Below are 64,144 nucleotides of genomic sequence, written 5' to 3' on the forward strand. Positions count from 1 at the left end.
CAAAGAAATCCCAGGGCTGATCTCCTTCAGAATGGACTGGTTGGATCTCCTTGCAGTGCCATACATTGACATGAATCCGCCATGGGTGTACATGTGTTCCCCATCCTGAATGTCCCTCCCACCCCTCTCCTCATCCCATCCTTCTAGGTCATCCCAGTGCACCAGCCCCGAGAACCCTGTATAATGCATCAAACCTGGACTGGCGATTCATTTCACATATGATAATATACATGTTTCAATGCCAGTCTCCCAAATCATCCCACCCTCGCCCTCTCCCACAGAGTCCAAAGACTGTTCTATACATCTGTGTCTCTTTTGCTGTCTCGCATACAGGGTTATCATTACCATCTTTCTAAATTCCATATATATGCGTTAGTATACTGTATTGGTGTTTTTCTTTCTGGCTTACTTCACTCTGTATAATAGGCTCCAGTTTCTAATGAGGCTCCACCTCATTAGAATTGATTCAAATGTATTCTTTTTAATGGCTGAGTAATACTCCATTGTGTATATGTACCACAGCTTTCTTTTTTTTTTTTTAACATTTTTTTTTAAATTTTATTTTATTTTTAGACTTTACATAACTGTATTAGTTTTGCCAAATATAAAAATGAATCTGCCACAGGTATACATGTGTTCCCCATCCTGAACCCTCCTCCCTCCTCCCTCCCCATTCCATCCCTCTGGGTCGTCCCAGTGCACCAGCCCCACGCATCCAGTATCGTGCATTGAACCTGGACTGGCACTCATTTCATACATGATATTATACATGTTTCAATGCCATTCTCCCAAATCTTCCCACCCTCTCCCTCTCTCACAGAGCCCATAAGACTGTTCTATACATCAGTGTCTCTTTTGCTGTCTCGTACACAGGGTTATTGTTACCATCTTTCTAAATTCCATGTATATGCGTTAGTATACTGTATTGGTGTTTTACTTTCTGGCTTACTTCACTCTGTATAATAGGCTCCAGTTTCATCCACCTCATTAGAACTGATTCAAATGTATTCTTTTTAATGGCTGAATAATACTCCATTGTGCATATGTACCACAGCTTTCTAATCCATTCATCTGCTGATGGACATCTAGGTTGCTTCCACGTCCTGGCTATTATAAACAGTGCTGTGATGAACATTGGGGTACACGTGTCTCTTTCAATTCTGGTTTCCTCAGTGTGTATGCCCAGCAGTGGGATTGCTGGGTCATATGGCAGTTCTATTTCCAGTTTTTTAAGGAATCTCCACACTGTTCTCCATAGTGGCTGTACTAGTTTGACTTCCCACCAACAGTGTAAGAGGGTTCCCTTTTCTCCACACCCTCTCCAGCATTTATTGCTCGTAGACTTTTGCATCACAGCCATTCTGACTGGCGTGAAAGGGCACCTCATTGTGGTTTTGATTTGCATTTCTCTGATAATGAGTGATGTTGAGCATCTTTTCATGTGTTTGTTAGCCGTCTGTATGTCTTCTTTGGAGAAATGTCTGTTTAGTTCTTTGGCCCATTTTTTGATTGGGTCATTTATTTTTCTGGAATTGAGCTGCAGGAGTTGCTTGTATATTTTTGAGATTAATTCTTTGTCAGTTGCTTCATTTGCTATTATTTCTTCCATTCTGAAGGCTGTCTCTTCACGTTGCTTATAGTTTCCTTTGTTGTGCAGAAGCTTTTAATTTTAATTAGGTCCCATTTATTTATTTTTGCTTTTATTTCCAATATTCTGAGAGGTGGGTCGTAGAGGAGCCTGCTGTGATTTGTTTCGGAGGGTGTTTTGCCTATGTTCTCCTCTAGGAGTTTTATAGTTTCTGGTCTTATGTTTAGATCTTTAATCCATTTTGAGTTTATTTTTGTGTATGGTGTTAGAAAGTGTTCTGAAGTGAAGTGAAGTGAAGTGACTCAGTTGTGTCTGACTCTTTGTGACCCCATGGACAGTAGCCTACCAGGCTCCACTGTCCATGGGATTTTCCAGGCAAGAATACTGGAGTGGGCTGCCATTTCCTTCTCCAGGGGATCTTCCCAACCCAGGAATCGAACCTGTGTCTCCTGCATTGCAGACAGTCACTTTACTGTCTGAGCCACCAGGGAAGCCTTGGTGTTCTAGTTTCATTCTTTTACAAGTGGTTGACCAGTTTTCCCAGTGCCACTTGTTAAAGAGATTGTCTTTTCTCCATTGTATATTCTTGCCTCCTTTGTCAAAGATAAGGTGTCCACTGGTGCATGGATTTATCTCTGGGCTTTCTATTTGGTTCCATTGATCTATATTTCTGTCTTTGTGCCAGTACCATACTGTCTTGATGACTGTGGCTTTGTAGTAGAGCCTGAAGTCAGCAGGTTGATTCCTCCAGTTCCATTCTTCTTTCTCAAGATTGCTTTGGCTATTCAAGATATTTTGTATTTTCATACAAATTGTGAAATTATTTTTCCTAGCTCTGTGAAAAATACTGTTGGTAGCTTGATAGGGATTGCATTGAATCTATAGATTGCTTTGGGTAGTATACTCATTTTCACTATATTGATTTTTCCAATCCATGAACACGGTATATTTCTCCATCTATTTGTGTCCTCTCTGACTTCTTTCACCAGTGGTTTATAGTTTTCTATATATAGGTCTTTAGTTTCTTTAGGTAGATATATTCCTATATTCTTTTCACTGCAATGGTGAATGGAATTGTTTCCTTAATTTCTCTGTCTGTTTCCTCATTATTAGTGTATAGGAATGCAAGGGATTTCTGTGTGTTGATTTTATATCCTGCAACTTCACTATATTCATTGATTAGCTCCAGTAATTTTCTGGTGGAGTCTTTAGTGTTCTCTATGTAGAGGATCATGTCATCTGCCAACAGTGAGAGTTTTACTTCTTCTTTTCCAAACGTGATTTATTTCTTTTTCTGCTCTGATTGCTGTGGCCAAAACTTCTAGAACTGTGTTGAATAGTATTGGTGAGAGTGGGCATCCTTGTCTTGTTCCTGACTTTAGGGGGAATGCTTTCAATTTTTCACCATTGAGGATAATGTTTGCTGAGGGTTTGTCATATACAGCTTTTATTATGTTGAGGTATGTTCCTTCTATTCCTGCTTTCTGGAGAGGTGTTTTTTTTTTTTTTTTTTTATCATAAACAGGTGTTGAATTTTGTCAAAGGCTTTCTCTGCATCTACTGAGATAATCATATGGTTTTTATTTTTCAGTTTGTTAATGTGGTGTATTACATTGATAGATTTGCAGATATTGAAGAATCCTTGCATCCCTGGGATAAAGCCCACTTGGTCATGGTGTATGATCTTTAAAATATGTTGTTGGATTCTGTTTGCTAGAATTTTGTTAAGGATTTTTGCATCTATGTTCATCAGTGGTATTGGCCTGTAGTTTTCTTTTTTTGTGGCATCTTTGTCAGGTTTTGGTATTAGGGTGATGGTGGCCTCATAGAATGAGTTTGGAAGTTTACTTTCCTCTGTAATTTTCTGGAAGAGTTTGAGTAGGATAGGTGTTAGCTCTTCTCTAAATTTTTGGTAGAATTCAGCTGTGAAGCTGTCTGGTCCTGGGCTTTTGTTTGCTGGAAGATTTTTGATTACAGTTTCAATTTCCATGCTTGTGATGGGTCTGTTAAGATTTTCTATTTCTTCCTGGTTCAGTTTTGGAAAGTTGTACTTTTCTAAGAATTTGTCCACTTCTTCCAGGCTGTCCATTTTATTGGCATATATTTGCTGATAGTAGTCTCTTATGATCCATTGTATCTCTGGGGTGTCTTTTGTGATCTCTCCATTTTCATTTCTAATTTTGATTTGATTTTTCTCCCTTTGTTTCTTGATGAGTCTGGCTAATGGTTTGTCAATTTTATTTATCTTCTCAAAGAACCAGCAAAGAACCAACAAAACTTCTCAAACCAACAAATCTTCTCAAAGAGCCAATAAAACTTTTGTTTTTGTTGATTTTTGCTATGGTCTCTTTTGTTTCTTTTGCATTTATTTCTACCCTAATTTTAAAGATTTCTTTCCTTCTACTAACCCTGGGGTTCTTCATTTCTTCCTTTTCTAGTTGCTTTAGGTGTAGAGTTAGGTTATTTATTTGACTTTTTTCTTGTGGTATGCCTGTAATGCTATGAACCTTCCCCTTAGCACTGCTTTTACAGTGTCCCACAGGTTTTGGGTTGTTGTGTTTTCATTTTCATTCATTTATATGCATATTTTGATTTCTTTTTTGATTTCTTCTGTGATTTTTTTGGTTATTCAGCAGTGTGTTGTTCAGCCTCCATATGTTGGAATTTTTAATAGTTTTTCTCCTGTAATTGAGATCTAATCTTACTGCATTGTGGTCATAAAAGATGCTTGGAATGATTTCATTTTTTTTTTTTAATTTACCAAGGCTAGATTTTTGGCCCAGGATGTGATCTATCCTGGAGAAGGTTCCATGTGCACTTGAGAAAAAGGTGAAATTGATTGTTTTGGGGTGAAATGTCCTATAGATATCAATTAGGTCTAACCCATCTATTGTATCATTTAAAGTTTGTGTTTCCTTGTTAATTTTCTGTTTAGTTGATCTATCCATAGGTGTGAGTGAGGTATTAGTCTCCCACTATTCTTGTGTTATTGTTAATTTCTCCTTTCATACTTGTTAGCATTTGCCTTACATATTGCAGTGCTCCTATGTTGGGTGCATATATATTTATAATTGTTATATCTTCTTCTTGGATTGATCCTTTGATCATTATGTAGTGTCCTTCTTTGTCTCTTTTCACAGCCTTTGTTTTAAAGTCTATTTTATCTGATATGATTGCTACTCCTGCTTTTTTTTGGTCTCTATTTGCATGGAATATCTTTTTCCAGCCCTTCACTTTCAGTCTGTATGTGTCCCTTGTTTCGAGGTGGGTCTCTTGTAGACAACATATATAGGAGTCTTGTTTTTCTATCCATTCAGCCAGTCTTTGTCTTTTGGTTGGGGCATTCAACCTATTTACATTTAAGGTAATTATTGATAAGTATGATCCCGTTGTCATATACTTTATTGTTTTGGGTTCGAGTTTATACACCCTTTCTGTGTTTCCTGTCTAGAGAAGATCCTTTAGCATTTGTTGGAGAGCTGGTTTGGTGGTGCAGAATTCTCTCAGCTTTTGCTTGTCTGTAAAGCTTTTGATTTCTCCTTCATATATGAATGAGATCCTTGCTGGGTACAGTAATCTGGGCTGTAGGTTATTTTCTTTCATCACTTTAAGTATGTCCTGCCATTCCCTCCTGGCCTGAAGAGTTTCTATTGAAAGATCAGCTGTTATCCTTATGGGAATCCCCTTGTGTGTTATTTGTTGTTTTTCCCTTGCTGCTTTTAATATTTGTTCTTTGTGTTTGATCTTTGTTAATTTGATTAATACGTATCTTGGGGTGTTTCGCCTTGGGTTTATCCTGTTTGGGATTCTCTGGGTTTCTTGGACTTGGGTGATTATTTCCTTCCCCATTTTAGGGAAGTTTTCAACTATTATCTTCTCAAGTATTTTCTCATGGTCTTTCTTTTTGTCTTCTTTTTCTGGGACTCCTATGATTCGAATGTTGGGGCGTTTAACATTGTCCCAGAGGTCTCTGAGGTTGTCCTCATTTCTTTTAATTCGTTTTTCTTTTTTCCTCTCTGTTTCATTTATTTCTACCATTCTATCATCTACCTCACCTATCCTATCTTCTGCCACCGTTATTCTACTGTTGGTTCCCTCCAGAGTGCTTTTGATCTCATTTATTGCATTATTCATTATATTTTGACTCTTTTTTTACTTCTTCTAGGTCCTTGTTAAACCTTTCTTGCATCTTCTTGATCCTTGTCTCCAGGCTGCTACTGCTACTGCTAAGTCACTTCAGTCGTGTCCGACTCTGTGCAACCCCATAGATAGCAGCCCACCAGGCTCCCCCGTCCCTGGGATTCTCCAGGCCAGAACACTGGAGTGGGTTGCCATTTCCTTCTCCAATGCATGAAAGTGAAAAGTGAAAGTGAAGTCGCTCAGTTGTGTCCGACCCTCAGCGATCCCATGGACTGCAGCCCACCAGGCTCCTTCATCCATGGGATTTTCCAGGCAAGAGTACTGGAGTGGGGTGCCATTGCCTTCTCCAGGCTATTTATCTGTAACTCCATTTTGTTTTCAAGATTTTGGATCATTTTCATTATCATTATTTGGAATTCTTTATCAGGTAGATTCCCTATCTCTTCCTCTTTTGTTTGGTTTGGTGGGCATTTATCCTGTTCCTTTACCTGCTGGGTATTTCTCTGCCTTTTCATCTTGTTTATATTGCTGTGTTTGGGGTGGCCTTTCCGTATTCTGGCAGTTTGTGGTTCCTCTTTATTGTGGAGGTTTCTCACTGTGGGTGGGGTTGGACGGGTGGCTTGTCAAGGTTTCCTGGTTAGGGAAGCTTGTGTCGGTGTTCTGGTGGGTGGAGCTGGATTTCTTCTCTCTGGATTGCAATGAAATGTCCAGTAATGAGTTTTGAGATGTCAGTGGGTTTGGTGTGACTTTGGACAGCCTGTATATTGAAGCTCAGGGCTATTTTCCTGTGTTGCTGGAGAACTTGTGTGGTATGTCTTGCTCTGGAACTTGTTGGCTCTTGGGTGGTGCTTGGTTTCAGTGTAGGTATGGAGGCGTTTGATGAGCTCCTATCGATTAATGTTCCCTGGAGTCAGGAGTTCTATGGTATTCTCAGGATTTGGACTTAAGCCTCCTGCCTCTGGTTTTCAGTCTTATTCTTACAGTAGCCTCAAGACTTCTCCATCTATACAGCACCAATGATAAAACATCTAGGTTAAAGATGAAAAGTTTCTCCACAGTGAGGGACACCCAGAGAGGTACACAGAGTTACATGGAGAAGAGAAGAGGGAGGAGGGAGATAGAGGTGACCAGGAGGAGAAGAGGGGAAATCAAAAGAGGCGAGAGCAAGCTAGCTAGTAATCAATTCCTTATGTGCTCTCCACAGTCTGGATCCCTCAGAGATGTTTATGGTGTTACACAGAGAAGAGAAGAGGGAGGAAAGGGACACAGGTGGCCAGGAAGATAAAAGGGGGAATCAAAAGGAGAGAGACAGATCTAGCCAGTAGTTCCCTAAGTGTTCTCCACAGCCCAGAACACACAAAGAGATTCACAGAGTTGGGTAGAGAAAAGAAGGGGGAGGGAGGAGATAGAGGCGACCTGGTGGAGAAAAAGGAGAGTCCAAAGGGGGAGAGAGCAGTCAAGCCAGTAATCTCGCTCCCAAGTAAAAATGGGTACTGAAGATTGGGTTCTTAAAGGTACAAAATTGATAACAAATACCAAAGAGCAAAGATTAAAAATCTGGAGTAAAGGTTGGTTTCTCACAAATGCAATATTAAAGAAAAAAACAAAGTCACAAAAATTATAAAATATATATATATGAAGTTTGCTTTAAAAAATAGGGTGTTTTTTTTTTTTGCAAAGTAATATTAGGTTATAAAAATGAAAATTAAAGGAGTAATAGAGGACTTAAAATTTAAAAAATTTAATTAAAAAAATGATAATGGTAAAAATATATCTAGGACTTTCTCTGGTGTTGTTGCGGACAGTGTGTGGTCAGTTCATTTTCAGATAGTTCCTTGATCTGGCTTATACTTCTCAAGATCTATAGGCCCCTTCCTATGTAGTCAGTGCTAACTACAGGGTTTTAATCTATTGCATCTGTCACTTCCAAGGCGGTTTCCTCTGTTTGTTTTAGCTTGTTTGCTGGTCTCTTCAGTGTCTAATTTCCACCCTGACACAAGGGGGCGGTGGTGGTCACTTTTTTAGGCTCACTTGTTCAGTCGTGCTGTGGGGAGGAGGAACACTGCAAACAAATAACACTGGCTTGTGCTCGCAGTGTCTCGGCCCCACTGGGTTTGCCCCTGGTCACAGCGTGTGTGCTTTCCATCTACCCTGCTCAGGCTCTAGGTTGCTCTGCCGGGAACTGTCTGAGGCGGGCCCTGAATTGTATGCACTTCCCAGGTCTAAGCTGCTCAGGTTCAGGTTCTTGGGTACTCCACAGAGGCGCAGACTTGGTTGGGCCTGCGTTTTGTGCCCTTCCCCAGTCCAAGCAGCTCAGGTGACCAGGTGCTTGGCAAGCGCAGTTGCCCCCAGGTGGGGGCTGTGACTTACCACCGCCCCCATCCCTGCCACTTGGTTTTCTGGGTGTACAACTGATGCACCTTCTCAGGTGTGCTGTGTGTCTCTTCTGGAGAGCTGATATCTGGATGCGACCCTTCCAGCGGAAGTCGACCATCCAGAATCCCAAGAAGTCTTGGTTATCTACAAAGCCTGCTTGTAGTTTGGTAGAGGATGCCTCTCTGTGGCCACAATTGCCCCGTTCCGGCTCTGGCTGCCCTCACCTGCCTGTCTCCAGCGGGGGATGGGCCGGTCCGCAGCCAGCTAGCTTTGCTGTCCTTTGTTCTGTGAGCAGGCCTGGAGGTCTTAGGTTAGGCCTTTTAGCAGGATAGCTAGCTATTCCACAGTCTGGGTTGCTATCTCAAGTTACTTCCCTCAGATTGCCCTCGGGGTATTCAGGCCCGGTCCTTACCCTAATCAATGCAACCCACGCCTCCCTGTCCAGCCCCTACTTGCTAGTGGTGGATGCTAGCGTCTGCACTGCTTCTCCGCAGGGAGTTGCTATTAGGCATGTAATCTGTGGGTTTTAATTATTTATTTATTTTTCCTCCTGGTTATGTTGCCCTCTGAGGTTCCAAGGCTTGCCACAGACTCGCCAGTGAGAGCGTTTCCTGATGTTGGGAAACGTCTCTGTTTTTTAAGACTCCCTTTCCGGGACAGATCTCCGTCCCTACTTCTTTTGTCTCTCTTTTTACCTTTTATATTTTTTCCTACCTCCTTTCGAAGACAATGTGCTGCCTTTCTGGGTGTCTAATGTCCTCTGCCAACATTCAGAAGTTATTTTGTGGAATTTACTCAGTGTTCAAATGTTCTTTTGATGAATTTGTGGGGGGAAAAGTGGTCTCCCCATCCTATTCCTCCACCATCTTAGGACCATCCCCTAACTTGTCAATTTCTACAAATGCCTCTCAACTTAAAGATTAGTCTGGGGAGAATTACTTTCCTACTATATTGAGTTTTTCCATCCTTGACCACAGTGAATTTTTGCACTTATAATGTGTTTATTACGTGTTTTCTGTGTTCCTGAATGTCTTTCAGCAATGTTTTAATACTTTCATTGTATAGATCTTGCTCCATTCATTAAATATACCTAAATATTTCATATTTTTGTATCAGTGCAAATAGGATGGTATTTCATTTACAAACCGTTCACTGCTTATACAAATCAATTTTTGTATATTGATCTAGTTGCAGGATACTAGTTGCCAATTCCCCATTTTAAAAGTTCCAGTAGACTATTTGTAGAGAAGAACTTTTGAAGGAAAAAACATTCCATCACTGAAGACACTGTTTCCCCGATCCTAAAAAGGAATATATATTCTTTGAAGAGACTTTGGAAAGAAAAGTACCAAAAAAAGAAAAAAGCAAACACCAATTCTCCCAATATGTAGGTTAACTGCTATTATCTTTTGACAAATCTCCTGAAAGTTTTGAGTGAGATTCATTTCAGTTGTTTGAAGTTAATTTATTTTACTTATCTGAGCTTACTCTATATTGACAATTATTTATCATGCTTTTTTCATAACATCACAACATTTTTCATGTTATCAAGCTGTTTGTGAAACTTTAATGTCTATAAATAACAACTTTTCTATTATCCATTTTTAATATTGCAAATTTTACACTATTATAAGTAATGCTTCAGTGATCATCTACAGACGTACATTCCTTAGGGTGTTAATAATAGTAACATTATTAATAGCTAAACACATACAGTACTTCCTATGTGCCAGGCACTGTTTCAAGTACTTTACACATTATTTCACTTAATCCACACAACTACCTTCAGGGGTAGATACCAGGAGTATCTCCACTACACAGTTCAAGAAAATTGAGCCATGGGTTATCAGAAATTCTAAGAGGCACAGCTGAGGGGCTCCTCTTTTACACCCACAAAGAACCACTGCTTGCAATCAAAACCATTTCTGGTAGGACTACATTAAACACATGAATGGTGTGTAATCACTGAGGAGTTACTCAGCCATAACTGAGATGCCAGGAGGTTCTCAAAATGTGAGGCTTGGGCCAACTCGCTTCTCCTCAACTGCACCAGGAGGAATGAGCTGTGACCTCTCACTTCTGCAGGTCTCAGGTATCTCAAATCTAAGGAGCATTTCTAGATTTGTCCTGGGAGAGAAAGCAAGGGCGTCGTCCTGTTTTTCTCAATAGTATATCATTCAGCAGTCATTGAGCATCTACCATATGTACCAATATGTATCATTTGCTAGAAAATGGCAAATGATGGTCAGCCCCTTCTCCCACCCCAGCCCCCTACACACACACACACATACACACACACACACAGGAGCCAGAATGAAAGAGAATTAAAACAGATTCTCTTTCTAAATCTTTTTTGGGTCATGGACTTAACAGAAAATATGAAGACTAGGATCCTCTCCCTTGAAGGGAAAACCTCTGTATAAAAGAGGTTGCTTTTGCACACAAGATTAAAAGTTGTTTACTGATCCTCAACACCCACTGAGGGTGAGTGATTCCTTGGGTGATAAGTTCTAATGTGGGTAAAAGGGAAGATATGTGTGACTGGAAGGGAAATGGGAACTCAGCCAGTTCTTGCCAGCATTTGAGTCAGTTTAAAGTAAATGACACTTTAGTGGGACAATAAAGTAATATTAATAATCGCAGCTAATGTAATGAAGCACTTCATACATGTCAGGCATATTCTGCACTGTTTGTAGGTTACTCATTTACTACTCACCACAATTCCATGAGGTAAGTGATGACATCCCTAATCTGCAGAGGAGGACATCTGTAATTCAGGCAGAGAGAGGCCAAGCAGCATGCCCAAAGTTATACAGCAAGTGATGGACAGAGGTGGGATTTCAACTTGGGAGTCCAGCTCAAATATACACTTTTGACCACTGCTTTCTTTGTAAATATATGAGACTACTTTGGAAGAAGGGTCGACTTGGGCAGCACTGTTTAAGAGCATACTTGTGCTAGGTATTGCCCAGGCACCCGCTCTGGATCAAATGGAGACCCTTTCTAATGTGCCCAAATTTGCCACTCTTTTCGGTCCCAACATCCAGAGAAGCATTGTGTTTAAGCTCCCAGGAGCCTTTGGCAGCTTGTCCCAAGGAGTACAACTTTATGACTCCAAACAACTTAGAAGTGATGGGAAAGTTTGTTAGCAGGAGGTTCTCAAGCTTCACTAATAGTGGAATAGAGAAACCAATATCCTTTTTTAATATTTAAAAGTGTCTTCAAATTGTTACAGTGACACTGGCTACTCTATAAAACTTATTCATAATTCCATTATCTAACAACTCAATTTTGTTCATTTATCCATATACATGTTTTCAGTTCTTGCCCACATGCAAATATATCTAACCTGGGTAGTACTGGTAGTAAACGTGTTCTTCCTTCATCATTTTTCATGATAAGATCTTCCCTGCTGCTAGCCAAAGTGTGGTTTATACCAGATGCATAAAATTAGCTGAACACTACAAAGTGTCCCAGGAGAAAGGGATGATCATGTGAAAAATGGGATATTAACTCACTGGAATATAATTTTCTATTATCTGTTACCATAACTACACCCATTTTTTATTCTCCTCAGCAACAGCTTTCATTTGTCTTTTTGAGGTAGTGCTCTCATTGTTTTGAAGCAAACAAAGCTGGATCACTTATCAACAACTCACTTACCTAATGGTTCCTTCTCAGATTTTAGCATTTAAGGTTTGTCCATGAATGCTCCCAGACCAATTACTTATGTAGGAATTTGGAAAAACAAGACAATCTGAGGTACTAAGGTAAAATTTTTGTGTTTTTCCCCCTCCAGGGCCAATTCTCTAATGCACAAAAGTGTAGGAACAAGACTGAAAGCAATTTCTCTTCAAAAGGAGCTCTCAAGTGCTAAATAAAGTTATTGCTCTTTGGGAAGTAGTCCATCTTTATGATCTTAATATGCATTTTCCCTAATAAGATTTGTCTGGTATCTAATAACATTAGGGGTATTAACAAGTGCTGTCCCACACTGATTACATGTTAAGAACTGCTCTCCAGTATGAGCTATTTGATACACTATAAGTGGAGAGTTCTGGCTGAAGATGATTCCACACTGATTACATTTATAGGTCTCATCTCCAACATGAACCCTCTGATGCTTAATAAGATCATTCTTTCTAATGAAGGCTTTCCCACACTGACAACACTCATATGGTTTCTCTCCAGTATGAATTCTCTGGTGCACAATGAGGGCAGAACTCTGGCTGAAGGATTTTCCACAGTCATGGCATTCATATGGCTTCTCCCCAGTATGGGTTCTCTGATGTGAGAAAAGGTGAGAGCTTCGACTGAAGCATTTTCCACAGTCTTTACACTCAAAGGGTTTCAGCCCAGTGTGAGTTCTGTGATGGACAACAAGGTGAGATCTCTGGCTATAAGACTTCCCACATTCACTGCATTCATAGGGCCTCACTCTAACATGAGTTCTCTGATGCAGAATGAGATGTGTGCTCTGTCTGAAAGATTTCCCACATTCAGGACATTCATAGGGTTTCTCTCCAGTGTGAGTTCTCTGGTGCCTAATAAGCCTAGAGCTGTGAACAAAAGATTTTCCACACTGATTACATGTGTACAGTTTGTCTCCTGTATGAGTTCTCTGATGGGTAACAAGGTGAGAGAACCAGCTGAAGGATTTTCCACATTCTTTACACTCATAGGGCTCTTCACCAGTGTGAGTCTTTTGATGTCCTATGAGGTGAGAACTTCGGCTGAAAGATTTTCCACATTCCTTACATTCATAAGGTTTTTCTCCAGTATGAATAAGACGGTGCCTGGTAAGATTAGAGCGCCAGCTGAAGAATTTTCCACATTCCTTACATTCATAGGGTTTTTCTCTATGCACACCCTTTGATATACCAAGGGATGTACCATGAGTAAGAGAATTGTTATCAGGGCATCTGTATGATTTATCTCTTGCTTGAGTTCTTGCAAATTGAATAAGGCGGATGTTCTGACAGAAAGTTTGACTGGATTCATTACTGTTGCTTGCACAGCTTTCCTGATGGCCACTGAAAACCAAATTGTGTTTCAAACCTTTAGGATTTGAGTCATGTTTACAGAAATACTCTTGCAGTACTAGTTGAGAATGCAGAAAACAGTTTCCCCTGTACTTCCCACTTTCACATACTCTCTCCTGAGGAAGTACTTTCTTTTGGGTGAATGCCACTTGCCTCAGATGTCTCTCCTGGCTGTCCTGGGGCCTGTCCAACTGACCACCACAAGTCCAGACTTCTTCCAGTGACAAATACCAGAGATCACTCTTTGGCATTCTTTCCATTTTAACATCACAGGAGTATTTATCATTAGAAATGCTCTTACTGGAAGTTGATTTAATTTCAACTGAAGTTTCCAAATCTGAAAGAAATGGAAAAGCTTCTATAACTAAAAGAAGTATTAAGGTCAGAATGGTAGGATGGATGTAGAAAAAAGTATGTTAAGTCCTGTAATGTTGCTTTCAAATATGGTTTTGTAACTGTGATAGAGAAAAAGGGATAGAAGACTCATTGACAGGAAATGTGATGGGCTATAATATGCATATAAAAGGAGCAAAGAGAATAAGAGAAACCATAGGATTAGCTGTGACATGTGGGATCAAGATATTCAGTGCTGGGGTGGCAGTTTAGGAAACCCACAGAAGGGGCTGCTGCCATTACCTAATTCGACTAATGATGATATAAGAGCCTAATGGGTCTACTTGCTGCCAGGCCCTCCTCTGACATGAATTCTTCACATTCCTAAACCATGAACACAGCTCTATGTCAGGAAATGGTTCTTATGTATATCACCAAAGCAGTGCAGAATAATTCTAGGTGTCTGACATAGTGAACCTTTCAGAAAGGCTGTGTGATAGGCTGGAAGAGCAACTGCACCTAAGTTACCCAGATATGGCTTCTAACCTAAGCTTTGCCACTACTAGTGGTGAATTTAGACAAAGTGCTAAACTTTTCAAAAATCATATTGCTTATCTGTCATCTAAGGACCTATAAGGTTATCCTAAGTATCATATAAGGTGGGAGTTCATCACCAAAGCAGTACAGTTTGTAATGCTCACTGCTGTCATCATTCCTGCCTTCTGCTTTGATTCCTTTGTTCTGAGACATCAAGACTTTATTAAAATTGACAGGACTAACACAGGATATTAACTCAGAACCTGAACCCTAATTCACATTCTCCTGGACTTTTCACCCTTCTGCTTATACACATGCATACTACTGCAACTTACTTTCCCTGGTTCAGAGCCTGTATTTGTTGTATTTTGCCTTTTGGCAAAAATGTTTGTTTCTGAAATCTAGAAAAAAATCCACAATTTACCCAATATCACCTCTTCCTATAAAAGTGGGGCAATATCTATTCTTACCTGACATAGGGGTGAATTGTGTTCCCCAAAGAAGATACGTTGAAGTCTTAACCCCCAACATTACAGGTTATGACCTTATTTGGAAATAGGATCATTGCAAATGTAATTAGGTAAGATGAAGTATTACTGGAGTAGGAGGACCCTAATCCCATCTGACTGGAGTCCTTACAAAGAAAGGAGAGGAGACACAGAGACAGACACACAGGGGAGGTGACCATGTGAAGATGGAGGTGATGTGTCTACAAGCCAAAGGGCACCTGGGGCACCAAAGTTAGGAGAGGCAGGAAGGATCCTCCCCTGAAGCCTCAGAAGGCACACAGCCCTGCCCACACCTTGACTTCAGACCTCTAGAACTGTGAGAAAATAAATGTGTTGATTTAAGCCACCTGATTTATGGAACTAGTTTTAGTTGCCACAGGAAACTAAGAAACCTGGCAAATAACCCCTGTGCCAGGCTCCTAACTGCCTTCTTTGTACAACCCAATCCCCATTCCCAGTCCTAATTTTCATTCACAACTTTGTTAGTCATTTGTTTCTTCCCCACTCTGATTTCTTTTTTTAAAAAAAATTGTGATTAAAAAAATACATATAACATAAAATGTACCTATGGCTGATTCTTGTTGATGTATGAGAGAAAACCACAAAATTCTGTAAAGCAATTATCCTTCAATTAAAAAAATTTTTAAATGCACCATCTTAACCATTTTTAAGTGCATGATTCAAGTATTAAGTATCTTTACATTGTTGTGCAGCCATCACCACCAGCTGTTTTCATCTTGTAAAATGGAAACTCTATACTGTTAAACAATAATGCTCCAATCTCCTCTCAACCCACTGCTCAGCAATTACCAGTATATTTTGTGTCTTTATGATTTTGGCTACTTCAAGTGCCTTATATATGTGGAATGATACACTATTTGTCCTTTTGTGACTGATTTATTTCACCCAGCAGACTGTCCTCAAAGTTCATCCATGTTATAGCAAAGTGCAGTTATTTACTTCCTTTTAAAGGCTTAACAACAGAGTTCATTGGGCTTCCCTGTGGCTCAGTGGTTAAGAATCCGCCTGCCAATGCAGGAAATGTGGGTTTGAGCCCATGTCAGGAAGATCCACCTGGAGAAGAAAATGGCAACTCACTCTAGTCTTTTTGCCTGGAAAATCCCATGGACAGAGGAGTCTGGCAGGCTACAGTCCATCAGGTTGCAAAAGAGTTGGACATGACTAGCAACTAAACAATAAACAGCAATAGAGTCCATTGAGTTGGACTGTGAAGAAAGCTGAGCGCTGAAGAATTGATGCTTTTGAACTGTGGTGTTGGAGAAGACTCTTGAGAGTCCCTTGGACTGCAAGGAGATCCAACCAGTCCATTCTGAAGGAGATCAGCCCTGGGATTTCTTTGGAAGGACTGATGCTAAAGCTGAAACTCCAGTACTTTGGCCACCTCATGCAAAGAGTTGACTCACTGGAAAAGACTCTGATGCTGGGAGGGATTGGGGGCAGGAGGAAAAGGGGACGACAGAGGATGAGATGGCTGGATGGCATCACCGACTTGATTGATGTGAGTTTGAGTGAACTCCGAGAGTTGGTGATGGACAGGGAAGCCTGGCGTGCTGCGATTCATGGGGTCACAAAGAGTTGGACACGACTGAGCGACTGAATTGAACTGAACTGAACACTTAGAAATACCTCTACCCTGATGAGTTTTGATAGGCACATGCCATCTTTTTCCTCTCCTCTACTTCATACATCAAAATCCCATGGATAAGTTTTTCAAACTACAAATGCCAGCTGGAAAATTCTAAAATGAACACATACGATGAGGGGTGGAGCTGGGTATGGATGGACAAGTCTGAGTAAAGCAACAGAAAATACAAATGTATTAAAGTCCTAAAAATATTCCACGTATTCTGTAACATGAGAGATAACCCACGTGAGTTATTTTCAAAATCTGTAGCACCCATTAATGAACTCATCTGAGTTTTTAAAGCCATCACCCATAATACTTTTCATTTTAATAATGAAGTTCCCATGGCTTGTAGATTCCCTCAAATTCCAGGTGATTAAGCACATATATGGAACTTTAGTATTTCTTTGACAATAAATTTTCACCAAAATGTAAACTGTTGGTTATACAGTTATTTTTGGATACTTGTCAACAGATAGACATCCAGGAAAGCTTGTTAAACTCAACACAGGAGTGGAAAAAATACAGACAGGAAAAAATAGGGAAAAAAGAGAAATGGAGAACAGTTTTTCCTGCTATGGCTCCAAAGCAGCTGAGGGATCAAGTACTTTCCAGTGTCTAAGAGACCTTCCCTGAGACAGGTATTTGATACAGTCACCTACAAGGCCCAGTGTAAAAAGGTCTGAAACAATTTATGACATTTAAGAGTAGAAACAGGATTTCCCTAGTGGCACAGTGGATAAGAATCTGCCTGCCAATGCAGGAGACATGGGTCCAATTTTCGTCTGGGAGGATGCTAGATGCCATGGGCAACTAAGCCCATGCATCACAACTACTGAAGCCTGTGTGCCCTGAAGCCCATGCTCTACAACAATAGAAGTCACTGCAATGAGATGCCCATGAACCAGAACTAGAGAATAGCCCCCACTAGCTCCAACTAGTGCCAACACAGCAACAAAGACCCAGCACAGCCAAGAATAAATAAATAATTTTTTAAAAGGTATAAACAAAATGAAAGCTCAGAAAACCTTAAGGAACCTGTACTTAACAAGTCAAAAGATTTCACAAAGAACAGGAGGTGAAACTTCTAGGATGACTGAGACTCTGGTTACATCACACGGGAAGCCTGAAATGCAGGGAATGCCTGGTATGTGTGGATGTGTCAGAGGGAAACGGCTGTGGAGGGTTACAGCATGCCTGGACTGCACTGGGCCTGGGGGGCCAGGGTGCCCACAAGGGCACAGGGGTCACTGGCACGTGTCCTGGCTTCTCTGCCCCATGTGAAGTTGGCCATCAGCAGTATGATCCAGACCAGGATGGCTGGGCTGAAGAGAAAGATGTCAGGGCACTGAGCTTAGAAACAGAGGTAAGGGAAATGATCACTCAGTGGGAACAGAGGAGGAGGAAGATGGAGGACTGCCTTCTATTTCTTAGCCCAGAAGGCTGATCTGCTCTACACAGGGAAGTTGGGAAAAGGAATGATGCTAGGAATCCTCATAACAATCTGAAAACTGGAGATGTTAAGATTAAAATGAATAGGAGTAAATTGAAAAAGAACATTAAATAAAGCTAGATGACAGTGAGAAAACAGGTGTTTTTGAGAGCAGCAATTCTGGGAAGGAAGGAGAGTTACGTCAACAAGGACTGGTGAGTTGTCTGTATCAGTCTTCTACCTGGCAGAAAACAAACCCAGAGCAGGAGCGGGTGATGAGGTCCCAGAGCAGAGCTTACACAAAGCAGCAGAATGAATGCTATGGGAAGGGACACAGGATAGGGAAAGGACAGTCAAAGATGAGAAGTAATTCTATGATAAACAAGAGGGTGCAGACGCTAGAGCTAGTGGTAAGAATCAAGAAAGCACTATGAACAGGGCTGGAGCCAAGCATATCCACAGAAAGATAATTTTCATGAATGCAAATTGAAGTGTGACAAGACTTAAGAAGGCAGCTGAGCAATGGGGAAACAGAAGGTAAATAAACTCAGTCCTTGTCTTTGAAATGTGGAAAACTAGTGATCAGTGATTCCTTCTCTGAGCAGGGGGTCTGGTCCTTACCTGATTGGGTCTCTTGGTGAATTTCTCTCTCCACCAGCCACGGCTCCTCCCCCTTCTCCAACCGCAGGATCACATCTGGTTTGGGAAGCTGATGCCCTGTTTACAGTGAAAGATAAAGTACTGGGCAAGGGTTAGGAGCTCTAGGCTAGATACAAAGAAACATCCCAGTTCAAGCCCAACTCCTGACCCTTCAACAGTCCTGTGGGAGCTCTGAAGAATAGACAAGGTAGGGCTACAGAGGCAGCAAAATATACACTTCTTAAAATATACATCATATAATTATATACAAAATATACAATTTCTTAAAATTCAACAAATCAAAACAATTCCCTACCCACCACAAAAAGAGAGGTCGGTCTCACCTAAAGACACCAGGTTTCTGTAGTTTTCCAGCATCACATCTTTGTACATGATCTGCTGAGCAGTGTCCAGCAGTTTCCACTCTTCCCTGGTGAAGTTCACAAGTATGTCCTTGAAGGTCACCAGTGTCTACAACATGAAGCAAATTTGAGCCTGATGTGTATCTCTGCTCCCCAACTTTCCCAAATATTAACAAGAAGATTAGGCAGATAGCCCTTGGGTAGGGAAAGAGAATAGAACATAATTTATGTCGACTTCTGGTCAAGCCCTAAAAGGAATGGTATTAAGTATGCACTGTCTAGAAACCAGTTTCATGTTACACTTTAGATTAAGAAACTGTCAGAAACACTCTCATTTAAATCAAGTAAGTTATAAACAGCTAAAGCAAGGAGAATCAGTTAATCTACACGTATGTGAAATAATTAGAACCTAATACAATGCAGGAAAAGGGAAAAACAGTCTTCAATTCAAGTACAAATTAACGCTTAAGAGACCAATGTAGCCATGTTTCATGACCTCAAATAATTTCTAAAACATTTTTCTTAAATATTGGTAGGCACTAAAAAATGGAGAAGAGCTTATATTTTATAGTAACAAAATAACAGATACAGAAGCAAGGTTTTTATTAGCCACATCAAAAAGAACTGTAGATGACACATAGAAGGAAAAAAACCCATTTGAATGATTGAGTGTTTTTCATCAAAGATCTGTGAAGATAAAAAGATAGTAGAATAGTGGGCTTTTTTAATGTTGAAAGAAACGAACTGCCATGCAAGAATTTCAATACTAGGTGAAAATATCTTTCAGGAATGATGAAAAATACATTCTCAAATAAAGTTAAACAGGATTTGTTAGCAGCAGACCAGCTCTAAAGGTATGCTAAAGGGAATTCTTCAGGCAAGGAAAATAATTCAAGAGAGAAACTTTACATCTAAAGAATGACAGATAAGACAAAGAGCAAATATTTGGGGACTTCCCTGATGGTCCAATGATTAAGTCCCTGGGCTTACAATGCATAGGGTGTGGGTTCCATCCCTGGTCAGGGAACTAAGATCCCACATGCCATGTGGCGTGGCCAAATTAAAAAAAAAAAAAAGTGAATATCTAGATAAATACTGTAGATTACTTTTCTTAAATCCTTCAAAATATGTAGGACAGCCCAAAGCAAAGGCTATGTTCTCTGGTAGGGTTTTCAATACACATGAAGCATGAGGGGGTCATCTAGGGGAGAAGCTGAGAGAGGCTGAAGGAGGGTTCCCCACCCAGTCACTCTGTCCCCAGAGGACCCACCCTCCCCCAGGCTCTTCCTGTCTTCATTTTAGTTACTCCTGGATAATTACACAACATATCCCCAAGGTCCTCCAAACAGGCAGTCCCCAGGCAGGAACTAACAAGCCAACCCCACACCCAAGACCACCAGGGACCAGAGAATCCCTCAAAAAGGCACCAGTATCCCCAGTTCTGTCATCATCTTTGAGGGAGAAAGCTTGCTGTGTGCTCAGTTCCTCACTATGGACAAATGGCATCTCATCAGAATCCTTGATAATCCACACATTTCTGATCAAGCTGTGTTTCTTTGATATGAAAGGAAATAAAACAACTATAAATAAAGCAAACAAAATAGTGCCAGTCTTCAGGGGGAAGTGTCTGACATGTGGATCCCTTAAGAACCCTTAACCAAAAATGGATTACCAGTTGGAAAACAAAAAAGAATGAAGGCAGCCCAACTTACGTGGGACCGGACAGTTAGCAACTCAGCCTCCATGCCCTCCTTGTTCCTGACAGAACTTCCTGAGAAGCAGGAGATATCGAGCAAGTGAAGCTGTGGGAAAGGAAGAAACTTGAGGAGAGGTGCTGTGATCAGGGGCTCGTTAATCATGAGCCTAGATTCCCTCAGATCAGCTGCATGTACCTACATACCCACACAGAGGACATCAGACTGTTCCAGAAATACATGCACAGTGACTGAAATCCCCAGGAGTAGGAAGAAAAGAGCTCCAAAGACTGCCTCCCCTCCACAATCTCTAGATTTGTGTTAAGTTTTATTTGGAATTGAATGGTTCTAATACCATATTGAATCCTCTCTCTTTTTTAAAAAAATCTCTTTTATTATTCAAGTATAGCTGATTTTCTATGTTGTGGTAGTTCCAGATGTATAGCAAAGTGACTTAGTTATATGCACACACACATATTCTTTTTCAGATTTTTTTCCCTTATAGGTTAAAAGGAAATCATACTATAGTTGATTCAAATCATATGTCTGTGTCTGGTTTATTTCGTTCAGTATAATATTTTTGTCAACTACAAATTCGCACTTGTCATCTACCTCTATAAAGATTAAGTCATATGCTGCTGCAACTGCTAACCTTCAACACTCCCTGAAAGGAGTTCAGGGTGGAGAGCAGAAATGAGGTACTCTGTGCTCGGTGGGGGCAAAAACTGACAGGATACATCTTCAGTTAGATATTTTTCAGGAGCAGATTTAAGGAGCCCAATTCTTGTTTCTCTTCATATCCGGAAAGCACCGAAATCCTTCATGTTGATGATTGTTCCTCGTGACAAGCAAAAGCTTCACCAGACTAGCAGAAACCTTTGGGAGTATATGTACTTGATTGTATGCATTCCCCTTTCACCAAAATCACAAATATACTGACTTTCTCCCCTGCCTCTTTGGAACAGTTTCTCAGAGTGATCTCAGATGTTGTCTCCCGGGCTCCAGTCCTCATTTTGCCCCAAATAAAACTTAACTCACAACTTTCATGTTGTGTATTTTTTCAAGTTGACATTTTGGTTCATACAAGTTGTAGCCTGAACCAGCATTTCTCTTTTTAATGGCTAAATAATACTCCTCTGAATAGATCCACCACATTTTATTCATTCATCTGCTGATGATTATACCTAAGAGTGGAATTGCTGGCTTATATGGTAACTTTATGTTTAGCTTTTTGAGAACTCACTGATCTGTTTTCCATAGTGACTACATCATTTTACTTTCACACAAGCAACATACAAGGGTTGCAACTTCCCCACATGCTTGCCAACACTTGTTATACCATCTTTTAAATCATATACCATCCTAGTAGACAGTTAACTTTAGTTGACATCCCTAATGTGACTAACACTTTTTTAGCTAGCATTCTGGATGGGCTTCCTTAGGTGGCGAAGGGGTAATGAATTTGCCTGCCAATGCAGGAGACATAAGAAATGTGGGTTTGATCCCTGGGTCAGAAAATCCCCTGGAGTAGGAAGTAGCAACCCACTCCAGTATTCTTGCCTGGAAAATTCCATGGACAGAGGAGCCTGGCAGGCTACAAAGAGTACAACATGACCGAGCATACACACACATCCTGGATGACAATCTGTCTTCCCTCTTCTTTTTTTTTTTTTTTAACAGTATATTCTGTATATGAAGTATAGATAGAACTTATATTTGTCACCTTCTCCATATACTTTGGGTGGGATCTATATAATTTTGATGTCAATCTTTTTGTCAACCTCTTGAGAAATGTCAACCTCTTCTTTGACATTCATACCAGATGTTAGATTATGTACAAATTTGATTGCTTTAAGTGCTCTGGTGTCAAGAGAAAACAAAAAATATAATTATGAGATGAGTCTGAAAAATAAAGCTAGTTTAAACACATACACACTTCTAGTTAAACTATTTGATTCAAACAACAAAAAGAGAAAACTCAACAACTGAGGAGAAGGCGATGGCAACCCACTCCAGTACTCTTGTCTGGAAAATCCCATGGACGGAGGAGCCTGGTAGGCTGCAGTCCATGGGGTCGCGAAGAGTCGGACACGACTGAGCGACTTCACTTTCACTTTTCACTCTCATGCACCGGAGAAGGACATGGCAACCCACTCCAGTGTTTTTGCCCTGAGAATCCCAGGGACGCGGGAGCCTGGCGGGCTGCCGTCTATGGGGTCGCACAGAGTCGGACACAACTGAAGCGACTTAGCAGCAGCAGCAACAACCACCACCGAAGGAGCTAGAGATGCAGTTGTGTTTTTTTTTTTAAAGACCAACACAAACTTGTTCTATTTTAAACACTGAAAATACTAATATGACACGCAATTCTGAGGAAGATAAATGATAAAATAATTTCAATACGTAAAAAGTTTTTAAATGAATATTTCAGAGTGAGAAATAGAAATCGGTCCAGATCTTTTTGCCACAAAACTTATTAAATAAAACTTATTTTATCAACGCTTGGAGCATATAACTTTTACAGTATCCACGACTAGAATACAGTAGTGTATATATATATATTTCAAAACCAGTATAACCACGTTGGATTTCTTTTATGAACGTTAACACATTCACAGTTAAGAAATTTCCTGCTCTAACAAAAAAAGAGTATGATCAGATCACGTTTAGCAGACGCTGGAAAGGCCAGATGCAAAAATTTAAACCTCTAGCCTCAGTTGGGAAGAAAAAGGAAACAGGAACAGAAGAATCCTTATTTCTCATGGGTGAGACTATGTGGCTCGGACTCCCCAGCACCGTCCGGCGCAGCGGGCATCAGGGTCCAATCCCACCAGCGCGACCGCGCGAATCCAAGGGGCTCCGGGGATAGCTCAGCCCAGGAAGACCATAGGGAAGAACCCTTGTTGGTGAAACGATCGTCCACCTCAGGGAAGAGGTGAGCAAACCGCGGTGCCCGGTCCGCTAGGAAGCAAACCACGTCCAGCCCTCCCGTGCATACCTATGATCGGCACCTGCAGGCGCAAAATAACCGTCACAAAGGCAGCGGCTCGGCGAGCTAGCCCACAGCCGGGCTCCCGCGCCTCGCGGGTCCACAGGGCAGGCAGCTGCAGCGTGGGCCCCGCCCGGCCTTCTGCTCCAGCCCCAGCAGCCCACGCCGCGCCCCAATCCCTCGCGCACGCGCTCCACGTCCACTCACGACCAGCCGAGAAGCGTATCCGAACGCGAAACTCAGAGACGCTCCGCAGGGTGGCGCGGGGGCTCCTGGTAAATGTAGTCCTGGCCCTGGCTCCGCGGCCAGGCGAGCGCGCGCCTCTGCCCTGCTGCTCTCGGTTGAGACCATCGGCTCGGCTACATGCACCTCGTGCTCGCTGCTCCCTTTTCACCGCGGCCGGGTGATTCCGACCCGAGGGCGTGAACCCTGAGGACAGGTGAGCGCGTAGGCTCACGGACGTCAAGGAGATGCGGTAGGGAGAGGGGACAAGGGGCTGCCGGGTTCTCCAGGCTGTCGGCCGTGGGTAGGGGGCGGCGTTCTTGCGGCCCGGGTTTCCTGGGACGGACTCAGGCTCGGGGTGGGTGTTTTGGGGTGAGCAGTGCCAGGCGCTGGGGAAGAGTCTGACTTTCTTCCGTGAGTGAGAGGAGCAGAGGTGTCCAGCTTGTACTTCTTACTTTATCCTGGTGCTTTTTTTCAGTCTGTCTTAACACCTGTCAGTTGAAAAAAAAAAAAAAAAAAGAAAAGCATAACCTAAAAGTTGAGAATTATGTTTTTTTTAGGGGGTGTACTGTTGAGAAATTAAGCCAGGGAGCAGCCTCTCAGCTCTGAGGCACCTTCCCAAGAGGTAAGGGGGAGCCAGAATATACAGGAGTTTTGCAACAAAAGCCAGGTAGTTAGAACATAAAACAAAATTAGGTTAATTAAAGAAAACCAAACATCAAGTTAATGATTTTAGCACATTTCTATGAATGGGGAGATGTAAGAGTCTGGGCTAATTGAAAGCATTGCTCTGATAAGGATTTTCACTCTTCAGGGACAGTATCCTATGTTTCTCCATCCTGAATCCCTTCAGGGTGCTGATCTGCAGTGGCCAGATCACCTGAAGGCTGCAGCATTCTTCGCTGTTATGGCAGATGACATTCTTGTAACACAGTGCCTCCTCTTGATCATAACATTTCATGACAATTTTTTTTTTTTTTTTAACTATGTCGTGGCATGTGGAATCTTAGTTTCTACACCAGAGATAGAACCTGTGCCCCTTGAAGTGGAAATGCAGAGTCTTAATCACTGGATCATTGGGGAAGTCTGCATGACCAATTTAGTCCACTGTGCTGGGAAGGCTCTCATTCCTAAATCAGGAAAAGATTCTGTTGATAGGCCATTTGATGTGCTGAGGATTTTTGTTTGGTCCTTGGTGGCTCAGATGGTAAAGAATCTGCCTGCAATGCAGGAGACCCAGGTTCAATCCCTGTGTCAGGAAGATCCCTTGGAGAAGGGAATGGCAACACACTCCAATATTCTTGCCTGGAGAATTCCATGGACAGAGGAACCTAGCAGGCTACAGTCCATGGCGTTGCAAAGAGTGGGACAGGACCAAGCGACTAACACTTTCACTTTTTCACTTTATGTTTTTTTTGGATTAGACCCTGTTGATCGTCTGAAATTCTCTGGATTGCTTGTATTACTTGTTTATTATGATCCAGTAGACGTTTTCCCTTGTTGCTTCTAACCATATTTAGAGTTGTACTATTACATTAATTATGTGTAGAGTTATATATATGATTAACTGTTTTGAGATACTAATTTTGTTGTAGGCCTAGTAACACATTGTGTAATGCAAGAGACAACAGTCTTGTAAAACAGAATATAATGCAACTGGTAACATTAATACCATAGCAGAGAGAGACACAAGGCATAAATAATTTGAAAATGAGAGAGCAAATTAAAACAATGATTAGTATAACTAGTTGTAATCTTGACATAATAGGCCAAGTCATCTGGAGTCAGTCAGCTGGAGAAGCCAAATTATGGAAGGATCAGGTAGAGAGAAAAAGATAAATGTTTTATCTTTGTTTACAAAAGTATTCTTAGAATGACATGGTCAAAGGTCTAATTACAAGGCAGTTGCCAAGAAACTTGCATATTTCTGTCACATAAAGCATTTCAATAACTAGAATTATGACTGGTAACATTATACCAGGACATACCATATTTTTAGAAATGCCAAATAAGTTTTGGAATATCTGTATTAATGACATTTACCGATACAATATAACCTAAGATTTATCTCCAATCACCCGACAATGCTTCTCAAGTAATTGAGCATACCAAGTAAGCCTAGTTTAATATTCTTCTGTCAGATGTCTCAGGGCTCCTTTGAAGCATCTCAGAGTTGGCTAAAGGTCAAAAGAACTCTTTTTAGTTAGAATTTGACATATACAAAACTACTTTTTCGGGGCTCCTTTTCTGCGAACTTTCCAAAACTTTCTGTATCCATATTAGGCTGTCCCGTATTTTTTTTTTTTAATCAAGAAATAACCAACTACAGGACAAAATCACCCTTATTTACCCAACAAATTCACTTCTATTCTTCATACCTTCATTTACCGAAAACATAAATTCTAATCCCCTTGCACATTAAAATGCTTTCCTTAATATTTATTAATTATATTTCAGTTTTAACGCTTAAAACCTTAATCTGTAGGGAAAACGGACATGCAGCATGTAGTTGTGAACTGTTTGTCATAGCAGCATTTCCTGGTTGGCAAACTTGGAATTTTCCATAACCCCTAGTAACATATATTTTCTGATTTTTTTCTTCAGTGTCTTACAAGACATGTGTCTAAAAATCCCAAACATCTTTAGTTTCTGTCTCATAAGGAGACAAAAGGAGGTAAATTTAGACCTGTTTAGCAATTAATGTTCACGTGTTTTATCTTACCTGAAATGACCTGGCTATTGAATGAATTCCCATCATTTAACTTAACTTAGAAAAACTCAAGTTACTAAAAATCAGGAGAAACTATTTTAGATATATAATTATTGCTAAAGAGTTCACTTGAAAACTCTTACCTCATTTACTTTTATAAGTTATGAAAATACCATCCTACCAAGTTAATTTTTTGCTGACAAATCTGCAACAGAAATAACATGAACATATTGACCTTCAATAAACCTAGGTACAATAAAAATAAGACCTGTCTATATCGAATAAACCAGCAAGCTTAACCTAGCTTTAATACTGAATGTTAATTAATATTGAGTATTTCCTCTAGATCATGTGAGCCTGGAATTCATTCTGACCAGTTTTTTTTATATTTTGAAATATTTAATTTGTAAGTGCTTACTTATAAGCCAATTAAATAGAACTCTTTATAAGTTTAATTTTGATAATATTTTCTGAAGATAGAGACATCTATATGTATAATGTGTACACACACATATAAACAGACAGTCTAGAGATCTCATAGCATCACTTTAAAAACTTAGTTCTGAATCAGGTATTACAATATACATTTAGTTTATAATTAACAGTGGGAATAAATTAAATTTGCTTGCTTAGATGATTAAGGCTTTATTATTTGTGGAAAAAATTTTTACGATTTCTATTTGTCCTTAATAAACCTTTAAGTAGGCTATGAATCAGATTTGGGGTGAGATGATTTCAAATAAACTGAAAATTAAGAGTTCTGTGTACTATTCATAGAACTTTAGGGTTCACTGTCTTCAAAAGCTTGAGTAAGGCATTCAACAAAGGCCCTCTGAGTGCACAGATTAGACCCAGAACAAAATCTATGTTATTAACTTTGTTAGCAATGGCACCCCACTCCAGTATTCTTGCCTGGAAAATCCCATGGACGGAGGGCCTGGTGGGCTGTAGTCCATGGTATCGCTAAGAGTCGGACACGACTGAGCGACTTCACTTACACTTTTCACTTTCATGCATTGGAGAAGGAAATGGCAACCCACTCCAGTGTTCTTGCCTGGAGAATCCCAGGGACGGGGGAGCCTGGTGGGCTGCCGTCTATGGGGTTGCACAGAGTCAGACATGACTGAAGTGACTTAGCAGCAGCAGCAGCAGCCCCTGAATATTGGTCCCAGTTTTTACTTTATATTGTATGACTCTATTGGTTTCCTTTAGTAAGTTTAATTAATATTTCTTCAGGGGCATATCTACATGCTGTCTTATAATAACAATACCAAGCAGGGGACGTAGTACCCATTGGTCCCCAACAGTAAAGAAAGCCTATCAACAAGTATTGGTCTTACAAGGAGTCATGGAAGCTTTGCCTTCTTTTATCCCCTGACCTTTTATCTATTTTATGTCTGGGGTCCCTAGTAAAGGGTTGAACCAAGGGACTCAGGCCTTTTTTTTGGTCCATCTTTTAACTTGGTTAATTGGCCTGTTGCCCCAAGTAATTGTTGGTCAGCTATCTCAGTGTAATTTTTTCCAGCCCTTTATGTGTGTGTGTGTGTGTGTGTGTGTGTGTGTGTGTTTGGTTTGGTCTCGGTGGCCTTGGGCTGCAAAAGCTTCAGTTCCTGGACAGAGATTGAGGTTGAGTTGTGGTACTGAGAGCACCGAATGCTAGGGACTAGACCAGTGGTCAGTAGCAAGGCCCTGGCGTTTCAGCTTTGAAGAAAATAAATCCCACAAAGATGGAAAGTAGTGAAACAAGTTAAGTGTTTATTAGGAGGAAAAAGAATCCATTACTTGTGTATAGACACATGGGTGGACTCAGAGAGTTGCACCCTTGGGGCAGTTTAAATCACTTACATGGGGCATTTCTTCTGGTTTTCCTTTGGTCAGTCCTTTTTGATTTGCCTGATTTGGAGTACATATTTCGTATGTCTCAGGATCCTCCCATGCATCTCTTAGCCAAGATAGGTGTTACAGCAGAGGCCTATGGGTAGTTAGCATCGTTTACTATGGGATGGCGCCCCCTCGTTTTTGTCCCCTAAGGAACTTTTCTGTGTTTGTGTAGTTTGGGAATCCTCCTGACTTTAAGAATGAAAAATAAGTGGTCACTTATCTTTTGTCTGGCCAAGGCCCAGCCTCCTCAGTTGTCCTGCTGTTTTCATCTTGGAGTATGGATCCACAGAGAATGAAACTCCAATTGTTTGCCCTGAGGGCCATCTATCTCCTGCTTCAGAGTAAATAGAGTGGACTTGTTTGGGGCCCTTTAATGTTGGGGACCAATGGGGGTCCCTTTGGCCCATCCAACCTGAGATAGTATTGCATCAAAACTTTTTAATTCCCTTAATGTCTGTTTTATTTATCCCATTTCTTAATAACCATTGAGAGATTTATCTTTGTGGGGATGAGTCACTTTAAAATTTCCCCTTGTTAGGAAAAAGTTTGTAGACTTTCCTTCAGTTTTTAAAAATTTCCTGTTAACTTACCTAATTAACATTAATTTGTTTTTATTAGCATCTGTAAGATCCATTGAGGGGAAGCAGAGGCCACAAATAAGACTTCGCAAACTGTTTTTTTGTCTGTTTTAAATTAAAGGAGTTCTTAGGTTAATTATTTTATATGTGTGTGTGTGTGTGTGTGTGTATAAATAATTTTATAATTTTTCCATCATTTAATGTGGTTTATTTCCCCCCATAAGTACCAAGAAAACAACTGTTTATAATGAGAGCTCTCTAAAAATTTACCAGTTTAGAAGTTTCTTCCATTTGATGTCTCCATCATCTGGCCATTAATGAAATATATGATAGTAGTGACCGAAACTAATAAGATGCAGGAGGCTTCCCTACAAGACAGTGTAAAGGATGCCACCTAAGCAAGACCCAGAAGGTTTACTCCCAAAAAAAGTTTAAGAAAGTGAAGGTCTTCATTGTACAGACTGACACAATGAAGGTTAAGATGACAAAAAGCCCCTAACAGTTGGTACAGTCAGACGAAAGACTGATCAGAACCCCAGTCTATTTGTCATCAAATGAACATGATATGTGTGCCTTTTGGATGGCAGAGACCAAGTTCTCAAGTCACACACACATATACCACACAAGAACAGGTAGAACTTTTAGTCTCAAAGACACAGGAAAGAGAAATGCAGGTTCACCCTAGAAGGGCTTTTATCTTTAAGGTCAGAATTCTGAAAAGATGTTTTATCAAGCTAACTTTCTCTAACTTGACTGTGTATGCAGAAAAAGGGCCCCATCATAGTCATTTTTAGGGTGAGATTTCCTTTAATCCCCAATTAGGTAGGTTCTTGCAAGTATGAGCTCTGTATGTACATAAATCTAGCTAGGGTGTTAGTTGGAGGTTGGCTTTCTGATTCCCCTAGCTTACCTGAGAGAATCTATTTCCCATTTTAAAATTGAATTTGTTGAGGATAAAATTTACCAGTGAAATTGTGTGGTGGACCAGTGTGCTGCTTATGAGCTTAATTCCTCTAGGTTTTTACCCCAGAGTCTTCTCTGCTCCTCTAATGTATTTCAGTTATCCCTCTGGTAGTAGAAGACCATCATGGTGCTTTGATCACATAGTGTCTAGTTCTTATTTCTGTCCCCAGGAGAGCAAGTTTTTAAAGTTAAATTGAATGGATTTCCCTATAGGGATAGCTGGACACTATGAAGATTTGCCTTTAGCACTCCTGCAAGTTTCTCAGTTGCCTGAGAAAGCCATTGCTGGCCATGAGATGTCCCTTCTTCAGAGCTGAAAGCTATCGTAATGTTTTCACTTTTATTCTGACAAATTCTTGCTAAGGTAGCCTTTTGAGGAAAAACATCAGGTCAACCTCCTACCTAACCACTCAGCCCAGATTACTCAGTGTCTTTCTTAGTTTTTAAAGTGTCTTTCAATTGAACAAATCCTGCTGTCTTTCATCCTGGGTCTCCCAGGATCTTCCAACTGTGTATGTGAAGTAGGGTGGTGGCAGTGGTAACTTGTTCATAGTGTCTGTCAACCAAGCGCCCCTAGTATCTTTCACCTGGTGAGCCAAGTACCTGTTATACACCCTCAAATAAAATGCAGTATCATCAGCAAGTAGTTGGGAGAATCAGGAGAAGCAAGAGAGATTCACCATATTCATTTGAACTCTTTGAGGAGGCAGATGGGCACAGGAGGCCTTACTAAGACTCTGGCTCATTGTAGAGTTCATGTGAAGGAGAGAAGTCAACTCTCGGTCCCTTGGTTGCCAGAACTGTTAACTGAAAAAAAATACACAACCTGAAAGTTGAGAATTATATTTTATTCTGTGAATTTTGTTAATAGCTTTGAGAGATTGCTCCAAAGAGAAGGGAGGAGCCAGGATATATAGGAGTTTTTACAAGAAAGAACTGGTAGTCGGAACATCAAAAAAATACTGTTAATTAAAGAAAACTAGATATCTCAGGTTAATGAATTTAGCACTTTTTGTGTATGGGAAGATGCAAGAGTCCGAGTTTATTGTAATCATTCCTTTGCTATGCGCCTTATCTATCTAGGGTCAGTATCCTGTGTTTCTCCATGCTGAACCCCCTCAGGATACATAGTCTAGGGTGGCTGTAGTGGCCGATGGCTTGAAAGCCACAACATCCTTTGTTGTGACATCCTTTGTCCGCACACCTTAATCTGTTACTGAGCTGTATCACAGTAATGAGATATCGTTTCTTTGTGGCAAACTTTAAATTAAAGAACGTAAGATTGTATGAACGTTATTTCAACCATGAGTCAAAGAAACAAGGTGGGAGGGGGGTTAAACATTTATGAGATAACAGAAAATTTTGAAGACTGCCTGGTGTATTTGACATTAAGGAATTATTACTAGTTTTGTAGGTGTGATAATAATATCTTGGTTATGAGTTTTTAATTTCAGAGATAAATTCTGAAATATTTATGAGTAATACATCATTCCCAGACAGATCTGCTTCAAAACAAGAGTGATGGATACAAGAGTGTTCATTATACCCTGACATTATAATAACAATAATAGTTTTTCTGCTTTTCAACCATTCCTGCATTCCTGGTTAAACCCTGCTTGAATGTGACATTGTATTATTACTTTAATACACTGCCATATTCAGTTAACTAATATTTTACTTAGAACTTTTTCAATGTTCATAATTAAGATTGCACTTTAATCTTTTTTTGTACTATCCTTGCAAGATTTTACTAGTCTCATGAGTAATTCGAGAAGCACAGATTTTTTTCTTCTATTTGGTAAAATGATTTTTCCCTTGAAAGTTTTGGGCTCAAAATCTTTTGGGATAGATATTGGACTTCTGTTTCAATTTTAAATGGTAGTGATTAATTTCAGTTTGTAGTTGTTAATTGAGTCAGTTCTGGGCATGTATGATGGGGAGTGTTCTGGATACTCAGGATACCTGCAAGGAACAAATCAGATGTATATTTCTATATGATTTACATTAAAATGACAGTCTTAAGTACACTTCTGGATTAGGTACATAAAATCTACCTGTTGAAGATCTTTGTTTAAATAAAAATGTGAGTTCTCTAATCTTGTCCATTAAACCTGAACTCTATTAGAGTATAATACTGAGATAGAAGTCTTATATTTGAAAGTTATCAACTAACCTTAAAAAAGTGAGATTTAATATTAGCATAATATATTATTGCATGATTTGTTGTGATCCTTAAAGTTTCCAAGCATTCCTCATTTCTATTCACACAATGTGTCAGTTGTCTCAATATTTATATTATAAAAATTATTCAGGAAGTATTGTACCATCTGAAATTTAAAGGCCTCAGTCTCAAAACTTAGAACATAGCTCATGCCTCTTTGTTAATCCCATTCAAGTTTTAGATAGAATGAATTATCATAAGGAAATACGGACTTTGGGGACAGAGATTAAATTGAAGGTAATCAAATGAACATTTGTTTCAAAGTCATGTTTGCCTTTAACAACTCCAATAAAATTCTAAGTAGGGTAGCAGCCAAATCATTAGTCCTATTAATTATATGTGAGGTTGTTTAGGTAAATACCTAGTTACATATACAATAAATAAATTTACCTAAAACAGTTGTGATTAGCAGGAAAATTATTTTTTATTTTAAAAAGTGAACTGAAAAAGTAGTAAGGTATGCATGAAATTCAAGAAAATGTGCCTTTTTTAAACTGATTGTCTTTGACTTCAATTTTTTCAAATCTTGTTTTTCTACCCAGAGCTGAATAGTAGTCTACAGGAGAAGCCAGTATAAATAACCAAGGCAGCAGTTCTAGAAGGGGGCCAAAGATGATTATGTTGCCTATCAATACAAATCCCAATAAATGTTTTAAATTGATGAGACCTTGCTGGAAGGTACAGGGGAGGGTCTACAAGTTTGTTTTTTTTTTTACCTTGCCTCCCATGGAACCCTGTTTTTACCTTTCTTCTTTTACCCGAACCTGCCTCTTTGGCTACAGGGAGGACACCCAGTGAAATGCATTCCTGACCTGATTGGACCAGAGAAACAAAAAAAATATCCAGATCTCTCAGCCCTGTTGTGCAGGTGGATGTCACATTCAAACGCTCAAGATGGCAGCCACTGACCTATCCTCAATATGGGCTCTGCCTGCACAGGACTCTGCCTGTTTCTATATGAGAAATACTAAGGGGGAAAGGATAGTGCCAGGATTCCCAGCAACTTGGTTACAGGGACCAATGTCTTTTAAAGATGTGGCTGTGGAGTTCACCCAGGAGGAGTGGATGATGCTGGACTCTGCTCAGAGAAGTATGTACAGAGATGTGATGTTGGAAAACTATATAAATCTCACCTTAGTGGAATATCAATTATGCAAGCCTGTGATCTCCCTGTTGGGTCAAGAAGACATAAGAACTGTGACAAGCAGAATTCCCCAAGGCACCTGTCCAGACTGGGAGATTCAATTCAAAACCAAAGAGTCAACTTCTAATCAGAATATTTTGGGTGAAAAATCATCTGGTGGCATGAAAATAATAAGATTCACAATGGATGATTGGTCTTCTACATTAAAAGAAGACTGGGAATGTGGTAGAATCAGAAAACAGCACAAGATCCCAGAGGGAATTTTGAGGCAAGTGACATTTACTCAAAAGAAGACAGCATCTCAGGAGAGATTGTTTGACTATCATGAATTAGAGGAAAACTCTAAACTTAGATCAACACTTGTTTTTTCAAGGAGAGTTTCTACCAGTAAACATTGCCATAAATGTTACTTAAATATTAAGTGTTTGAAGCATAATCCAATCCTAAACAATTTTGAAAATATCTCTGTAAGTGAGAGGCTCTGTGAAAGTCATGAATTTGACAGAACTCTGTGGCATCTTGAAAGAACTCAAATAGCACAGAGAGTGTACACATATTGCAAATGTGATACACACTTCAAACATAATAATATGCTTCCTATATGCAACAATTTTCTCATGGTGGCGAATTCCTATGAATGTAATAAAAACAAAATCTTTTGTCATCATTCATTCCTTGAGCAACAGGAGCAAACTCCTACTGAAGAGAAACATGAATGTAATCAGTGTGGAAAAACTTTCAAAAGGATTTCTAATCTTATTTTGCACAAGAGAAGTCACACGAGTGAGAAACAATATGAATGTAAAGAATGTGGGAAAGTCTTCAATGATTCCTCAACCCTAAGGAGACATGTAAGAACTCACACTGGTGAGAAACCTTATGAATGTAATCAGTGTGGAAAAGCTTTCAGTCAAAAAACATCTCTTAAGGTTCATGTGAGAACTCACACTGGAGAGAAACCTTATGAGTGTAATCATTGTGGAAAATCCTTTGGCACAAGTTCTTACCTTATAGTGCACAAGAGAATACACAGTGGGGAGAAACGCTATGAATGTGATGACTGTGGAAAAGCCTTCAACACAAGCTCTCACCTTAAAGTTCACAAGAAAATACACACTGGAGAGAATCTTTATGAATGCACTGACTGTGGGAAGGTTTTTAGTGGTCTCTCATCTCTTAGAATGCATGTGAGAACTCATACAGGGGAGAAACCCTACGAATGTAAGAAATGTAGGAAAACCTTCAGTGTTTCCTCTTCTCTTAGAAGACATGTGAGAACTCACACTGGAGAGAAACCCTATGAATGTATTCAATGTGGAAAAACCTTCAGTCAGAGTTCCTCACTTATTATACATAAGAGAATTCATACTGGAAGAGAAACCCTGTAACAGTTAAGAATGTGAGGTTGCCTTTTTCATTGTCTTAAGGTGGATTTCACGGTCATTGTTTCAGTGTTTGTTCTCTAAAATAAGCATTTGAGGCTATCAATAGTCCTATAAACACACCTTTAGCTATATAACACATTTTGGTCTATGATAATTTGTTTTGTTTTAAATCTAAGTGTTGTCTGATATCCACTATGACATTAAGTCTTTTTTGATCCATAAATGTTTAAAATCATGTATCTTTAATATGTTTGCAGTTACCTTATTGATTTTTAAGTAATTGTATTAAGTTTAAAGTATCTGAACTATATGATACTACTTTACTAGCATTTTCTTGAGAGTTGCTTTCTGGCCTGGTGTTACAGATATTGCTAGTAGCCAAATGAATATTCACTTCATCCCTCCCGACTGGCAATCCTATTTTAGCTTATATCAACACGTCTAATTATAGAACTCTTTTCAGCAGCTTTGCTGCCATGCGGAGCCATTCCCCTCATTCCTGGTGAATCAAATATAGACAGTATTACTGGGGACAGATCTATCTAGTGTTTTCTCTTTGCCTTTTGCACTTTGTCATTCTATCTTCCCCAGTCTTCTTCCTTTGGATTTTGCACTCATAAAGCTGAATGAGTCATCTTGTGACCAGGAGGATGACAAGCATGGCCTAAATAAGGATGATGTCAGAGAGATCCTGGTTTCACAAAGATATCTTCAAATGGTTGTACCAGCACTACACTGCTTATATTTGGGCATATTTTTATATGAGAAAAATAAGCTTATTGGAATAGAGTCAATACAGTAATCTTATTTTTTTTAAAAAAGGCAAAGGTCACAAGGTTTGTAGTTAAATATTTTATGCTGACTGTACAAATTTGGATAATACCATAGAAAAGGGAGGAATGCAAATGATATGTTGATAGAACTTTTGGGCTTAGTGTAGAGTGGATGGAGCTGAGGTCATTGAAAGCAGGTGTCAGAGAAGCAGGAAGGAAATCCCAACATTTCAGCATTAGAAAACCAGTGAGTCTTCAAGTAAAGGGGAAGTTACTGATTTTAAATGCTGAATGAACCCTTGAGATTTGCTACTTGATCTTACAGATACTGACCAGAGTCTAATTTATTAAGCTCTAATTTATTAAGAAACAAAATACAGAAAGAGGAACTTATGATGGAAGTAAAAAGCAGTAGTTACAATTTGTCTTGCTCATGTTATATGAGACATTAGATGAGCAGGCTTATATGTTGATCTGGACCTGAGGAGATGTCTAGGATGGAGATATAATTTTACCAACATCAGGAGATAGACTGGGTAATGGGTTTTGTGGAGGTTACTAAAATTGCACAGAGAAAATGGATAGTGTGAAAAGAGAATGTCTACCACTGACCAAGGAGATCTATATCTAAAGTAAGTAAAACTAGAATTTTACTAAACCAGAACAAATTAGTGTTTGAAGAAGGAAGGTAAAATCGGTTGTTTAAATGCTACTATGAGGTTAAACTAAGATCATGGCATCTGGTCCCATCACTTCATGGGAAATAGATGGGGAAACAGTGGAAACAGTGTCAGACTTTATTTTTTTGGGCTCCAAAATCACTGCAGATGGTGATTGCAGCCATGAAATTAAAGGACGCTTACTCCTTGGAAGGAAAGTTATGACCAACCTAGATAGTATATTGAAAAGCAGAGACATTACTTTGCCAACAAAGGTCTGTCTAGTCCAGGCTATGGTTTTTCCAGTGGTCATGTATGGATGTGAGAGTTGGACTGTGAAGAAAGCTGAGCACCAAAGAATTGATGCTTTTGAACTGTGGTGTTGGAGAAGACTCTTGAGAGTCCCTTGGACTGCAAGGAGATCCAACCAGTCCATCCTAAAGGAGATCAGTTCTGGGTGTTCATTGGAAGGACTGATACTGAAACTGAAACTCCAATACTTTGGCCACCTTGAAGAGTTGACTCATTGAAAAAGACCCTGATGCTGGGAGGGATTGAAGGCAGGAGGAAAAGGGGACGCCAGAGGATGAGATGGCTGGATGGCATCACCGACTCGATGGACATGAGTTTGAGTGAACTCCAGGAGTTGGTGATGGACAGGGAGGCCTGGAGTGCTGCGATTCATGGGGTCGCAAAGAGTCGGACGCGACTGAGCGACTGAATTGAACTGAACTAGGTGTAAATACTGAATGGTATGTTGAGGATGGGTGGTAGATTGGGATGAGTTTAATGATAAAGGATGAGGAAGTGAATAAACATGGATGAATTTGGATAGTAGGAGAAACATAGGGAAGTTGCTGAAAAGGGATTTGGTCAAGGTGTTAGAGCCAAACATTCCAGGAAGAAAACTCAATCAGAAGGACAGCATGGATAGTGGAGTGCGGTTTATGTATTTATTTATTTTTTTAACTTCATTAATTTTGGCTGCCCCAGCTCTTAGTTGCAGCACTCAGGATCTTATAATTGCGGCATGTGGGATCTTTAGTTACAGCATGCGAACTCTTAGTTGTGGAATGTGGAATCTAGTTCCCTGACCAGGGATTGAACCCAGACCCCCTGCATTGGGAGCTTGGGGCTTAGCCACAGGACCACCAGGGAAGTCCCCTGAAGTGAAGCTTATTACACCAGTGGGTCCGAGACAGAGTTTCCTCCTTAGCCAAGGACCCCAACCGATTTTTGTGACAACCTTTTATACCCAAAGTGTACATGTCCAAGCCCACATCCTCAAATTCTCCAAAGTCCACTCTGGACAATGTTAGTAAGAGATACAGTCAAGTTACAGCCATGAATTTACATTCTAAAGCTATCTGGACATACAGTTTGGTCTACATCAATAAGTATTATTAAGATTACATGGTGGATGTTGCATTCCTTCTGGCTCCAGGAGGTCTAGCTACAGGGTCTGCTTGGCCTGGTTTTTGTCCACCTGGGAGGCCTGCTCAGCTGCTGACATTTTATCTCTATGCTTCCCAGGTATGCAGTCCAAAGTTTGCCAAGAGTGTAAGATGGAGTACCTTTTCTTTTAAAGATGGATTCAGTCCAGTCAGGGCAACCTGCTCCTTTCCTTTTTCATTCCCCCTTCTTGATGCTCTCAACTTCTAGTACGAGCATCACTCATAGGGATGTATTGTACATTAGCTCTTTTGGCATATATTTGGGTGAATGCAGCCAATCTCAGCGACACCAACCAGACAATATACTGGAGAATACAAGGTCCACATAACAAAATTAACAGAGCAACTACAACAATGATTAACATAGCCTTCCACCAATTGCCCTTTATCCATGGCCAAACAGAAGTCCAAAAAGGAGGGTTATCATTAAACATAGATTTTACCTGGTTTTTCATGTTATCTAGAGCAGCTGATACATTGCCAGATAAATCAGGAATATACACACAACATTCAATTTTAATTATAGCACAGGTCCCTCCTTGGGTGGCTGTAAGTATGTCTGCCTGCTGCTAAGTCGCTTCAATCGTGTCCGACTCCATGCGACTCCATAGACGGCAGCCCACCAGGCTCCCCCGTCCCTGGGATTCTCCAGGCAAGATCACTGGAGTGGGTTGCCATTTCCTTCTCCAATGCAGGAAAGTGAAAAGTGAAAGTGAAGTCGCTCAGTCGTGTCTGACTCTCAGCGACCCCTTGGACTGCAGCCTACCAGGCTCCTCCATCCATGGGATTTTCCAGGCAAGAGTACTGGAGTGGGGTGCCATTGCCTTCTCCGGTAAGTATGTCTAAAGCCATCCAATTTTGAATCACTTCCCTTCTTATTTGTATTTGTTCTTCATTTAAAGCTTGGATAGCCTTTGTGTTGTCTAGGAGGGCCTGTTTCTTGAAGTTAGTTAGAGCTTCTACTTTAATTATAATATCTGTTGTTCCTATAGATGGTATGAACAAGGCAGCTAGATAATCGTACCATTGAAATACATACCTTGCCCACCACACATGTAAATACAGCAAATTTACTGGGGCTTGTTATAAGGATGGCTTAATACTTCCATGAGCAAAGGCGAATCCTAAAGTGCAGCAGCCGACCCAACCAACTGGAAGCCAAGGCCATAAATTTGACCCGCACAGCCATTGAGTGTTGTTAGGGGCCACCCCTCGGATCCCAGGGTTGTTTTTCCAGTCTGAGCTAGGCCAGTGAGCTGGTAAATCTTGGCAATAGGTGACCTCGAATATTTGGTTACATTGCTCAGAAGATAAGTATCCCATGTATTTCAATTCTTTTGGATCTATGGGATAGTCACCAAATCCAATCTTTTGCTCCCTTTGTTCCCAGCAGATAGGGGTAGGGACAATAGGCTGGGCTTTTTCTGGAGTCATCCAAAAATATTCACCCCATATCTGGTAAAATTGTTCAAAGTACCTGATGGATTGGCTCCTTTTATTGGCCATAGAGTTCTTATCTTTACTATTTTTAAAGTAAAAACTATAGGCTTTTGTCACTTCTGTAAAGCTTGCATTTACTTCAGATGTCACCCCATGGCCTTGATCAATCTGATTAGATTTCAGTTTACACCAAGAAAGAAGTGACAGATTATGAGTTACCAAAGAGATTGTTGTTTCTTTGTTGTCTCAAAAAGGAACAGAGGGGGCTAAAGTCCCCTCTGTGGAGGGGAGACACCCACCAAGGGAATCTATCCATTACTGACAAAGGCATTGCCCCACAAACCCAACAGTTAGAAGTGTTATGGAAGTTCGCACAGGAATGTGCCATGAGATAAAAATGTTTTGTGTTGAAATTATGGTTAGTCCCAAGATGATACAGGAAAGTCCATGTAGCAGGAGTTGATTGCAGAGCTTCATTTTTCCTTTTTTATTTTTAAGATGATCTTGGTTTCATGGGGATCAGTGGGGTCCTTCTGTGCAGTCCACTCAGCATCCTCCAGGTCTGCGTGGTATGTCCTCTTCACCCTTGTGTGATGGATCCAGGGAGTGACACCTGCAATTTTAACTGCTATAGGTGTAGTTAGAACAATAGTGTATGGACCCTTCCAGTGTGGGGCCAAGGAATCATGCTTCCAGTCCTTGACCCACACTTGATCACTGGGCACAAATTCATGAATCTGTTCCCCAAGGGGGAATGGCACCCTTTCTTGAACAAACTTAGTTACCTGGTTTATTACCTTACTTAATTGTTCCATTTGCTGTGAAATCCCATCCCCTCTTACCTGTGGCAAATTTGCTAATACCTGTCTTACTATGGGAGTGTGTTTCCCATAGACAGTTTCATAAGGAGAATAACCATGGGAATGCGGGGTCACTCTTAATTTGAGCAAGGCCACGGAAGTAAGTCCATCCATGAATAATCAGTCTTTATAATCCATTTTGAAATTGTTTCTTCAAGGGTTCAGTTAGTTCTTTCCACCATTCTGGAACTCGGGCTTATATGCTGTATGTAATTTCCATTTGACATTTAGAGCTTTATATACCGGTTGAATTAAATCAGCTATGAAAGCAGGGCCATTGTCTGATCATATACTTGGTGAGAACGTGAATCTGGGGATTATTTCCTGAGGCAGACAGCAAGCCACTTCATTTGCTTTTTCAGTTCAGGTGGGGAGGGCCTCCACCCATCCTGAGAAGGTACATACCATGACCAGTAAATAATGATCATGTTGGCAGGGTTTCATCTCAGTAAAGTCCACTTCTAAATGTTCAAAGGTCACAGTGTCTTTTAACTGTATTCCTGGAGATTTCTGCTTATGTCTGGGGCAGCATTGACCTCTGAGCAAGCAGAACAGTTCTGGGATCCCATTTTACACAGGGAAGAAAGCTGTGGTATTAAGAAATATTTCCAAATTAATTTTTCCATTTTGTCACATCCTAAGTGGGTAGTCTGGTGTACCTGAGACACTAATGAAGGGGCTAATGCCTCGGGAACTAGCAGCCTGTGATCCAGCAGTTCCCACAAACCCTTTTCACTTTTGGTGGCCCTTTCTGTTTCAGCCAGCTGGTCTTGGGGCGGGGTATACTGCGGGAGAGTTGAAGTTAACTCCAACATTGGCATTCTCGAGAGCACAAGAGTCTTAACAGTCTCACCCCCAGCGCCTCCAAATTCCTCAGCCACTTGTTTTGCGGCTCTATCTGCCAGTCGGTTTCCCTCACCATTGCGGGGTGACCTCTTTATTCTCTGCAACCAACAGCAGGTCGTCTACGTACTATTATAGCCAGCATCTAAACCTTTCTGGGTGGAATGAGTCCAGGTTGGAAGCCAAGGCTTCCCCGAAAATGGTCGGGGAATTCTTAAATCCTTGCAGGAGGCGAGTCCAAGTGAGTTGTCATTTGGTGCCCCCTGCTAGATCTTCCCATTCAAAGGCAAAAATGGGCTGAGATACTGGAGCAATGCAGATACAAAAAAAAAAAAAAAAAAAAAAAAGGCGTCTTTTAGATCCAGGCAAGTGTAGATCTTAGCACTAGGTGAGAGGAGGCTGAGCAAGGTATAGGGGTTAGAAACAGTGGGGTATAGGGTTACAGCTGCTTGTTTGACCAGTCTGAGGTCCTGCACAGGCTTGTAATCTAGACCCCTTCCTTCTTTACAGGTAGGATTGGTGTGTTCCAGGCTGACTGGCATTCAATCAGGATGCCTGCCTGTCATAGCTTATTAATATGTGGCAAGATGCCAACTCGGGCCTCCAGAGGTAGCAGGTACTGACGTTTCCTGACTGGTATGGCATTGGGTTTGAATTCTTCTACCACCGGAGCTTGATATTGGGTGAGCCCCACCGGGGTGGGGGGTGGGGCGGGGTATATTCTGCCCAAACCTCAGGGAATTGTCAGATCAGCTCTCTCTCTCATGATTGTTTAGCCCATCTGGTTTCCCTTCCAGAGGGTCATACAACCTCCATTCATCTTTAGGGGTTTTTGAGAGGGAGAGTAAATAGGTGGTTGAGCCCACCCGGAGAGTGGGCCTGTCTTGGGGGGAAAAGGTCACTTGTGCCCCCAATTTAGACAACAAGTCTCTCCCAGCAGAGGTACTGGGCATTCAGGAATTCATGAGTCACTTGATGTCCCCCCATCTGGCATTTCCAGGGTAGACAGAATGGTCAGATCAGCTTTTCCCCAGTTACTTCTTCTATAGCATTGGCCTTTTCTGAGAGGGGTGCCACCGGTTTGGTCACCACTGACATTTCTGCTCCAGTATCCACCATAAAGTCAATAATTTGGTCCCCCACTTTTAGTTTTACCATGGGTTCTTCATAAGGGACCTTGTGTCTTTGAGCCCTGGCACCCCTATTCAGTCTCTAGTCTGGCCAGCCCTGTAACAGCTGATACCAGTTCGTTTCCCCTGTTATTCTGGGGGCATTCATTTTTCCAGTGACCAAAGCCCTAGCATCAGGCACATTGGTTTGGTTGCAGGGCTGTCCTGGGCTTCCTTGCAGGAGGCTTGCCAGGAGAACAACCCCAATTTAGAGAGGGTGGAGGTTTGGGGGACGGCCCGGGGAGGGGTCTTCCCAAGGCCGTGGCCAGTACCACGGTCCTCTGATCGGCTCTCTTGTTATCTTCTCTCTGTTCTTTATCAGCCTCCTTTTCTGCCTCCACATCTCTGTTTCTGAATACCTTATCAGCAATCTCAATTATTTGTGAGCTGGTCATGGCTAATACTTCATTTGCCTTTTGGAGTTTGTCTGATATCAGGGTAGGCTTGAGATACAAATGCTGTGTTGTAGCCAAACACTCCGAGAAGCAAACTCACTCAGAAGGACAACGTGGATAGTGGAGTGCAGTTTATTACACCAGTGGGTCCAAGACAGATTTCCTCTTTAGCCAGGGACCTCGACCGACTTTTGTGAAAACCTTATATACCTTAAGTGTATATGCTCAAACCCACATCCCCAAATTCCTTAAGCCTAGCCTGGGAAATGTTAAAGAGAGATACAATCATTTTACAGTCATGATTCATAATGTAAAAGGTCAGCTGGTTATACATTGTAGTTTACATCAGTAGGTGCCATAAAGATTACAAAAGTGATTGACTACATAGGGGATGGAATTCCAGTTGAGCTCTTTCAAATCCTGAAAGATGATGCTGTGAAAGTGCCGCACTCAATATGCCAGCAAATTTGGAAAACTCAGCAGTGGCCACAGGACTGGAAAAGGTCAGTTTTCATTCCAATCCCAAAGAAAGGCAATGCCAAAGAATGCTCAAACGACCTCACAATTGCATTCATCTCACACGCTAGTAAAGTAATGCTCAAAATTTTGCAAGCCAGGCTTCAGCAATACGTGAACTGTAAACTTCCAAATGTTCAAGCTGGTTTTAGAAAAGGCAAAGGAACCAGAGATCAAGTTGCCAACATCCGCTGGATCATGGAAAAAGCAAGAGAGTTCCAGAAAAACATCTATTTCTGCTTTATTGACTATGCCAAAGCCTTTGACTGTGTGGATCACAATTAACTGTGGAAAATTCTTCAAGAGATGGGAATACCAGACCACCTGATCTGCCTCTTGAGAAATTTGTATGCAGGTCAGGAAGCAACAGTTAGAACTGGACATGGAACAACAGACTGGTTCTAAATAGGAAAAGGAGTACGTCAAGGCTGTATATTGTCACCCTGCTTATTTAACTTCTATGCAGAGTACATCATGAGAAACGCTGGGCTGGAAGAAGCACAAGCTTGAATCAAGATTGCTGGGAGAAATATCAATAACCTCAGATATGCAGATGACACCACCCTTATGGCAGAAAGTGAAGAAGAACTAAAAAGCCTCTTGATGAAAGTGAAAGAAGAGAGTGAAAAAGTTGGCTTAAAGTTCAACATTCAGAAAACTAAGATCATGGCATCTGGTCCCATCACTTCATGGGAAATAGATGGGGAAACAGTGGAAACAGTGTCAGACTTTATTTTTTTGGACTCCAAAATCACTGCAGATGGTGGTAGCAGCCATGAAATAAAAGATGCTTACTCCTTGGAAGGAAAGTTATGACCAACCTAGATAGCATATTCAAAAGCAGAGACATTACTTTGCCAACAAAGGTCCATCTAGTCAAGGCTATGGTTTTTCCAGTGGTCATGTATGGATGTGAGAGTTGGACTGTGAAGAAAGCTGAGCACCGAAGAATTGATGCTTTTGAACTGTGGTGTTGGAGAAGACTCTTGAGAGTCCCTTGGACTGCAAGGAGATCCAACCAGTCCATCCTAAAGGAGATCAGTTCTGGGTGTTCATTGGAAGGACTAATGCTGATGCTGAAACTCCAATACTTCGGCCACCTCATGCGAAGAGTTGACTCACTGGAAAAGACTCTGATGCTGGGAGGGATTGAGGGCAGGAGGAGAAGGGGACAACAGAGGATGAGATGGCTGGATGGCATCACCTACTCGATGGATATGAGTCTGAGTGAACTCTGGGAGTTGGTGATGGACAGGGAGGCCTGGCGTGCTGTGATTTATGGGGTCACAAAGAGTCGGACACGACTGAGGGACTGAACTAAACTAAACATAGGGGGTCATTAAATTCTTTCTGGTGACAGGAAATCTAGGTACAGAATCTGATGTTTATCAGTTCGGGAGGCCTGTTCGGCCTAGGTATGTTGTCTCCATGGCTACCAGGCATATAGTCCAAAATTCACCGGGAATGAAAGGAAGAGTTTCCTTCTCAAGATGGAGTCAGTTCAGCATGTTCCTTTCCTCTTTCAGCTGTATTTGTCACAATTTGAGGTCTAGCTGGGTCCGTCTAGATTTATTGGTGTATAAAGTCTATAGAACTTCCAGATGTCCAAGCTGGTTTTATAAAAGGCAGAGGAACCAGAGATCAAATTGCCAGCATTTGCTGGATCATCGAAAAAGCAAGAGAGTTCCAGAAAAACATCTATTTCTGCTTTATTGACTATGCCAAAGCCTTTGACTGTGTGGCTCACAAGAAACTGTGGAGAATTCTGAAAGAGATGGGAATACCAGACCACCTGACCTGCCTCTTGAGAAATCTGTATGCAGGTCAGGAAGCAACAGTTAGAAATAGACATGGAACAGCAGACTGGTTCCAAATAGGAAAAGGAATATGTCAAGGCTGTATATTGTCACCTTGCTTATTTAACTTCTATGCAGAGTACATCATGAGAAATGCTAGGCTGGATGAAACACAAGCTTGAATCAAGATTGCTGGGAGAAATATCAATAACCTCAGATATGCAGATGACACCACCTTTATGGCAGAAAGTGAAGAACTAAAGAGCCTTTTGATGAAAGTGAAAGAGGAGAGTGAAAAAATTGGCTTAAATCTCAACATTCAGAAAACTAAGACCATGGCATCTGGTCCTATCACTTCATGCAAATAGAAAGGGAAACAATGGAAACATTGGCTGACTTTATTTTTTTGGGCTCCAAAATCACTGTTGATGGTGACTGCAGCCATGAAATTAAAAGACACTTACTCCTTGGCAAGAAAGTTATGACCAACCTAGACAGCATATTCAAGAGCAGAGACATTACTTTTCCAACAAAGGTCCATCTAGTCAAGTCTATGGTTTTTGCAGTAGTCATCTATGGATGTGAGAGTTGGACTGTGAAGAAAGCTGAGCTCCGAAGAATTGATGCTTTTGAAGTATGGTGTTTTAGAAGACTCTTGAGAGTACCTTGAACTACAAGGAGATCTAACCAGTCCATCCTAAAGGAGATATCAGTCCTCAGTGTTCATTGGAAGGACTGATGTTGAAGCTGAAGCTCCAATATTTTGGCCACATGATGCGAAGAGCTGACTCATTTGAAAAGATCCTGATGCTGGGAAAGATTGAAGGCAGGAGGAGAAGGGGATGACAGAGGATGAGATGGTTGGATGGCATCACTGACTCAATTTACATGTTTGGGTAAACTCCGTGAGTTGGTGATGGACAGGGAGGCCTGGCGTGCTGCAGTCCATGGGGTCGCAAAGAGTTGGACATGACTGAGCAAGTGAACTGAACTGAAAGTCTACAGGTCTTGCATAGTGTTTCATAAAACTCAGTAGGTGTTTTCAGTTTCCTTTTGGATTACTTTGGTTAGGTTTTGCCATATTAACAAGCTTTCGGGCCCCCCTCTTGAGACATTGCAAAATAGCCACCCCTTCCTTCCCTTTATGTTATAGTCCTAATCAGGCCTTTCATCAGGGGTGGCTAATTCTGCCCAAGGCTGTGGGTTCATGATACCCTCAGGGACCATTTCTCATAGCCATTTTCCAGTCTCAGTATGGATCCTGTGTCTTTCTTCAGTGCTGAAGAGGGAGAGTAGCAACTGAATTATGCCATCTCATGTAGGACAGTGGGTTGGAAAAATAGTCTCCATCAGCCTGATTATGCTTTGTGGCTCCTCCGAGTACGGTGGAGTGTGTTTCTGCAAGTTTAATATGTCCATAGAGAAAAATGGTTGGTAATGACAAGCTACAGGAGGTTGGTGGTAATGTCCGTCTGCTCCCTGAACTGGGGCTGTTGAAGCTCTCTGAGGGGCATTTGTAGTGGAGCCCTTTCCCCTTGCTCCTTGGCGGAATGCAGCCTCTGTTTAATTCCAGTGTTTCCTTCCCCCTTCCCTGTCAGTACTCACCAGGAGAGGTGGGTATAGTTTAGGAGGTTCGTCTGGGGCTGAATCCTGTGGGCGTTGACTAGAAGCTCCTTCGCTGGGATTGGAGCTTGCCAAGATGGCAGCTCTACAATCTCTGGGGGAGCTAGTGGGAGGGCAGCTGTGGGAGCCCCAGCAGGCCCTGGATTGGGCAAGGTGGCCTCCGGTCCAGATGGAGCATTGGATGGCAGTGGGTCATCCAGTATGGGGGAAGGGGAAAATCGTTCCTGTCTGGATCCTGCAAAATTTCTTTTTTGTCATCAATTTTTGTACCATTAATATTTTCCCTTTCCCTTTCTGAATGTAGAGCCTTGCCCAAGGAGGAGGATCTCGAGTCAACCATAGCTACGAGTCAATATATGGATATTGATCCGAGTGTCCTGGCTCTTCTGTGACTACTGTATAGACTGCTTCCACTATTTTTAAGTACATGGTGCCCTCTGGTGGCCATTCCTACCCCATAGTGGGCCATTTGACCTCAGAGTATGCGGAGGTGGTTAGGCATCATCTTCACCCCATAGTGAAAGTGAAGTTGCTCAGTCGTCTCCGACTCTTAGCGACCCCATGGACTGCAGCCCACCAGGCTCCTCCATCCATGCGATTTTCCAGACAAGAGTACTGGAGTGGGTTGCCATTTCTTTCTCCAATGTGTGAAAGTGAAGTCGCTCAGTCGTGTCCTACTCTTAGCGATCCCATGGACTGCAGCCTACCAGGCTCCTGCATCCATGGGATTTTCCAGGCAAGAGTACTGGAGTGGGGTGCCATTGCCTTTTCCATCCTACTAGCACTACACATCTAAAACAGGAAGTGGTGTTTTGCTGCTGCTGCTAAGTCACTTCAGTCGTGTCCAACTCTGTGCGACCCCATAGACAGCAGCCCACCAGGCTCCCCCGTCCCTGGGATTCTCCAGGCAAGAACACTGGAGTGGGTTGCCGTTTCCTTCACCCCATAGTCTCCTCCAAATCCCTTCTTAAAATTTTAATCATGCACTCCAATGCAGTTGCTTTAGATTCACTTCTCCCCATCTTGCTTACCTTCTTGGACCTTCTTCCTTTTCTTTTTGTTCTGTCTACGAAGTTCTCGGTACCCTATGTACTTCTGCTGTTTCCACTCAATGAAACACTTAAATTGCCATTGGGGTGAGAAGAGCCTTACCTGCCAGATCCCAGAGGGAGAAGGGGGATCGGCGTGTCTTCACATGCTGGTTGGATGGCCCAACCAGAACACCACGTGGTCTAAGTCTGTTCTACCTTGGTGGGCTTGGTCAGGTGCAGATGAAAACACAGATGGGTTAAATATCCCATGTTCCAGGCCATCTCCAGAAAAGCCAATTCATACTCACTTATATATCCCCCTCCTTCTAGCCTAACAATTCTGAGGGGATCAAGAATTTCACAACAGATGGGACACCTCCTCGAGGAGGGCAGAATATGAGCACACAAAGACCAAGTTTCTTTCCCCAAAATCTCTCTCACAATTGCCTGGTAATAATTCACCCCAAGATGACACGGACACCACTTTCTTTGTGACATTCACCCAAGTTTTTCCTTCAAAAGCCCTCTCACAATCGCCTGGTAATAATTTACCTCAAGACAATGCGGACAGCACCTCCTTTGTAACAGTCACAGTCAGTGTCTTCCCCATTCCCTCCCAGGGGTTTGATCAGGCCCCCTCTTCCACCCTGCTGGGTGGGAACCTCCTTACCCAAGTGCTCAACTCCCCTGCTGCTGTTCACTACCCACTAATATGAAAGATCCAGGCCTCGGGAAATGGAATCTTTCCAGAAGGGAGAGGCGCCTTCCCCCCCTCTAGAAGATCTGAGTTGCAAAGTCTCAGAGTAGCCCCAAATGGGACTTGTCTCCTCATAGTGAGGAGCTTCCCAGACAATGCATGAAATGTTGTAGCCAAACGCTCCAGGAAGCAAACTCAGTCAGAAGGACAGCGTGGATCAGTCAGTTCAGTTCAGTTCAGTCGCTCAGTCGTGTCTGACTCTGCGATCCCATGAATCGCAGCATGCCAGGCCTCCCTGTCCATCACCAACTCCCTGAGTTCACTCAGACTCAGTCCATCGAGTAGGTGATGCCATCCAGCCATCTCATCCTCTGTCGTCCCCTTCTCCTCCTGCCCCCAATTCCTCCCAGCATCAGAGTCTTTTCCAATTAGTCAACTCTTTGCATGAGGTGGCCAAAGCACTGGAGTTTCAGCATCATTCCTTCCAAAGAAATCCTAGGGCTGATCTCCTTCAGAATGGACTGGTTGGATCTCCTTGCAGTCCAAGGGACTCTCAAGAGTCTTCTCCAACACCACAGTACAAAAGCATCAATTCTTCAGCACTCAGCCTTCTTCATAGTCCAACTCTCACATCCATACATGACCACTGGAAAAACCATAGCCTTGACTAGATGGACCTTAGTTGGCAAAGTAATGTCTCTGCTCTATAGTGGAGTGCAGTTTATTATACCGGTGGGTCCGAGGCAGAGTTTCCTCCTTAGCCAAGGGCCTCAGCCTATTTTTGTGACAAACTTTTTTTATACCCAAAGTGTACATGTCCAAGCCCACATCCCCAAATCCTTGTCCCCAAAGTCCACTCTGGACAATATTAGTAAGAGATACAATCAGATTAAGGCCATAAATTTACATTCTAAACCTATCTGGACATGCGGGTTAGTCTACATCAATAAGTATTATTAAGATTACATGGTGGACATTGCATTCCTTCTGGCTCTGGGAGGTCTAAGTACGGGGTCTGCCTGGCCTGGTTTTTACCCACCTGGGAGGCCTGCTCGGCTGTTGGCATTTTTTCTCTATGGCTTCCCAGGTTTGCATTCCAAAGTTCACTGAGAGTGTAAGATGGAGTTCTTTTTCTTTGAAAAAATGGAGTCAGTCCAGTCAGGGCAACCAGCTCCTTTCCTTCTTCAAATGGAAAAATACTTTTTAATGAAAAACTAGGACATGTTTAATTCCTAATGTGATGTATCCAGTATGGAGGGATTAAATGTGCCAGCATAAGAAGAGGGACTATCAGTACCATTAAGTTCTGAGAAGGGGAAAGAGGAATCTGTGAACACATATAGAAGGATTGATGTTTTCTACCAGAAAGGATACTTGTATCATTCTCTCAAAAGGAAAGGTTTTAATTACCTCTTGATTTACTTATATCTAAGAGCTGTCTTACGGAGAAGGCAGTGGCACCCCTACTCCAGTACTCTTGCCTGGAAAATCCCATGGACAGAGGAGCCTGGTAGGCTGCAGTCCATGGGATCGTTACGAGTCGGACATGACTGAGCGACTTCATTTTCACTTTTCACTTTCATGCATTGGAGGAGGGAATGGCAACCCACTCCAGTGTTCTTGCCTGGAGAATCCCAGGGACGGGGGAGCCTGGTGGGCTGCGGTCTATGGGGTTGCACAGAGTCAGACACGACTGAAGCGACTTAGCAGCAGCAGCAGCAAGTGCTGTCTTAAGAGTGTCTGAGCTGTACAATACAGCTTGTTTGGTTTCTTAAGAACTACTTTCTGGCCCAGTGCGGCAGATAACTGCTAATTGCTATGTTTTCTCCTTCTCCTTTACTAACAGTACCCCAGTTTTGCTTAGAGAACATGTGTCCAGTTACAAAATTCCTTATCCCAGGCAGGCTGCATGGCCAAGATGAGTCATTCCCCCTGTTCTTGGCCAACAGAAAGAATATAGAAATGAGACTATAGATTTCATGCCAAGATAATCTACCAAGAGTGAAATGAATGAAAGACTGGTCAAAGGCTTTGGAGAAGAAGACTATGTATGTGAAAGCGACCCCCCGCCCTCCCCCTCCCCCTGCCACCTCACCGTGCTCCAGTTACCAATAGGCCTCCTCTGGAGAAGACAGTAAAACAAATAGGAAAGTCTAAGTGAATGATGAGAGTCCAGTTGAATAGAAGGTAACAACAAAGAAGAGAGAAAGTTGTAACTAGCTGGTATGAGTCTCAAATAGTTTTTTCGTTTTGGGCATTTTTGTTTTGTTGTTGTTGTTGTTGTTGTTTTTTACAAGAGGTAGCAATTGATTAGAACAGCCTATAGATATGGAGTCCATGGGAATAAATAGCCCTTTGGTGTGATTGTTGTTGAGTAAGTTTTTTCCAAGCTTCCCTGGTGGCTCAGCGGTAAAGAACCTGCCTGCCAATGCCAGTGCAGGAGATGTAAGAGATGTGGGTTTGATCCCTGGGTCAGGAATATACCCTGGAAGAGGGTATGGCAACCCACTTCAGTATTCTTGCCTGGAGAATATCCCATGGACAGAGGAGCCTGGTGGGCTACAATCCATGGGTCTCAAAGAGTCCGACACCACTGAAGCAACTTAGCATGCACACAGAGTTTTTGTCAGGGGGTAGCCAAGTTTGTTAATGCAAAGAAATGAAGGGAATTTGTAGGGAAGTTATTGAGGAATAAAGGAGTTTCTTTGTCACTCAGGGAGATCTCAGAGGGCACCATGGAAAGTTTCCAGAAGGGCATGAATTTGGAGTTTATGACTGTGGCATGAGGAATACAGAAGATTGTCATGATGGCTATACAGACAGAAAATATCAGTAGGCTGATACTGGGCTGTGGCCAGTGAAAACAAAATTTAGAGGGGCCTAGATTAAATCCCAGCAGGTTCTAAGATGAGGGATATTCTAATAGGATTCACACGTAGCTTGGAAATGTCAGGTCCATTTATTTCTCTCCTTCGGTTCTTGTCTCATCATAACAAAGATTTGGAATGTCTAACTAATTATAGCTCAGGCAGGATTTCTCGGCTCCTATCTCATCATAGCAATGATTTGAGACAACAGACTGGTTACAGCTCAAGCAGACAGATCTTTTATTTAACAGACAGAGGATAGTACACTCCCTAGATGTGAGAACAGGCCAGCCCCGAAGGGTTGGCCACAAGCCCTCTTGACTTCCCTTTTTATTCTCCCCATCTCTTCTTGATTCTGCCCTGTGCAAAATAGGGTTTATATCCACCACCAGTCAGGAAAGGGAATGCAAATGGGCATACACTCAAGGCCAATTGACAGTTGCAAGTTACATAACAACAGACTCTATTGTGCATATCTTTCCCACAACTCAGTCTGCTATAATCAGATGTATGAATATTTAGGATATTTATGAATCCTTAATCAGAGAAGGCAATGGCACCCCACTCCAGTACTCTTGCCTGGAAAAATCCCATGGATGGAGGAGCCTCGTAGGCTGCAGTCCATGGGGTCGCGAAGAGTTGGAAACCACTGAGCGACTTCACTTTCACTTTTCACTTTCATGCATTGGAGAAGGAAATGGCAACCCACTCCAGTGTTCTTGCCTGGAGAATCCCAGGGACGGAGGAGCCTGGTGGGCTGCCGTCTATGGGGTCGCACAGAGTCGGACACGACTGAAGCTACTTAGCAGCAGCAGGAGCAGCAGCTGCTGCCTAAGGTTACTTGAGGACACAGCTGCCATGTGCAGGAGTTGGAGAAGCCCCTGTGGTTAGTTTGCATCCACCATGTGCCTCTGCCACATGTCACTGCGGTTTATTTCTGTAGCATATCTGTGAGTTCTCCTTGCCATGCCTGGGGTGGGGTTTAGAAATCAGCTTGCATCCTTTTTGGCTAGGCCACCCCTTGTTGCTTGCTCATGCTTAACTTCCTACGTAACCTTTCTAGGTGCTCCTAGAAAGGAGCACCTGCAGCCATGCTATGGCACCAAATATTCCTTTTGTTCATTAGGTGTTTGCAGCCCTCCAGGGTATAGCAGTAGCAGGCAGCAGTTAGAAAAGAATCCCAAAATGCATGTGGTCCTTGCATGAGGAGATCATCTTAAATGATGTTCAGCAAAGGAGTTGTGGTCTGCTTAAATGGGGGTTGGAATTTATGTACTAGTTTTGGCTCACCAATAACTTGGTACACCAGAAGCTGTGGACTCAGGCCCAGTCTCACCCAGCATATTTCACCTTGGTTTTTCTTTTTATAAAAATTGAGTCATAGCTTTCATTCTATATCTTTTTAAAAAGCATATCTTTCTATGTCAGTGCATGTTGTTTCATTCTTTCATTGATTTCATCCAAATAGCTTAGTATTTGACTATGTGGATATATTATAATGTACATTTAATCCATTTTCTCTTTCAGATATTTTGTAATAATAACCAATACTGCATGAATAAGATTGTTAATATATTTTGCTTTCCTTTCATCTGTACTCCACACTGCTTCCAGGGTGATTAGTGTAAGGTACTAATCTGATTGTATTACTTTTCACTTTTAAAGCCTCCACTGTCTTTTCCCTCCTTTTAAATGTTTTACAAGACCTTTTATGCTCAAACTTTTACCTGTCTTTTCAGGCCACATCCCTTGCTACTCCATCTTTTCATTCTCTCTGGACCTTAACCTGGCCTGTTCATCCTTTAGGTATTGTATCCTGTATCTGCTCTAACATACTTTTCAAACTTTCACAGTATTTCCTATTTAATTATGTATCTTACCATCTAAACTTTAAGCTTTGGTAAGATGGGAACTCTAACTTGTTAATTGTTTTATTCCTAGTACTTGGCCCATAATAGGTACTCATTTAAATATTTGTATTTCCGCCCCCCCCCCCCCAATTATGTGTCTTTTGTTTACTTAGTGTTTCAGTGGAGGATGAACTTAAAATAAGAATTGGGTTTTAAGTGATTGTATAAGGCAAAAATTGCGTGGAATCAAAATGTCTTTTCTTTTTTCTCTTTAAGCACAAGAGTCACAGTCAGGATAGCAAGATATTCCAACAATTGACAGGCATGCAGAAACTAAGACTGTTAAGAGAACTGTAGTTTAATTATTCATGTTCCCTCCCCCTGCCTCCTATATCCTCAAATTCGTATACTTTGGTCACTGTTCATAGAAAAGGAGTGAAATGACCCAAATACTTGTGATGGTGCTGTGTTCTTTAGGCTACTGATGGAAGCAAAAATTCATAAAACCTTTCTGGGAGACAAGTAAGCAGTATATGTGCAGAGTGAGAATATTCCTAGCCTTTAACCTAGCAATTTTTTCTTAGCTTTTATAGAAGAATCCTTCATTCAAACATGTATAAGTGCTGGAGTCCGGCTCCAGCAGCCAGGGAATCAACCTGAAGAGATGGGCGGTATCAGCGAGTAACGATGCAGCATCTCATTTTTCTTGGACTGAATATTTATTTCAAGCTTAAGATTCTCTTTTATACTTTTACAAAAGCATTAGGTCAGAGGTTTGGCATCTTCATTTCCCCCTGACCCAGATTTGTTGTCTCCATAAATCATTGTTGCCCCTCAAAAGGAGTTCCTGCCTCAGCAATTCTCTTATCTACTTCTTCTCATGTGTCCTTGTGAATACATAGTAACTCATGCTAATGTCTGGGCTGCATACCACATTCCTCAGTTTATTTCTTATCTTTCTAAATCCTGTTTGCCCCTAGTATCCTGAGCTCACTTTCTCTAAAAGGCTTCTAACCACTAATATCTCCAAAATTCCTAATCTCTAGAAGCTATAGTAAAATACGCTAACATCACAACATTCCTTAAATCTTTAGCTTCTATTTTAATTATTCCTACTTTGGCCACCTCATGCGAAGAGTTGACTCATTGGAAAAGACTCTGATGCTGGGAGGGATTGGGGGCAAGAAGAGAAGGGGACGGCAGAGGATGAGATGGCTTGGATGGTATCACCGACTCGATGGATGTGAGTCTGAGTGAACTCTGGGAGTTGGTGATGGACAGGGAGGCCTGGCGTGCTGCGATTCATGGGGTTGCAAAGAGTCGGACACGACTGAGCGACTGATCTGATCTGAAGTCCTAAATTCAGTAAACTCCTTTGCCATAAACATTTCCCTCACAAATAGGTTTCAGATAGCAATCCCTCCCATGGCCTCAAGCTGCGGCCTACGTGCTCATCCTGGAACACTCTTCTGTAAAGGTCCTTGAACGAATGTCAATGATTAACCCTATGAATTATTCTCTGAGCACAGCTGCAGAAGGCTTTGTGCCTTCTCATGTTCCTCTCAAGACCAATAAGCACCTTAATATTCTTGTCAGTCAACTCAGCCAAGGAGAGGAAAAAACAAGTCAGAATCACAAGGCCTAACTCCTTCATCCCAGGTCTGTGCCTGTGGGACAAGGAGAGGGAGTTGGGGCTGTGCCTCCATTTTGTCAGTAATGCCTAATGTGGCTCCCAACATATAAGTAACAATAGTCACCTGAGTTTCATACTGTAGTGAAAAACTAAAATTCTTAAATTTCCTCTAACAGCTAATTGTTTTTAATTATATATTTCCATAAAATGGAATATAATATGCTCATTAAAATGTTCTGTGTTTATTGACAGCTGGGAATATACTGTATTTTGATTTTTAAATTGTTGCTGTTGTTCAGTTGCTAAGTCATGTCCAATTCTTTGCAACCCTATGGACTGCAGGGTGCCAGGTTCCTCTATCCTCTGCTCTCTCCCAGAGTTTCCTCAAATTTATTACCATTGTGTGAGTGCAGCTATCTACCATCTCATACTCTGCTGCCCGCTTCTTCTTTTGCTTTCAGTCTTTCCCAGTATCAGGAGGCCAAAGTATTGGAGCTTCAGCTTCAGCATCAGTCCTTCTAATGAATATTCAGGGTTGATTTCTTTTAGGATTAACTGGTTTGTTCTCCTTGCAGTCCAAGGGACTCTCAAGAGTCTTCTCCAGCACCATAAAGCAGCAATTCTTCGGTGCTCAGCCTTCTTTATGGTACAACTCTTACATCCATACATGGCTACTGGAAAAACTGTAGCTTTGACTATACAGCAAAGTGAAGTCTCTGCTCTTTAACACACTGTCAAGGTTTGCCATAGCTTTCCTTTCAAGGAGCATTCAAGCGTCTTTTAATTTCATGGCTGCAGTCACCATTCTCAATGATTTTGGAGCTGAAGAAAATAAAATGTCACTGTTTCCACTTTTTCCCATTCTGTTTGCCATAAAGTGATGGGACTGGATGCCATGATCTTAGTTTTTTTAATGTTGAGTTTCAAGCCAGCTTTTTCATTCTCCTCTTTCACCCTCATTAATAGGGTGAAAAGTTTTCATTGTCTGTCATGAGAGTGGTATCTTCTGTGTATCTGAGATTGTTGCTATTTCTAATGGTAATCTTGATTCCAGCTTGTGAGTCATCCAGCCTGGCATTTCACATTTAAGTTGAGTATAACCATGTTTTTGTTAAAATATATATTGTAAATATGTATGTATATATGTGTATTGAACTATCCTAGAAGAATATATTCCAAAATATTATCAGTGGTTATTTCTGAGTCATAAATTTTTTTGTTTTATTTCTTTGTTGTTAAAGTTTCTAGGTTACATAGTAAATGGAGCTAAGTTGTGTATTTTTTTTAAAATAGTAAGCAATTCCATCATAAACTACTTAGATAATTTTCAAAAGCATGATTTTATTTATTTATTTTTTCAAAGCATGATTTTAATATCTTCAAAGTTATAAATATATTTTCTCAGGCTATTGTTGAACATATAAATTCTAGCCATTTAAAAATATCAGATAATTTTTTAAAAACATATTTTAAACCAGCTTTTCTGTCTACAGTTTTTTAAAGGCATGTTTTGAAAATGTTGCTAAAGGGCTTGGGCTCTTTTTAGACTTCATCTAAATTGACCTCTAGGCAAAATTCATAATATAAGGGAAACAAGTGAGATGTTATAATAAGGAAACATATGTTAGATAAGGCAGTCAGGAAAGGCTTCCATGAGATGGTGACATTCAAGCTGAAACCTGAAGGAAAGGAAAGGAGTCATCCATGGGGAATTGGAGAGGTGGAGGGACAGAATAGCTTTGTAAGTAGAATAACAAGAACAAAAGTCCTCGTTTGTTTATTTAAATAAATCATAGGTCAGTGGAACATGGACAGGCAAGGGGGTAAAGAGAATATATGAGACTGGGTTGGAATGTAGGCCACATACCAGCTCCAGCATGAGTGTATATTTTATTTGAAGAGCTATCAGAAGTTCTTTAGAAATCTTTCCTCAGAGGTACCTGTGGCGGATTCATTTTGATATTTGGCAAAACTAATACAATTATGTAAAGTTTAAAAATAAAATAAAATTTAAAAAAAAAAGAAAAAAAAATTACACTGGCTATTGTAAAAATCCTGGGAAACTAGGAGTCTACTGTAGCAGTTCTTGTGTGAAATTTGAATTACAGAAAATTGTCATTTACTTAGCATAAATAGTTCTATTAAGACAGTAATTAACATATTTAACATCAGTAGGAAATTCACAGACTAATAAATGTAATGACATAAACTGCCCTATAATTTAAGAAAGACATAGCAAACAGGTAAAGTTATATTTTTCACCAGTCAGCAAAATTTCACATTGAATCTGAAATTTCTATTTTCTGATCAATTTCCATTTTTATATATAATGTTTTCCTCTGTGATATTGAGAGTATTGGTGATACAGAATGTAATACTTTAAAAAATTAATTTTTAAAAAGTTTAAAAAGTATAACAAATTTGTTTACTACCTTTCCTCTCTCCTACCCTTTAAAGGTAGACTTTTTGAAAGTGTTACTGAAGACTTGCTCTCTTTCTCCCAAGTCATTAACACCCAGTGTCCAAGGTCTGCTGCCTTTTTGCTTTGAAATTTCTTTGAAGGACTGAACAAGTTTCCTGTTCTGAGACGTACTGTATAATGTTCAATAGAAAATTATTTGAAGTCATTTCTCAGTAACAAAACTTGATCCAGTCTTAACTCTGTGTGGGTATCTTAAGTTCTGTGAAGCATTGGTTGCTGCTTTCCAAGACAATATGGAATTCTGGCAGTAACTTATTGTTTTAAAGTTGAAGCTTAATAATCTTTTGGGAGACTTATAAAAACTTTTTTTTACTGAAACATAATAGAGAAATATGTATAGCTTAATGAATTTTCTCAACTAGAATATACTAATTAATTGGCCCCTAGATCAAGAGAGAGCCAAGCAAGTACTTTTACCACTTTGCCAATGCTGGCTCCATCCATCCATCCCCTCTTACCATGTATTAATTATCATGCTTCTCTAGTTTCATGTATATTTTAAACTACCACAAAGTACTGTGTCAAATTCACTTATATTTCTTGCATATTCATCTTTTAAAGCAACCATTTAAAATATCCATTGTTAGCTCACTGGCCTTGATTTGGCCCATAGGCCTTAGTTTCCCAATACTTCTGTATTGCAAGTTTCCATCTAGGATCAGTTCATACTGCCTGAAGATCTCATTGTATTATTTCTTTTAGTCATAGCTGTGCTGCACAAATTCCCTCCATTTTTGTTTATCTGAAACATCCTTATTTCAACGTTGAAGGATTTTTTAGTTGGTATAGAAATCTAGATTGGTATCAGTATCAGTTCAGTAACTCAGTTGTGTCTAACTCTTTGTGACCCCATAGACTGCAGCATGCCAGGCTTCCCTGTCCATCACCAACTCCTGGAGCTTACTCAAACTCATGTCCATAGAGTCAGTGATGCCATCCTCTGTCATCCCCTTCTCCTCCTGCCCTCAATCTTTCCCAGCAACAGGGTCCTTTCCAGTGAGTCAGTTCTTCACATCAGGTGGCCAGAGTATTGGAGCTTCAGCTTCAGCATCAGTCCTTCCAATGAATATTCAGAACTGACTTCCCTTAGGATTGACTGGTTGAATCTCCTTGCAGTTCAACAGCCTCTCAAGAGTCTTCTCCAACACCACAGTTCAAAAGCATCAATTCTTCGGTGCTCAGCTTTCTTCACAGTCCAACTCTCACATCCATACATAACCACTGGAAAAACCATAGCCTTGACTAGATGACCTTTGTTGGCAAAGTAATGTCTCTGCTTTTTAATATGCTGTCTAGGTTGGTCATAGCTTTTCTTCCAAGGAGCATGCATCTTTTAATTTCATGGCTGCAGTCACCATCTGCAGTGATTTTTGAACCCCCCCCCCCCGCCCCCACCAAATAAAGTCTGACACTGTTTCCACTGTTTCCCCATCTATTTGCCATGAAGCAATGGGACCGGATGCCATGATCTTAGTTTTATGAATGTTGAATTTTAAGCCTACTTTTTCACTCTCCTTGTTCACTTTCATCAAGAGGCTCTTTAGTTCTTCTTTGCTTTCTGCCATAAGGGTGGTATCATCTGTGTATTTGAGGATATTGATATTTCTCCCAGCAATTTTGATTCCAGCTTGTGCTTCATCCAACCTGGCATTTCACATGAGGTACTTTGCATATAAGTTAAATAATCAGGGTGACAATATACAGCCTTAACATACTCCTTTCTGTTGTTCTATGCACATTTCTAACTGTTGCTTCTTGACCTGCATACAGATTTCTCAGGAGGCAGGCCAGGTGGTCTGGTATTCCCATCTCTTGAATTTTCCACAGTTTGCTGTGATCCACACAGTCAAAGGCTTTGGCATAATCAATAAAGCAGATGTTTTTCTGGAACTCTTTTGCTTTTTCTATGATCCAACTGATGTTGGCAATTTGATCTCTGGTTTTTTTCCTTGTCAGCACTTTAAAGGCATTGTTTCATTATCATCTGACTTCCATCATTTCATTTGAGCAGGAAGTTTTCAGTCTGATTGTTGCTCCTTTGAAGGTAATCTCTCCTATCCCATACCAGTTTTAGATAACCAGGTTTTACTTTTTATTACAATGTGGATAGTTGCCTGCTTGGAATTTGCTCAGCTTTTTGAATCTGTAGATTATCTTGCATCATTTCTAAGATTCTTGAGTGAATTCCTCAACTATTTCTTCTGTCATTCTCTTTTCATAAAAGACTGTAACTACACATATGTTAGAACTTTTGAGTTTGTCCTAAATGTCTGTGCCTTACACTCATCTTTTTTCCCTTCTCTCTCCTCTGTCTCTGTTTTAGTATGGATAATTGGATAATCATGACAACAGAGTAATAAAAATATTGCAACTCTTTCAGGGCTACAATGGTTTCCTTCTGGTGTTTCACATCTTTTGAGTATGCAAACCTAAGATACTTGTATATCTGAAATACAAACTCCTTATACTACATAGATTAAAATGTTCATATTGGATGTTTACCCTTTCACATGTATTGAGATGGTCACACTCTATGTCACTGTTGTTTCTTTGTCGAACAAATTGGAACTGAAATAATATATGAGTAATTTAAAGTACATCATATACTTTATTTCTGCCATTTTCTTTTCTATCTTGTATTTGGCTGGCCATTGTTACTGAATTTCATCTTGAAAAACAAGAAGCTTTTCTTTTAGTCTTCTGCTACCTCTGCAATAGCTTATTTAAAAAAATTGTTATGTTAACCATGGAAAGATGTAACACAGATTTCTGTACTAAAATTGAGTGAAAGCAAAATTGCCAGCACTACACTGCTATGACAAAGAAAGCATACTGTCTAAATGAAAATATCCAAACTTTCACTTTCTCTTTTCAGTGTTTTGACATATCTTTTATTGTATAATTTAGGAATTAACTATTTTTTAATGTATTTGATGCATTATCTGTACTTTAATTAAATGAAAAACAACAACATAGTTATTTTCTTAAGTATTTTACCACAAACGAACAAGAGGAACTTTGGGTGAATTATGTAGTTCAGAATGATGCTGCATGAAGTAAATTTTAGGGGAAAGTTATTATTTTTTATAAAAGTATTCAAGCAACATATCTGGTAAACTGACTTTGTGGTGACCTGCAAAGACACTCTGTTCCTGAGTGCCCCTCACTCACCTGAGCATAGGCCTGTTCCCATTTTTTCCATCATTCTTCATTCTCCCTTGCTCCAATAAGGAGACCACATTTGGTTTAGAAATAGAAAGTTCTGCTTATAAGGAGAAAACAGATAATTCAAAATATTATGTTTCTCCTAGATCCTAGGGAAGAGAAGCAGTAGAAGAACCAAAGCAGAATGCATGCCACTTCTAACTTGTACCAATTTAAAACATTACTTCAAGAACATGGGCTACAAATTCAGCCAGGCAACTTGGAGCTTACGTCCTGATATTTCCTATGGAGAAGGCAGATTCCTAAATTCAGATTCTGAATTTGGAGGAATAGTATCCACCTTAGACCAGATTCCTATAGTCCTCCATCATTACATTCCCATACAAAAATTTGGGGCAGGGTTTAATCAGCCTCATTCCTCCTGGGAGAAGTTTATGGTCATACCTCTGAATGTAACAAATATATTTGAGATGATAAATATATTCTTGTTCATCAAAGATTGCCACAGGGTGCAAGGGAAATTAATCATATTGGCCACCACTATAGGAAAATGGGGGTTTATAGAGTGGAGCTATTCTAATAGTTTGAGGCTTTGAATGGTTCTAGAAAAGTAAATATTAGCTGCTATGTGTTTTGTTGTTACATTGAGTGTTAGCTCTCACCTTGTGAAAGAACATGAAAAAATATGCATTAATGAAGCACTTGCTGCTGCTAAGTCGCTTCAGTCGTGTCCGACTCTGTGCGACCCCATAGACGGCAGCCCACCAGGCTCCTCCGTCCCTGGGATTCTCCAGGCAAGAACACTGGAGTGGGTTGCCATTTCCTTCTCCAATGCATGAAAGTGCAAAGTGAAAGTGAAGTCGCTCAGTTGTGTCCGACTCTTCGCGACCCCATGTACTGCAGCCTACCAGGCTCCTCCGTCCATGGGACTTTCCAGGCAAGAGTACTGGAGTGGGGTGCCATCGCCTTCTCCGAATGAAGCACTTATCCAAGTGCTAAATCATGTATTTCGTGTACTAAATGCAAGAGAAGTTCTTTAAAAGGAGCAGTCAGATGCCTCAAAGATAAGACAATCTTTAAAATGGGAGAATAAAGAATGGGCAGGTATAGGTGGAGATGAAAACACAATTGATTTGACAAATATGTGATTACAAAAGAAATGTTCTTGAGCAAAATAGGAAAACAACCTTGGCATTTTCCTGTGATGTACCTTATTTACAGTTATTTCAGACTGATTAAGACAACTAGTCAGATTCAAGGGTAAACATGAATAATCATAACCTTAGGTCCAAACTGTGACTCAAAGTTAAAACCATAAAATATCTAAAAATGCTTCTGTATCTTTATAATGTTTACAAAAGCACACTACTCTTGATGTCAATATTGTGATAGTTGCAGTTTCAGAATCACACTTGCTGTGAAGAAACAAACTCAGCCAGTACCACATTTAATTTACTATAAATCAAAAGATTTATTCATAGCTTTTATGAATTTGCTTTTTAAAAAAGCCAAAACAAACATTCCCATTAAAAACAAAACAAAACAAAAAAAAACCCCAGAAAACTCCCACATCAATTTTGTCCAGTATAACTTCTTAGAACTCTAAGATTTTGCCACACTCATTACAATGGTGGTTTTTCCCCAGTATAATTCAGTAGGTTTGAAATACTGAAGAAAGTCACCCTGTGTTAAGTTCATTTATAGGGTTGCTTTTCCCCCTTAGGAAGAGTATTTTAAAATTTCTCATTGTGTTTGTTTGACTTTTCTTCATTATGAATTTTCTGATCTCCAGGAAAAAGTACAGGCTTCCCTGGTGACTCAGCAGTAAAGAATCTGCCTGCAATGCAGGAGATGCAGGGTTGATCCCTGGGTCAGGAAGATCCCCTGGAGAAGGAAATGGCAAAGCATTCCAGTGGTCTTGCCTGGGAAATCTCACGGACAGAGGAGCCTGGCAGGCTACAGTCCATGGGGTCGAGTTGGACACGACTTAGTGACTAAACCACCACCACCACCACCACCACCAGATGAAGAATCTTCTCAATACTGATTGATTTCATCTTCTATTGTTACAAAAGAGAATGAGCAGCTATTAATGGCTTTCCCAAATATTCCTGGGGGTTTTCTCCAGAATACTGACTACAGCATAGACCACATTTTAATCACAACATATTCACATAAGGCTTCTTTTCAAGAGTTCACTGAAGTCAAAGTAAGGCATTAACTACTTTTTTTTTTTTAACCTATACATTCTTAGGTTTTGTCTATTGTGTGAATTCCCTGGTGTTCAGTAAGGAATGAGTGGTAATTAAATGAATTTTCATATTCATAGGGGTTCTCTAGAGTGTGTGTTCTCTCATGTTTAGCAAGGTTTGAGCTCCAGCTGAAGGATTTATTGCATACCTTACATACATAGGGCTTCTCCCCAGTATGAGTTATCTGATGTAGAATGAGGGAAAAGCTCCTACTAAAGGTTTTGTCACATTCAGTACATGCGTAGGGTTTTTCTCCAGTATGAATTTTCATATGTTGTGCAAGGGATGCATGCCATGTGAAAACTTTACCACATTCATCACATTCATAGAGCTTTTCTCCAGCATGAATTCTCTGATGTTTGATAAGGAAGGAGTGGCAACGGAAAGCTTTACTGCATTCATTACATTCATAGGGGGTTTTGGAGGTATGGACACTCTGATGTCGGGTAAGATGTGAAGAACGGCGAAATGCCTTTCCACACTCAATGCATTCATAAGGTTTCTCTCCAGTGTGTGTAATCTGGTGACGAATGAGTTCAGAGCCACTGCTAAAGGCCTTCCCACATTTCCTGCATACATACTGTTTCTTTCCTATGTGAATTCTCTGATGTCGAGTGAGGTTTGAGGCACGACTAAAGGCCTTTCCACATTCAGTACACTCATAGGGTTTCTCCCCAGTATGTGTTCTCTGGTGTTCAATGAGGAAAGAAAGGTAACTGAATGTTTTATTACAGTCTTTACACTCATGGGGTTTCTTTCCTGTATGTATCATCTGATGTTTTACGAGGTTTGAAATCTGGCTAAAGGTTTTCCCACATTCCTTACATACATATGGTTTCTCTCCAGTATGAGTTCTCTGATGTAACACAAGGGAAAAGCGCCGACTGAAAGTTTTTCCACATTCATGGCATCCATAGGGTCTCTCCACAGTACTGACATTCACATGCTGAGATAGGGCTTCTTGATGTGAAGCTGTCATTTGCCTGATGCATCCCTGATTTCCCTGCAGCATCTCAGTATCACCCTCACATTTCCAGCCTTCTTTAAAACTGGAATACTCAGAGCCTTGGCTTAGAAATCTTTCCATTATCAAATACTGGGATGAATCATCTTCAAATATGACATTTTTTGGAGAAAACTCTTTGATCTCACCATTTGACTTTGAAGCTGAAAAAACAAAACAAATATTTTTTTATTTTTTGTATTGAGTAACATAAAAGTCATTCTTCCATTTTAAAATGAGAATTACATTGAAAAAAATATCTTAGCATTGCATGACTTTTATAGTTGTCATGTCTTTGAAATCTGAGCAGTATATCCAGAAATCCAGAAATTCAGAAGACATTAAATAAGAAAGATGTAGGTGAATTAGGAGACTAAAAATAAGTAATTGAAGGTGAGGGAAAAACAAAACTATTAGGAAGATAAATAATTGTAAAGGATAGGTGGTTAATCATCCTCACCTCTATTCAAACTTTATTTGCTGTCAGAATGACTTGAAAATGACAACTGCATTTGCAACTCTGGAAGTTTAAAATTATTTCCAACTTGGTATACAGATTCAACAAAATTCGAATCAGAATCCCAGCAAGTTATTTCACAGATCTCAACAAACTGACTTTAAAGTTTATACAAAAAAGAAAATGACCTAGAATACTTAACACAACACTGAACAACAGTCAAAGGACTGACTCTTGACTTCAAGACTTCTGTAATGCTACAGTAATCAGTATAGAGCAGCACTGGTGCAAGACTAGACAAGGAGATAAATGGAACAGAGCAGAGAGCGCAGAACAGATCTGCATGATTAAAGTCAACTGATCTTTGACAAAGGAGCAAGGACAACATAAGAAGCAAATACAGCCTTCTCAGAAAATGGTACTGGAACAACTAGACATCCACATGCATAAAAATGAACCTAGACACAGATTACATTGTTAACAAAAATTAACTCAAAATGGATCACAGAACTAAATGTAAAACACAAAACTATAAAACTTCTAGAAGATAACAAAGGAGAAAACCTAGATGATGTTAGTTATATTGATGACTTTTTGGATATAACATCAAAGGCACAATCCATGAAAGAAGTAATTGATAAGGTGGACATCACTAAAATTAAAAACCTCTGTTCTGAAATAGCCAATGTCAAGGGAGTAAGAAGACAGGATGAAAAGACTGAGAGAAAATATTTGCAAAAATACATATCTGACAAGAGTTACTACCCAAAATATACAAAGAACTCTTAA

General features: G+C 40.7%; 3 protein-coding genes across 6 annotated transcripts in view; 1 reads left to right on the forward strand and 2 right to left on the reverse strand.

The window, feature by feature from the left end:
• Positions 1-9,556: 9,556 nt before the first annotated feature.
• LOC102406896 lies at positions 9,557-25,786 on the reverse strand. The gene is made up of 5 exons (XM_025267950.3): positions 25,738-25,786; positions 23,296-23,958; positions 18,586-18,712; positions 18,224-18,319; positions 9,557-13,483 (listed from the first exon to the last, which is right to left on the reverse strand). Exons 1-5 carry the CDS (start codon positions 25,784-25,786, stop codon positions 13,465-13,467), a joined length of 954 nt encoding a protein of 317 aa, XP_025123735.3. The 3' UTR covers positions 9,557-13,464.
• Positions 23,593-34,921, forward strand: ZNF891 (zinc finger protein 891). Its single transcript, XM_006078228.4, has 2 exons — positions 23,593-23,725; positions 32,644-34,921. The coding sequence occupies exon 2, from the start codon at positions 32,756-32,758 to the stop codon at positions 34,391-34,393; it is 1,638 nt and encodes a 545-aa protein (XP_006078290.2). The 5' UTR covers positions 23,593-23,725; positions 32,644-32,755; the 3' UTR covers positions 34,394-34,921.
• A 26,168-nt stretch (positions 34,922-61,089) lies between these two features.
• The window catches only part of ZNF140 (zinc finger protein 140), a 13,525-nt gene continuing 10,470 nt past the window's right edge, over positions 61,090-64,144 (reverse strand). For all 4 annotated transcript variants that reach the window (XM_025267954.3, XM_045163132.1, XM_025267956.3 and 1 more), the window contains one exon: positions 61,090-63,062. In XM_025267954.3, the coding sequence (XP_025123739.2) occupies positions 61,894-63,062 (1,169 nt within the window). In that variant the 3' untranslated portion in view covers positions 61,090-61,893. The remainder of the gene's footprint in view (positions 63,063-64,144) is intronic.

Source organism: Bubalus bubalis, chromosome 17 (genome assembly GCF_019923935.1).
Source record: "Bubalus bubalis isolate 160015118507 breed Murrah chromosome 17, NDDB_SH_1, whole genome shotgun sequence".
Lineage (NCBI taxonomy): Eukaryota > Metazoa > Chordata > Mammalia > Artiodactyla > Bovidae > Bubalus > Bubalus bubalis.

Excerpts from the sequence above, each read along its gene's own strand:
- LOC102406896 (XM_025267950.3), bottom strand. The coding sequence starts at position 25,786 with ATGGATACAGAAAGTTTTGGAAAGTTCGCAGAAAAGGAGCCCCGAAAA. Across the intron at positions 23,959-25,737 it reads AGAAAAGGAGCCCCGAAAAA|AAGTACAAGCTGGACACCTC; the intron begins GTAGTTTTGTAT and ends GGATAAAGTAAG. Across the intron at positions 18,713-23,295 it reads CCTGCAGGTGCCGATCATAG|ACACTGGTGACCTTCAAGGA; the intron begins GTATGCACGGGA and ends TTCATGTTGTAG.
- ZNF891 (XM_006078228.4), top strand. The coding sequence starts at position 32,756 with ATGGCAGCCACTGACCTATCCTCAATATGGGCTCTGCCTGCACAGGAC.